Below are 71,897 nucleotides of genomic sequence, written 5' to 3' on the forward strand. Positions count from 1 at the left end.
ATTTCTTTCATTATTATTTAACTAAACATTCTCTTTCTGATAAGAAATCCTCATGGTTTAATGACTTCTAAGTTTTTACATTTCTGCGTTGAGCTTCATATACATATGGTTGCTAACATTGGCTTTTTGAATAAGGTTTGGTAACGCTGATATTCGTAGGATTATTATTGTTTTCCTTGGTTTTCACTAGCCATAAAGGGGAAAAATAGCTGCGAGTTTTTGTTTTCAGCTAGACTGGGCTTCAGGGAAACCAAACTGTCTCGCGTTCTTCGATCTGGCCTTGCATTCCTGAGGTCCGTATCTTTGTTGATGCTGCTCTATCTTGTGCATGCAGGACGGAGTAGAGAACGAACCCTCCACGTTGTTCGTTCTAGCAAGTTGTTATGGTTTTTGGAAAGGTAGCTTGTGTTGGTACAGAGACTGTAAGGCATGGGAGAGACTAAGTCTCACCTTGCTACCAACTTGTGGAAGTGTTTCTGTCTTCGAACTCTCCTTGACCTGGAAGCACCTCGCAAGTGAAGATGTTGGCGTGAGTTTCGGCTGGCTGAGGCCAGAGATGTTCGCGTTGCTTTGCCATCATTTTTGCAAGTGAGTGATCTGAACAACATTTCCATCGGGCAGTGCTGCTGGAAATGGCAGCAGAGGCATGCCGAGCAGAGGCAGCTTGTGCTGGGTGCTCCCAGGTTTGAAGTGGGTGTCTTGTCAGGGGCAGGGTGTCCCCACTAGTGGCATTCTGGTCCAGATGTTTTGTTGGAAACCTGAGGGGGTTGTGTTTACTTTTCTTAAGAGGCACTTGATGAAACTGCTGTGGTTTTGTCGATTCACAACATTCTTAAAGATGCGTAAGCAGCCAAAGTCACCTTAGTGCCACTTAGCGTTAGCAAGCTATTAATAAAAACTGTTGACTGCTCAAGCTTTTAAGGAGAACCTTGTGATGGTTTGAGTTAAGAGAAAGTAATTGCTGACAGTCACTGTTATCTTCTGAGACGGTGGTGGATTTTATTGTATTTTTTTTAATATTTTTTTTTACCTGTTTTCAGTGATTAAAAGTTATGGTTAAATGAATGGAGGCTTAAATTGAGATACAGTCTCTGGCTTTAGTTGTGAAACAGGTGTCACAGAGATGCCCTCTTCTAGGTCCTGCATGGGGAGGAAAATGGGAGTCCTACAGACTGGAAAGTTACAGATTAAAGAAACTACGGGATATGGCCAATAATTGCCATCAACTGGAGTAACAGCAGGTGGTGGTTAGTCACACGCTGCAGTTACTGTTGCACGGCATACTGTGTTTAGTCAGAGCTACAATTCATATGTTTGTACCTTTAATTGTGTCTGTTTCCCTTGGAGCTGTCCCAATGCTCTGCTTTGTTTTTGAAAACTCAGTGACCTGGAACTCTGCATAATTGTACTTATCCCTCATTCAAGTACAGTGTATGCAGTAGACCACTTGATTCACAACCTTCAGTCCTTTCTTTTTTTTCTCTTCTGCCCTACCAAGCTTGGTTTTACAACTGATGATACGTTCAACTTGTGCAGAAGATTGCAGGTATCTTGCACTTTCCTATTTGCATGCCCACACCTTAACAAGCTGTTTTTTGTCTTTTTTCCAGAGGTGGTGCGCTGAGTCATTTCCGTGAGAGGCTTCTATACCGCTCCAGAACAAGAAGACATCCAAGAATAAAAGGTGTGAGGACACCAGCATTTTACTGCCTAGAAAGCTAACCCCCGAGGGAACGTACTGAAGATTTCTAGGTTTGGTGGGACACATATCTCTACCTCAAATTTTATGAATACTGCTAGCCATGGCTGTGGAACTCTGTCTGCTGCTGCTGCTGCTGTTTTGTGGAAGTACTGTTTCAGAGGTTCAGCCTATATACAAACCGCCTCCCGGGACTTTGGATTTTGGATTTGTACCTGCCAAGACGTATGATACAGGTGCATACCACGAACCCGGGCCAATAGGAATTTTGTTTAAAATAGTCCATGCTTTCCTGTATTTAGTACAGCCCAATCCTTTTCCTCAAGGTAAGTCGATAAACATTTTTGTTAATTTTATGTTCAGATCTGTTATTGGTACCAAGACCATAATTTGGAAGTACGTGATAGCAAGGGCTTGATTAGTAGCATATGATGTGACCTGGGAAAGTGTACAGTTCCTTATAAAATAACACTTTTTTCTGCTATGCATAGTTGGCGGCTATTAATGAAAATGAAATGTTAATGAAATTTCACAGTACTTTTCTCTCATATCTCAAAGCTGTCATTGATGCATTTGAGGCTACTTTTCTTAACTGAATTTTTTTACTTATTTATGCTCAGAAGCATGGGGTGGGAGTACAGCATAACTTGTTTTCTGTTTAATATGAAATTCTTAAAAGGCAGGTCTCTGGGATTTGCATATTATGGCAAACTTTTTTTTTTTAGTACAGTATTAAGGGATGTAGCCTAGGAAGGATCATAGAAAGTTAGCAACTTGAAATAAACTTCATTTGTTTCCATATTTGCATCAACAGTCAACTTTCATATACGGGCAGTTCCTTTACACAGGCATCCAATTTCTTGTTCCTTTGTGAGCCGAAGTGAAGACTGGAACTGCATTTATGTTCCCAGCCCCCGTTCCTTTCTTACTAAATTGTCCCTTCTAAAGGGAAAGTTGAGATATCAGAAGAGTGTGTGCTTATCGAGGTCGCATTGCGTGAAATGTGCTTTTGGGATCTGTGTGTTTGTGGATTTAATAGTCGCAGTAATGTAAATTTTCAGCATGCTTTTTGTTTCATTCAGCTTTTAAAAGCAAATGCTAATGTGTTTGTATAATAGTGGCATTTAAAATCATAATGAGGTGAAATTTTAATAACCTAAGAAGGGCTTTGGCTTGTTATTGATTCCTTTTGGTGTTTTAGCTGTAACTGTGTATAAAAGAAGCTTAAATTACTTTGTTGTGTATACAATTGTGGTAAGATTTAAAATTACTGAAGGATTTAAAAGCAACTTCTTTGGTTACAGACCTGTATGATACCTGTCAACTTTTATTTGCTTGTATTTTTGCCATTTCTTCGATAGCTATAGAAGAAGTCAAATGAACTCGAATGAACTGATTGTGTTTAGACAAATGCCTGGAGTCCCAGACGTTAACCTGGAGAGCAAAAGCTTGGTGTCTGCTCCCTGCAAAACCTGCCTTCTGGGCAGGGCTTACACGAGGTGTAGTGAGGCACTTGCATGGAGCTGATGGAGCGTCACCTTTTGGAGGAACTGTTTCCAGATGCCTCTGCTTTTGTTTGCCTCTTTCCTTCCATTAAACATACAGATGAACTGTTTGCCTCCCCGTGAGACCCCATACGCTAGGGGTGTTTGCATTCAGCTCTCAGAAAAAGGCCTCTGTTGGGTCTGAAGGCCTGCCTGAATATTTTGCTGTCTTTTGATTATGGAAGCCTGAAGTCAGTGAGATATTTACCGTGTCTTTATAGTAATGGGAATTTGATCTATAGCCTTGTATGTCAAATTTAACATTATGTGGCCTAAATATATAAATAATTGAGTATTTGGTTTGCTATCAATATTACAGTCACATGGGACTGCTTGTGGTAAGTTCTGCATCACTTAAGTAGGTGTTTGTGAAATCCAGCATTTAAGAGAAGGGAGACATCCAAAAGTAAATCACTTCTGCTTACCTTGTAAGTTTTGAGCATCTCACACATCTCACTCCTGCTAGCATCCTAGCAGACTCTTTTAACCAAAGCAGTTATTTTTAGAAGTTTGGCTTTCAGTGTTTTCGTTAGGTGAAGTCCTTTTCCCATGCCCCTGCACACCTCGCTGCAAAATGCAGATTTGGCGGATCATGTCAGTTTGAGTCATACCATTTAATTGGTTAATCCCTTTAATCTCTTTTGCCATATGCTGTTCTATTTTCACATTCAGTGTATTAATGGTATAGTTACATATTTGAAACGCTGGATTTTTTAAACTGCCAACTTGAAATAGAGTTAATTCTGATTCAGAGATGAAAATAAACATAATCACAAGTGTGCACAGAAAGCCTTTTCAGTGTTTCTAATTCCAAATGTTGTCATCCCACTTGGTCTGGTGCTTCAGAAGAGTTAGTTCCAGGTTGATGCCCCAGAATATCAAATCTAACTGTAAGATAGAGGAGGAACGTTATTCATAGGCAGGACTCTGCATCACTCACTTCAAATTTTGATCTTAGTAGTCTTATATATTTTTCCCTAGTACTTGGAAGTACTTAGTGTTTGGTTTTCCAATCTACTGTTAGTACACTTAGCTAGGAGGAAAAAGAAAAAAGTGACAGGTTTATCTAACCGCATGTAGATATTCCTGCCTTTGCAAGTCATTTTTCTGCTTGCAGTAGCACTCTGATGTTACAGTATAACATCTACACTCCTTCAGTACCAAGCAAGCCTTTAGGAAAAAAGCTAGCATGAGCTTTATAGCTTATGATTAAAGCAAAATATGAAGTACATGAGAGTCTTTGGGAAAAATTGTTCTGAAGTTGTTCATTTGCCTGCTGTTAAGTCTTAAAATTTATTTAAATGTTCTTATTAGTTACTTTAAATAGAGCAATCACTTTCAAGTTTTAAAACAAAATAGTTGAGCTTTTTTGTAAGGCTTTTTTTTATTTAATTAGATCTGAGTAATTATTTGATAAACAGCTTCTAATTAAGTATGTTGCTCATGCCATGAGGTTTGCAGACATACAGCTTAATCTAAGTTCAGATTTAATGGGTAAGTTATTAATAGGATTAAATGTAGTGCCTGAGTAAAGCACACTAACAGAACCTGGGCGAGGAACTGGAGCTCTTCTGGTTTGTTTCAGTTGCTGGATCTTTAAGAACAGTGCTGTGCTCCTTGGGTATGGCAGGAAACTAGTTTAAAAAATGAACAAGGATATCTGATTGCAGTGCTTCAGTGCCTGTGAATGGATTCTGCTTTCAACTCCATCAGTCAAATACTTTGGCTCTCGCTGGATGATGTACTGGTGTAAATGGGAGTCACTTACTCTGGAGTGTAAGCTGTTCAGAAGGGAAGCAGCCTCCACTATGAGTTGATGATACACTGGAGTGGAAGGACTGTTTGCTAACTGGGTTGCTATGTGGTGCTCATACAGTAGGTCTCTTCAGTCTTGCTGTGTCCTGGTTTCTCTGTTTCTGTTGTTGAGGACAGTGCAGGGTACAGCATCGTTATTCTTTACTGTTAACAACATTGCGTAGAGTAAATAGATAATAGGGAAATTGCAGGTTGCTTGCATCACTCAGCCAGGAGGACATCTACCCAAACAAGTCTTTGTCCTACTTAGAATCTGTTGCAAAGCGAAGCATTAAGTTATTAATAGAGGTAAGTTGACTGATAGTTGTGACGTGGTGCGTGTCACCTGTTGGGCTGGAGACCTTCAGGTGGGAACTTAGCGTGGAAAGGGCATGGTCAGTATGATCCTCTGGCTGCTCTGAATATCTTAGCGTGGCTTTGTCTTTGTTCCCATGGAAACTGGTTGTTAGTTGCGGTAAGACGATTTTAATCTGAGATTCCACTTGCCAGCAGGATGTGCACAACAAATCTTCACTTTCACAGCTTCTGTCTTGTAACTAAAGCGTGAAGAGTTCACAAAAGAAACAAGCTGGGAATAAAGTTCCTTCTCTTTTTAGATGGAATAAGGCAAAAACTTAAAGGCATGTTTACCCCGTTGTATTGTATCTGAGTGTATTGCTGGACTGTTGTGCCACTTGCTTTAAATTACAACTGCTTTGTTCCAGCTTCTGCTTTTTAGTCTGGATTGCGTTGTTCCTGCTGAAGCTGGAGGAAAGCTTTCATGTAAACTTGAGTGCGTATGCTTCCCAGGCAAAGCATAGCATTAAGTGTACTGTTTATCTGTGAGGAAGAAGAACAGCAAGCTGTTTTTAGACCTGGACTGCATCCCTCAATTCTTTCTGTTTGCAGACTCTCACCTGTTGAGCAGTTTGAGGATATGACTGAAGAGCAGAAGTGGTCTGTTTTAGTGCAAGTCCTGGCTCTGACCCCCATTGTCCTTCCTTTTTCCTCGCCTGGTCGGTCTTTCAAAGCAGCTGCAAATCAAGTTCAGCAAGTTAGTCTTGTGTTCCTTATCTCTGAAATTGGTATCCCACATGAGTGTATTCAGCAATTGTAACATATTTGACATTAAAAAAAAAAGCCACACAATTTTATGTGAAAATAAACAGTGTGTCTAGCTAGTATAGCTGTAATAGAAAAAACATAAGTAAAACCCTCTTGGAGGTAGGTTGGATGAACACTGAGGATATTGTGGGGTTTTTAATACATCAGATGTGTTAGAATTGAGGTTCTAAAGCAAAACGTCAAAAGACTTCATCACCTCCTCAATTAAAAAGTCAGAATTTTATTTTTTTGTATAAAATCAGCTTTTTTTGAAAAAAAGTTTACTTCTTGCGTGTCCATTTCTACTTGTCTTTTGCTTCCTATTACTAATAAATCTTCCACAGTTTCTGTATTAAAAAAAGCATCCGTGCAAAGGTGACAGGATAAGATCTGTGGTTTTCTGATTTGGTATCTGAACAGAACAGGTTCAGGAAGCCTTTCCTTTTTTGGCAATTTCAATCTAATAGTAGACTAAATACGACACTTGACACTAACACCCTTGCCTCATCTGCACAAGCATCTCAGCAATGCCTGCATGAGATGCACGTGTGTCTGGGTGCTGCAGCACTGGAGCTAAATGCAGCTGTGCATGGCTAGTGATGTCCTTTTGGTTTGAGATCCGAGACTCCTGGAGATGCTGGCCGTGTCCAAGAACTGCATTCTGGCTCTGGCTTATGTGCAGGTGCTGCAGCTCATCAACATAGGACAGTGCTCAGGTTTCCAAAACTATTACGACCTTTTGTAAAAATTTAAAACATCCTTTTCCAGTTGTGCAAAGTTGTTCTTAGTATTATTTCAGACGCAGAACCATGCTGGTGTGATACACTGCTTTTTGGAGCTACTGTTTGACAGCTACCCCCTGTGCACCTGGGTTGGTTTTCTTAAAACTTGCCTCCTGGAGCTGGACAATTGCACAGATGCAATTGGTGGTGCAGGAAGCTGGAGGGCAGAAGAGCAAGACCTGCCTTAGAGTAAGGTAGCTGTTAAATTGGCTAAGCTGTGTTGTGAAACGACAGCTTCAGTGAGATGTAGTCGCTGCCTTCACCACGTCCAGGTACTGTTCTTTTTAGTGCTGTGGCTAGAAGTGTGGCACAAATTTAAGGTAGTAGCCAAAGTGTGTTTATCAAAAATGCAGGTTTCGGTGGTAGGGGTTGTATGTAGCAAGTAGCAGTGGTAGTGATTTGGGTAGAACTGGAATAACGGGGGATTTACAGAGCTCCTTTATTTAGTCTTGTGGGGTATATATTGAAAGAAACGCCTTCTGTCTAAGGTTAGAAATACTGTGGAATACTGAACAGCCGGAAGATACAAGATAAATTAGCATCTTCTTTTCTCTGCCCACTCACATACGCTTAAGGAAAGAGCGTTTAAAAGATCATTGCTCGTTTCATGCTGGGAAGTTAAGAGATGCTCCACTTGATGATATACATATGTAAACAAGGAATAATACTGAAATACTTTATGACGAGGACTTAAAGTATGCTTTTTATATTAGGCATCAGAAGCATAGTTCTTTTTTTCCACAAACTATTCCAAACTGAAGACTATTTAACAGATTGCTTGTCAGATTTTTTGTGGATGGGGAGGAGACAGAGGTTCTGGGGAGGGGAGGCTTAAACAGATCACCTGCTGGACGCCACCATAGAAAAATACGGTTGCAGACACTAACAGTTCTCTTTTAGAGACAGGTATTAGGTAGACAATATGCAAGTCAGTTTTAACCACTGTAGCACATCTGATTAATGCAAGATTTTCAGATTTACGTACACCTGGAATCCTCTCTCCACAGTATCCTGAGTGCTTGCCCTGATCTGGTTTAATGCGAGATGCCAGCTGTGCCTGGGACAAATCCATGCTTCTACAGTAATCGAAAAATGACGATTCAGCTTCACAGTTTAGAATCACGGAATGGTTTGGGTTGGAAGGGATGTTAAAGATCATCTAATCCCAACCCCCCTGCCATGGGTAGGGACACCTCCCACTAGACCAGATTGTTCAAAGCCCCATCCAGCCTGGCCTTATAACTTCAATAATATTAAGACAGAAGTGAGAAATTAATGAAAATGAACCTTGAGCAGAGCTTGAGGGAGTTGGGTTACTTTCCATGGGGAGGCTGCTCAGAAGGGGCTGATGAGCAGTGATCCCTGCATCAGTGCAAGGGCTGAGGTCTGAGTGCAGCCAGATCCAGGGGCTGGGGCTACAAGGAAGGGAGGAGTGGGAGGTACAGGACGGTATCATCATAGGAGCTCACTTTGCCATTTGCTTATCATTCTAGGTAAAAATAAAGTGTTGTGTTTTCTTATTTGTTCATTTGTTTTTGAAAAAAGGTACCATCTCCTAAAAATGCATGTATTTAGATGGGTAGTACTACTGTGTGCAGTGTGTATGAGTGGGTAACGTTAGTTCTGTTGAATGTAGTGTGGTGTCTATGCACCAGCAATTACATTAAAACACTGAATTAAACTCTTTAAGTTCTCTGTGTGTTCATTTTTCTTTGCGTCTCTAAAAGATTGGCCAACCATGTCATATTTCATGGCAAAGAGGTAAGCATGTTGGGCATCAGCCCAAGTTTTACCTTTCAGAGGCCAGTGTGCAGTCACAGTTGGAGAATGCACCGCCTGGAGAGAGGAGTAGTTTGTGTCCCTCCCTCTGGTTACAAAATTGTAGTCAGGAAATCTGAAACACTGAAGTATGAAAGCTTATTTGAGATTTCCAGAGCATACCTGCCAACATCTCATATGGTGAGAAGCGGGATGGAATAGGTTTTGGGTCAGCCGATTCTCTGGTGACATGTATCATCTGTGAACCTCTTGGAAAGTTTTCCTTGATTGCAGACATTGGGTGGGTTTTCATGCCACTCACCTGAGGCTCCGTGTTTTTCCTGGCCCTACAATGGCACCTATTCTGCTGCCCATCCTCCCCCTGTTTTATTTATAAAAGCTTTTCTATCAACCAAGTGTTGAACCTCAGAAGAGGTTCCTCAGCTTGTGGAATGGACAGGGACTGAGAGAGGGGATCATAGAATCGTAAGGGTTGGAAAAGACCACCAAGATCATCTGGTCCAACCACCCACCTACTGAACTTACTGGGATAATGTTTTCAAAACCCTGTGAGGAGTCTCAATTCCTTCATCATCTTTACAAAGCAATTTGAATTAATGGGAGATATTGTATGGATACTGCTTGTTTTTGGAAGAGCAGGCATTTGACTTTGTTTTCTTTTGTTATAGGCCTTCATAATTACACAACATAAGCCTAGCCCTCTCATTTTTTTTCTTGTCTGATAATTTGCTTAGGTTGTCTTTTCCGGGGCAACAAACTCTTCTTGGTGCGTAATGGCTTTTTCTTAAATGATGTCAGCCAAAGTAACGGGAGTTTGACATATTTCTGCAAGAAATCTTGTTTCTGCAGGCCTAATATTCAATGTTTAGTTACATTTAAAGTTATGAGAATTAGAAATTTTTCTTCGCCCTTGCTCTTGTTTTTTTTTTTTTTCTTCTCAAGTTGTGGTATGTAGATTTTTTGTATTTTAGCGAAACAAAACTTTTTTTTTCCTAAATGAATGTGCACTATTGAAAAGTTACTGGAGCAAAATAATGTATCACTATTAATTTAGTGATTTTGAACATTATTAAATCTTTCCATATTGAAAGTTTTTAAGTGTACTTTTCCTTTTCCACAAGTGAGTTATTTTCTAGTTAGAAGGGAAATCAGCTGCCACAGATGCCCACTGTTGTAGTTTCAACTGATTAATTTCAGTATATATGCCTTAGTGTAAGCTTATCAATCACAAAAAAAAAACCACCAACATCCAAATCCTGCTTTGCATTTTTTTTAAATATGCAGATATATTTCTTCTCATCTAAAAAGAGTTAATTTTAATTGCTTTGGATGTTTAACTCAACTGAAAGATGCCCAGGTACAAAAGATGAAAGCTGAAAGATGTACCTGTGCAAAGCTGAGATCTTTCTTCAAAGTAGCAACTTTTCCTTTTTCTTTGATTTTTTTGAGTGAAGGGGTGATCTCTATAGTATTTTGAACCATTGTGTGTGCCACAATTATCAAACATGTGGAAGATTCTGGCCCTTGCATAAATGGAAAAACAGAGAGAGGGAATGCTGAGAAATCACAGTAAAGCTGCAGAAAGCCACTTACTGAGGTAAGTAAAAGCTGGTACCAGCAGCGCTCCAATGTGTCACTCCCAATTATCTGCACTCATATTTCCAACAATTCAAGTTACGCAATACAGAGATAGGATTTTCTGTGCTTCCCTCAGTTTGTGGGAACTTCTGAGAGAAGTGAAGAGCAGGAAAACCGCAATTGTTCTATAATGAAGGTATTTACTATTTTGATAAAAATTACAAGTCCAGTATGTTACACAATTCTTGAACTATCAAGAAATTTCTCTGCAGTATGCTCAAACAGAAAAGCATATACAGTGTACCAAGTTAAATCTTTTCCTGTAATCTGTTGTAAATCCTTACCAGATGGTGGCCTGGAGAGAACTTTAGGTAGCTACTACGAACAAAATAAATGGCAAAAAATAGCTGCAGGGGCACAAACAATGCACTATAGAAGTTTCATTGTGTTCAGAAAATGAGACGATGCAGTTTCTGTGTGGATACTTCTTCAAAGCTTTATACTTGACTTTGTGTCTGCATGATATATGCAAATTTATTGCAAACTCCTAAGCAGAGATTTTTCTAAAGGCTTCTCTCTTTTTGTTCTTTTTCCAAAACTTCAGCAAGAACAGAACTTTCTTTGTAGCAAAGAACTGCTAAAAAGTCCCTGCAAAGGTTATTTTCAAAGGAGAAATTTTTCATTTTAGGTGTAGTATAACAGTTAATATTGTGGCTTTGGCTTTTTTTTTTTTAACTTTAAACTTATTTTCTGGCCAGGCTCTTTAACATTGTCTGCATATGTTCACGGAAAGCCAAAAAAAAAAAAAAAAAAAAAGGCGGGGGGGGGATGATAAATTCAGCCTGGGGCAGCTGTAAGGTGTGAGGACATTTTTGTGGAAGACAAAATCACTTGGTTGGTCTTCCTTAGTAATAACAACCTTGAGGAAGCTAAATTTATAGAACTTCTGTAGTTTCATCCATGCTTTGAGGAAATTAGGGAACGTTTTCTGTGAATGAATGAAATTCATAGACTGTCACTTATCTAATCCACTGCTGTGTAATTTCTTCCATATAACAATTGTTTTCTGTCAGTAGGGTGTAAAGAGAGTCCCAGATATTTCACATCCTGCTTATTGCAGGATGTGTGCTTGGCAGCTGTTGGCTGCCCTGCAGTTCCACATCTTCAGCAATTGCACTGCACCTGGTCCTACCTGCGCTCTGATTAAAACTCACCCAGCTTAGACCACTCCTACAGTTTTGATCCAGCTCACAGCTGTTCATCCATCTCTTCAGCCGTTTCATATTGTAGTCTGACCCCTCTCACATCACCCCTCACTGCATCCAGTATAAGCTAAGCCTCATTTCTAGGCATTCTGTTCTTTCAGCCACGATTAAAGCAGTACACACTCTTCAAGACTACTAAGATGTTAAATGCACTTACTACATATTTGCTTTTTGTCTCATTTTGTGTGTTGCTGGATTTTGATACAGATCCAGAGTAGTCCAGGATAAGCTGGGAATGTAGCATCTTTCTCTTGCTTTTGATCACCATGCAATTAAAGTCAGGGAATGAGAATGGGAGATAATCGTGTTGGTGAGAGGGAGCAGCATACTGAAGGCAGAAGAGGGTGAAAAGTCAAACTTGCATTGCAGATGAAATGAGAAATTAAAATAATTAGGCAATTTTGTATGTATTTTTGGTTAAAACCTCCATGCAACCAGGCACTGTAGAATATTGGGTTCTGGGGCATCATTTTGCATGTTGGTACAATGGCAAGGTTCCTTTTTTGTTTGCCTTTTTTCTTGTCCATTTTTTCCTTAGATTGGGATCAAGGGTTATGGCTCCAGTCTGTCCAATGGAGACATTGTGAAGAGGGGAGTGACACCTTCTTTTAATTTGGGGTTGGAAAAGAATGGTCTAGCCTATATGAGTGAATTCATGTATTACACATTTCCATCTGTGGACTGAAGTGGTTTTCTGTTGCATGGGAAGTGGAAAGATCTCAACTCAGCAACTTCCTGTCTCACCTACAGAGTGAGTTTTCTTGCCCTGCAGAAAGAGGAAAGGTGGCATGGGGTGAGGAATACAGCAGGACACTCTGTGCACCAATGTGCATGTTGGGTTCTCCTGCTGTCACCATTACTGAGCTCCCACCTAGCCCTGCAGTGGAGCCAAAGCCAAGTGATCACTGCAGGAGTCAAAGAATCACAGAATCTCCAGAGTTGGAGGGGATCCACAAGGATCATTGAGTCCAACTCCTGGCTCCGCAAGGGACCACCCAAAAAATCAGACCATGTGTCTGAGAGCATTGTCCAAACTTTTTTTGAGCTCCAGCAGTCTCAGTGCCATGACGACTGCCCTGGGGCGCCTGTCCCAGTGCTTGACCACCCTCTTGGTGAAGAGCCTTTCCCTAACACCCAGCCTGACCCTCCCCTGTCCCAGCTCCATGCCGTTCCCTTGGGTCCTGTTGCTGTCCCTAGAGAGCAGAGCTCAGCGCCTGCCCCTCCGCTCCCCTCGTGAGGGAGCTGCAGGCCGCCATGAGGCCTCCCCTCAGCCTGCTCTGCTCTGGGCTGAACAAACCAAGGGACCTCAGCCACTCCTCATACATCTTCCCCTCCAGACCCTTCACCATATTTGTAGCCCTCCTTTGGACATTCTTTAATAGTTTCATGTCCTGGTGACACCCGAAACTGCACACAATGCTCGAGGTGAGGCCGCACCAGCGCAGAGTAGAGCAGGGATTAGGAATGGTACGACTGAGCAGAGCCATTAGGTAGTTTGGCAGCGGTGCAGGGACGGCCCCTAGGTTACCTGCTGGAGGAGACCTCTTCAAAAGGAGTGGGCTCTGACCATGGCTCAGTTAATGGCAAGAGGTGTTCTGACTCTGGGGAAGCAACCAAAACTCCGCTCAGGTCAAAGCAAGTATGTTAAAATGTCAGTAAGCTTGCAGTAAAACTTGCTATAAAACACCCAAAAGATTTTTATCTCATATAACATTTCAGACGTTATCAAGCTTTTCTGGTTTTCTTGGACTTGCAAGGGTTGTTTTTTATTCTGTCATAATTAGAGAGGGAAAAAAAACAAGCTTGAAGCTATTTTAATTCATTAATTTCAGACTAATTATTGCTATTTTTTCATGACAGTTAATGGGATCAAACTGACCCATATTCAGAAACATGCTGAACTGTGAAGTGAGTCCATAGTCCATTGACTTTTATCTGTTAGAGATGAAGGGGAGTGGGATGAAATATTGTGATATGAGTTAGAATGAGGTGGCATGAAAGCAGTTATTAACTTTTATTATTATTTTATTTTATTATTTTTATTTTATTATAAGTTATTAACTTACCATGTATATTATCTATATAATTATATAATTGTATATAATTATATGTATATATAATAATAATAATGTATATTATCTATATAATTCTCCCCTGTTGTTCTGAAGATCTCCATTCAGTGTGAATTGAATGCTTCAGTCATGGTGCTTACTGGTTTGCTTGAAGTCTTTTTCAGAATAGAAGCCTGATATGTTACATTATGCTTAAAAGGATAAATTAATTTCTGGCATAATTTGATTAATGCAGGAGTGACTCTATAGCTGAACTGGCTCAATGGAATTGTTTGAGTGAAGATCAAGCACAGTGTTCCCAAAGGTTTTACTCCAGCTGTTTTTCTGTCACCTAGATTTGAAAAGCTTTCTTGGCAGAAGCATTTATAACTAATTTATGTTGGTACTGAATAGCCAGAGAGCTTATTTTTAAATATGTATTATTTTTGCTATCGTTTTCTGTCAAGTAGTTCTAAGAAGCAGACCTAGTGGTAACCTCATTTTCTTGTCTGAGAAGTACGGTATTGGGCCTATGTGCACGATCCTCATGCAATGCAGGAGGTGGTGATTATTTCTTCATCACAAATTGCATTGGTAACTGAACAGTTCATCTGGCTAGTTAGATTTAACCAGGGCAGATAGCATTTTGCATGTGTGATGAGAGCAGGAAGGAGACAGTGCAAAGCAGTAATGTAATTAGCCGTGTAAATGAGCCTCACAAGGTAAATCTCTTTAACTCCAGTGATGAAATGTGTTCTGCGCTAGAGCTTCAGATTACTGGTCCTGTGAAACAATGTGTGCAGCTGGTCAAGCCAAGATTTCGGAAGTAATCCAGTTAATTTGAAAATAGAGGACACTGCTCTTTCTCACACCTGCCTAGTGCTTTTATGTCTGAAACAGAAATCAGAGGCAAGGTGTCGGATCAGCTGTGAGGTACTCTGCTGATGATATAGAAGGGCGTCATGTGGAGTTACCTTAGTTCAGTTTTAAATAAAAACATATTTGAATGCTAGAGATGAGACTAGCTAGAGAAGAAAGGCACTTCATAAAAGCAAACATAAATTGTGTAGATGAGTGAATTAAACATAGGCGGAGGTGTCTCTGCACTGTGCTACAGTGAGCTACGTAGCCATATGTGAAAACTTGGTGCTCCCGGTACACACTTTACACAGGGGGGCACAGGACACTCCCCCACTTAACCTTTAAGTACTGCTGTAGTAAATGTGCATACAACCTGAAATGGAGATTCTTGATCCTGCAAAACTCTGAGGCATGTTTGTGCCTACACGTGTAGGTGGGTAAGTGAAGGTAATTTTACATTTGGTTTTAGCCAATAGTATTTTTTTTACGGGAATATTTATATGACTTCCACATTTCATTCAAAATGAATTAACTGGCAATACGTCTAACAGTTGATACCGAGGGCTATTGAAATAGTAAATTCATTGTAAAGAATGGTCAACCGTTGTGTGCTGCCTGGTGAGAAAAACACCCTGAAGCTTCAAATTACTTCTGGAAAAAAAAATCTTTCCCAAGTAATATAAGTAGTAAATCTTTATTCAGCAGGGAATCTCACATTCTGAAATTGAGTTAAAAAATGGGCTGTGTAATAGTAGTCATTGTGCTGTGTATGACATGAAACCTGTTATTTCTCTCACTATTGAATACCTAATGAAATCCATGTGGGAACTTCTTGTACCTGTTTTCAGGCGTTCTTGTTTACTGTAAACCTAAAGGTGCTTTAGTTTCTGATTAAAAGGTTTTAGAGCCTCCAAATTTTGTAAACACACAGAAAGTGCCATTTCCTGCATCAGTTTGTCATAGTGTATTCCCGTTCTGTCATTTTTTTTTGACTGTCAGGATATAAATTGCGGAAAGAGTATAAATAACAACTGTGAATCAGGAATATGTTGAGCAAATTAAGTGTATCACAGGTAATGAGAGGGGTTTGGGATATATATTTATGTATTTATTTTATATATTGGATACTGTCCTTGAAGATGATCAAGCCCTGACTAGACATAGCACTGAGCAACCTGTGGTAGGTGCCCCTGCTCTGAGCCAGGGTTTAGGCTGGGTGATCTCCAGCCTCAACTGCTCTGTGGTTCTGTTCAGTAGTTTTATATATACATACACACATACAGATGTCCATAAATGTATGTATGTAAAACTTTATGTAAAATGTTTTATTTTCATATATGACAGAGAACAAACACATTCAAGTAGAAGAACTGATTAAAAACTCAGTTTTTATTCAACAGGACAGGCTACTGCTTTTTAAATTGTAGCTTGTACTGATTCACAATAGGAAACGTATCAAAGGAAGACTTTGTTAATAATAAAAAACAGCTTCCTTACATGCCTCCTGGCAATGCTGTCACTCCTCTGCTAAATTATTTATGATAAAAAGTTGGCATGATTGTAGGATAATTTTAGAACGGCTTGGATCAGAAGGGAGCTCTGGAGGTGCCTGGGTCCAACCTTTTCTCACAGCAAGGGCAGCTCCAAGGCAGAAACAGCCTGGCAGTTGGGGCTGTGGAGCAGAGGCCAGGAGGGCAATGCTGCAGCATCCCTGGGTGATTGGCTCCTATCTTTGTCCTGCAGGCAGTCTGTAGCAGTTTGTGTGGCTAAGGAGTGCAGAAGCTGGGCCTTCCTCTTCCTTCCCATCGCACTGTGATTTGAGATGGGAGAAACTTCTCTGCAGTGGCTGTTCTGCAGTGGGGTGTTATACGGTGCTAAATGATTGAATAAATATATAAACAAAAGGGTTATTTTAGCCCTTTTCTTCTGCTTGCTAAATCTAGCTGCAGAGAAAATTCATTGTATTACATATTTCATGCACCAAACCTTTCTTAAATTTACTTGCTTGGAAGGTATATAGATTTAAACAAGAAAGAAATTTTGCCTTTGCTGCAGAAGAAAAAACTTGTGTAATAGAACCAGCATGAGTTATCTTTTGGGGATTTGTGCAGTGCTGCCTCATTTGGCTGTGTATACCTCCTGAAACTCCCCGAGAAACCCGCGTGCTGTCAGGGATGCTGTGAGCATCTCTGCACAGGGAGGCCTCTGCCAGCCCCAAGGTGAGAGAGATCTCAGAGCAGCAGCTGTGGATCAGGTGTGTGCTGCCCATAGAGCAGTATGTGATGTGCCCTTTTCTCCAGCGGTCTCCTGACTCTCAAGGTGTTTAGTAGCTGTGCTTGAACATTTTATGAGGATTATAACTCCTCTCTTCTTCCTGGGCTGCTGTTTTATTTATGTTTTGGTTTTACTCCTATTATTGTGGGATTCAGCCTAACCTTCTAGTTTATGTCTAGTTTTTCCAAAATGAGGTTGTCTTGCTATAGAGGGTCCTTGATCTACTGCTTGTGCTCCTCCTTTCAAATATACCTCCCATCTGTGGATGATTTGTGACTTGTTGCTCCTCTGATACGTTAACAGGCTTTTATTTTCAATTTTTAATTTGCAGTCTTGGTGGCTACAGCTTCCTTGCAGGGAATACTTTCCTTGGTACACTGAAAACAGCAGGCGTTGCTCTGCTGTTGTGTTTTTTTTTCCCTTTGAAACAGTTTTCTCTGAGGAACTTCTCAGGATCTCTTGAACTCGCAGACCATCAAGTACTTGTTCTCTCTGCAGGGTGCTGGGGAGCAAGGGCTGTGGAAACTGTTCTCTTGGGGGTTTGTTTTTCTGAGACGTGCAGAACTGGAGAATAGCGAACAGCTATCTGAACGTTTCATGAGTGCTACAAGAAATTCTGAGGGGGCTTGGATTTATGTTTTAGAGGTGAATAGTTATTGTTGAATCTATAGGTCCTTTACTGACCCACCAAATAAGAGGGTATGGAGGCTTTTCTCAAGGAGGTTCAGCTCCATATGGGGTGACTAGTGATAGGACCATAAAGCCCAGCTCGATATGAACGTGAGGGGCAGAGAACTCCTTCCTAATGCGCTTCCTCTTCATCGGAGGAACCAGAAGTTCAGTCCATCATTTCTCCCACACATCCGAGCACAGCCGCGTGTGCGCGGCCTAGCGTGGAGCTAGGAGCATGGAGCTATGTTTCTAACGTTGAGTGGAGCTGTTGATGTTAAACTCCTACCTCATTTTCTTGAGTGGCTGCTGTATCTTGTCTATATTGTGAATAAATTAGATGAGTGTTTCAGATACAGTTGTGATTGCAGCAACCTGGTGTGTGTTAGGCTTTCTGATTTCTTTTGGCAATGTTGTGTACTCTCATGCAAGGTCCCTGTTGGTCCAGGGACCCCCCAAAACATGAAAGAAGAGAAATTGGGATAAAGTGAGCAAGATAAAGAGCTTCTTCCTTGTGTTGTTCTGTCAAGAAATCATCATTATCATGCTTGTTTTGCACATAATGTATGTAATACTGTGTTTATATGTATCTATATATATGTGTATGCCATAAACATGAAGCAAAGCTGAAACCCAGAACTTTGTCCAAGTAATTGATAAGTTTGTGCTTAACTTTTAATAATGTTGCTAAGGTACAGAGGGTGACCTCAGAAAAATCTTCACTGCATTTCAGTGGGATTTAATTGATAGATAACCTGGTTTTCTTCCTGTGATCTCATAAAATGCACAGATGATTAAAAATGTTGGAACCAGACAAGTTTATGGAAACATTTATGTGCTTGCTTATCCTGTTGATGTCTATTCTTAATTGCATCTTGTCTGCCTAAGAGTAGAAGTCATGCCATCCTCCTTCCCCCATTTTTATAATTTATGTTTTTTTAAAACTCTGGAATATTCTTGCTTATTTTCAGATCTCATCAGAAAAGTAGCACAGCAGAAGTTTGGGAATACACAGGGCGATTATCAAAAGGTAAATTGTCTATGTGTATCTACGTAAAATAATGAAAACGGTGAATTCAGTTATATTTCTAAAATATTAAATAGTACTTTAAAGCTATAAAAATAGGATGCAAGAGTGATATTTGAGAATAACAAGACTGATGGTTTCTTATAAAATGTGCGAGCAAAACTTTTCAAAATATCACAAAGGAAATTTCATAAGCCAGTGTAAAAATACTACACATAATTAGGGCTCCCTTATAAGTTCCAGCTGTAATGTGATTGTGGTGCTTATTGTGCAAAGATTGAAACCCCTTTGTGTTGAAAAATACGTTTTTTATTTAAAAATGCTTAAGAGAGAGCCATTACTGCTCAGTTCTCATGTTAATTTCAGCTATTGTCCTCAAAAAGTTTCCATAGTCTACTGATAAAGTATATTTTAGTTTATGTAGTATGCTAATCACATCAAGTATATTCTCCGTTCTCTCTTTAGGTTTGTGATTTTCCTGTAACAGCTGAAATTCTTAGGATATCTGGTAGCAAGAAGAGGTAGAACGTAACTTGGATCTGATTTTAGGCTGGTCTCAAAGACAGCACCCCATCTTTGAACCAGCATCACTGGTTGAGTTCCTGCAGTAGGAATCTTAACCAGGACCACACAATGAACAAGTTGCTTTGTGTCACCCACGTACTTATAGGATCGTGTGCCTGTCAGGTAGATGAGTATGGAACTTGGCACACAGGCACTAAGCTATTGCCTTGAATCAGGTGAGCTGAATGATCTTGGGATTTGAATCATAGAATCATTAAGGTTGGAAAAGGCCTCCAAGATCATCTGGTCCAACCATCACCCTACTACCAATGTCACCCACTAAACCATGTTCCTAAGCGCCACGTCCAACCTTTCCCTAAACACCCTAAGGGACGGTGACGCCACCACTTCCCTGGGCAACCTGTTCCAATGCCTGACTACTCTTTCTGAGAAGAAATGTCTCCTAATTTCCAACCTAAACCTCCCCTGGCACAACCTGAGGCCTTTCCCTCTAGTCCTATCGCTAGTTATCTGTGAGAAGAGGCTGACCCCCAGCTCCCCACAACTTCCTTCAGGTCTCCTCTGAGCCTCCTCTTCTCCAGACTAAACCACCCCAGTGCCCTCAGCTGCTCCTCACAGGACTTGTGTGTCAGGCCCTTCACCAGCTTCGTAGCCCTTCTCTATTCCAGGGCCTTGATGTCCTTCTTGTACTGAGGGGCCCAAAACTGAAGACAGAACTTGAAGTGGGAAGGCCTTGTGCTTCCATATCTTTCTGACAGCAAGACTGTCACTCCAGTGGTTCGATGTATTCTGCATGACATCTGAGTGCATGGGTGTTGTCCTCATGGTACATCAAGCAACTCTTGCCAATCCCATGGGCTTGTTTGGTGGGGCTTTGTGTAGTGGTGCACCACAGATGGTGCCTGCACTCCTAGTGAGGAGCGTAGGGTGGACTTGGTTTGCAGAGTCTTTGGACAAAACGTTAGACCACAGGTTGTTACACATGAGCGTCAGTATAGTATTAAGTAACTATGTAAGTTGTGAGAAATTTGAGCCTAATAACAGCTGTAGTCCTCTGTGGCAAAAGCAGTTGGTAAAATTGTGTGATTATAGGGTGACAAACACAATATCAGGTGTGCTTAAGAATTAAAACAGATTTAGGCCATTAGATGTAGGTCCTAATTCTGACCTGAAACTTTGAAACAAATTTGAGAAGTTAAATCAGGGTAAATAGAGAATCCCTCAGGAGACAGAAGCATCAGAGTGAGGTTACTGTGAAGAGGTACGCATGGCTGTGGATATGCCTCTGGATGAACTTCCAATAGGGAAAGGGAAGTGTGAATGTCACTGAATGGTGTGGGTAATAGGAAATGTTGCCTGGGGTTTTCATTGCCCAAATTCAGGAAGAATGAACTCAGACTAAGATGGGTTCGGTGAGTATTTATTAGGATGATCTGGGAAACACATAGGTCTTCAGAGTGACCTTCTAAGACACCTTCAGAGTGACACCTCCGAGACACCTTCCAAGACACCTTCAGTGACACCTTCAGAGTGTCTTCGAAGACTGGAAGAGTTTGCTTAGCTTAGGAAAAACACTGATAAGGGGTATGTTTATTCCTTATAAATATATATGAAGAGGAAGCATCAGGAAGAAAAAACTGCTATTTGGGCAAAAGATGGTGTTATAACAGAAGCAGAGGCACAGAAACAGGCCATGTATAAATGCATGTTAGAGGAAGACTTGCCAGTTCGCCAAGCAGTAGCAAGAACAGCTTCTGACATATATCCTGTTAAATTTCTGCTGTCATTCCTCCATATCTTTTTTTTTTTTTTTATGTCAAGCTATTTGTAGAATGTGTTAGTGACCCAGGAGGCCCTTCCCAGTTCTGTGCTGTGTATCCCCGTGTTCCCAGCTGGAGTCTTACTGCGGATGTCTTACCATCTCCTGGCAGGGACATGGATCTGCCAGGATAACCTAGCAGCTGAGCACAGCTGCTGTGTGCTCACACAGAGCCAGCACGCTACTGCTGTGATGGCTTTAGTTCTGCTGGGAGGTGTTCTCACTTAAAAGGTTCAAAATCATACTCAGTACCATATTTTTAAGGGAGGATAAGTATTTGTTTTCCTCCCGTTACAAATAAGATACCAAATACGATTTTCAATGTTTTAAGCACATTGCACAGCAGAGGTTTCATAAAGATGTGTGTGATGCAGATGAAAAAATTTCCCTAAAACTTGAGAACATTTCTGATTCTCATACAGCAGACTTTGGATTGAGGCGTCTTGCTGTTTTAGCTAGCCCACTTTTCTGCTGATCACACAAGGAATAGCATTAACAGGTGTGAGCTTGGCATGTGGAAATGAATAGGAAAAATACAAGAACTACAGTTTTCATTGTGAAAACAAAGGGGAAATTAGGTTCTTCGGAAATTCCTGTCATTGAATATTTAGCTTTCAGTGTTTTTCTGAAATATGGATGAGAAGTGAATTAGGGATCTGTTAAATACATTTCCTCAGTCCTTCTTGAATGCCTTTTCTTTTTTACTTTTACATAATTTAAAATAAACCTCTCTGTAATTAGTTGAAAGTAAGGGTGAAATTTCTGTGTAATCTGTTAGGGTCCCAAAACCACTACTGAAATTGCTGCTCTTGTGCCAAAATAAAATTAGCATTGAAAAGAAAATGTTAGTCAGGAATATCACAGATCAGTTATGGCAGGTGGAATTTCTGAAGAAATCACTAAACCACAAAGTAATGCAATCCCTGGCCTTCTCTTCTGCGAGATATGTTGGGAATTACAAGAAACAGATGTTTGGTACGGAAATAACCAGTCTGTGTTGCTCTAAGATGTGTTGGACAAAACCTAGATTCCTTTGTTTACTTGCAAAGGACACCAGAAATTATCTGCTTCTATATTTTACTGTAAATTCTTTTCTGTGATTATTTAATGGTGCTTCTATGTGTTATTTTACTTCGGTAGCTTTTTATTATTGTTTCTGTGTTGCTAATTGTTTTGATCGTGGTTAATTATTCATTACTCAATTTGTTTTTGTGCATGCTGCCTGTGTATTATACACACTCTCCATTTGTTTTGACTTCCACAGCCAGAAAATGTTGTCCTGACTCTCCAGGTAATGTGTTATCTGGTAGATGTACAGCTTTCACAAGAAACTAACAATGTCGATACACACTACTCCTATTAAAACATCCTTAGCTGTTTTTTGTCTTGTTTTAAGTATTTTTTCCATCTAACATATTTTAAAATGTACATTGTAGAATAATTTCTGAAGTGTTCAGCTAACTACAAAAGAAAATAGGAATGTTTTTGTGGGTTAGTTTATAATTCTTTCCAAAAAAAAGCCAAATTCTTCCAAGCACCTAGTTTGTACTCGTTAGAAGGGATAACAGCAGTTAACCAGCAGTTATTAGTAATGACAATTAAAAAAACAAACAAGAACAACAACACGAAAACTAGATTTCATCCTAGAATTGGTAATTAGGTCAGAAATTTGCAACTCTGCTAATGGTGATGGTCGCTGTATTTGGATCAGTTGGTAATTAGGGATTGTGAGGAAGGGCATCAGTAAAGCTGGAAGTGGAGCATGATAGATAGCTTGTGAGAAATTGCAACTTCTTTTGCAGGACAATATGCAGCCCCACTTTCATCCTTTTACTGCCAAGCTGCCCCAGTGCTGGCAGATCTGTAAAAACAAAGAGGATTCGGAGTACTGGTGTGATAATTAGTTCTCCTAAAATTGCAGAAAATACGAGGAGAGAGATTTATTAGGCAAGAGAAACAACTGGAGCATGCCCCCACCACGCTGCCTAGCTCTGCACAGGGACACCTGCCTGCCTGCCTGGGGTCTGGGCGTGTTGGTTTGTATCTGCAGCAGAGCTCGCAGCGTGCAGATCTCGCAGCTTGCCCCCTGGCACCCACATCGCCCTGCATGCTGCTGTGCCAGGGCTGCCTGGCCCAGCTTCACAGGCCTCAAGTGCTTGCACTGCTTCCAGCGTAAAAGCTAGTTAGGGTATTGCATTGCATGCTTCCCTTTCATTCCTTCCAGGCTTTGAAAGCACCCTTTTAGTCGCTGCTGTTTAGCTGCTTGGCACCGGAATAAATATCTTTACCTGAGAGAGCCTAAAATCCACTCCTTTATGGTTTTCAGTCCCTAAGCAATTTTTTCTTCTACGGTTTGCAGAAAGCTCTGCTATTGCAATCTGTCACCCAGTGAAGTACTTCCCTTTGCTGTTCATATGAATCTTTCCACTCGTAACTGATTAAAAAAGAGAACAAAGTGCCCTCCCTCCCCCAAATGAAGTGTTGATCTAGGCGGTCTTGCTGACATCTATGGAGGCCTCTTGGAAACAGATGTGAGAACCATTAGATTTGTGGTCCAGGAAAGCAAATGTGTTCGTTTTTAACTTATTTCAATGGAATCAATTTGCATTCATTTCATGTGAGCATATTTCTCCCTTCGAATTCATTCCTGTAGGTTACCTCCCTAATGCTCTAGTTAACCAAGTGTTAGCTATCGGTGTCTACAATGTCATGTGTATCTTTTTGTTGGAAAGGTTGTCAATTGTTGACAAAAACACCAGGTCCATAACCTCAGTAACTCAGTAGATGGTTTAGCCTTTAGTTTATTTTTTATTAATTTGCTCTGTATTGATTGCAGTTACTGTGTGATATCTGCTATTACCACTATTTTTGTCTGAATTACAGGCCATCTACTATGAAATCGGTTTTATAGTCTCCGCAGCCTTGGGATTGCTATTTATTTTGTTACTGCCTCTTGTGGGACTTTGCTTCTGTATGTGTCGTTGCTGTGACAACTGTGGTGGGGAAATGCATCAAAGACAGAAGAAAAATGCTGACTGTCAGAGGAGCTGTTTTGCAACATTTCTTTTTGTTGCTTCTTTAATAATAAGGCAAGTGTAATAGAACAATACGAAGCTTGGTATAGCACTAATTTTGCAGTGTCATATGACATTATAATGTTACTGTATTAGCCTACAGGTGTAGAAATAATTTCATTAGATTAAATAATATTACTGCTTATTAAAGAAAATGTGACTGCATTATAAAAGTGCTGCTGCCATTGATATCCTCAGGTCATTATGTATTCACTTGAGAGGAATGTAGATATGAAACATTAAAAAAAAAAGCTTGAATTTGACAAACCAGGCTTTTGCCAGTCTCAGAGTAGCAATAGCAGAATGTTACCTTGAACTCCTGAACAGAAGATCCCGTGTCCTGTGTTCCATTGCCATCCCATAGAGACCCTGAGGTACATCCTACAGTTTTGTTCTTGGTCGTGTAGTAGTGGTGAGAAAAGCAACTGTGACTTTATTTAGTATTTGTTGACCTCTACATTGTTTTATAAATTCAGATTAATGGGTTTTCTTTTGGGCACTGAGTGAGTTGTTTAAGCCATGCGTGTACTCGCTGTAAAATGCCTGAGTTTGGAGACATTTTAACCCTGTTAACCTTAGGAGCTGATAATGGGTGATGAAGGGCTGCTGTCCAGACTTTTCTTTTCCCTGTAGATGCTTTCAAAATATGTTGTTTATTTTTTTTTTTGATTTTCGTTCAGCTTCTTCATTTTTTTCACCTGCTCTTTTTTTTGTGTGTGTGTGTGTGATTTTATCTGAAAAAACATTAAATCTTTTGCTTTGTACTTTGCAGCCGTTTAGTCAGGTGGGACATACCTTGTCACTTCACTGTAACCTTGACTTCTTTTTCATTTTACTGCTGTCTGTCATGCTAAATTAAGGCTTTCCTCATGCTCGAATGTAGACCTGGCTGATATCAAGTATTGGACCATTCTCTTTTCTCCTGGGCATCACTAAAAAACATAACACTTAAGTATTCTGAAAACCAGAAAGCCAAATGGTAGCAGGTGAAGCAGGTGATAGACACATCCTTGCCATGATGACAGGAGAAAAGTTCTTCCAGTTGCAGTGGTGCCTCAAAGAAAATGTTATGGGTTACCTATCAGCATGCTGGAGCTGCAGGGATGTCTTTATGCCATGTCTCAGGACCCTGTGTTCTGGTTACGATGCCTGAGGGCTGCTGCCTGTCAGCTGAGTCTCCCGTCAGTCTCTGCAACTTGTGCATTTGCTGCCAGCCATTCCTGTTAAGCATACCCAGGGTAACAACTGCATCTCCCCACGTCCTGTATGGTCAATCAGCGATCCCCAGTAACACTCTTTCCAGGACTAGGGAAGCTGCCCCTTTAACTCATCCTTATTTTTTTTCTTCTGTATCAGACATCAGGAGTATCAGATGCTTACCCTAAGGGAGGGCTTGGCCTGAGCTCTGTCTGCAGGTTTCCACAGGCAGAGATAATCCCATACGACTCCCCAGCTAAGTCTCTAATGCTGTGAGTGCTGCGCAAGGCAAGACAGGCTTTATGCAGGTAATATATATTACTGACCCCAGCCCAGCTGAGACGGGTCTAGTTGTCAGATTTCCACTACACACCTGTACAAAGCAGGAGGCTGATGCCCTTCCTAGATCTTCTTTAACAAAGGAAGAGAAGATGCCACGCCTGGATCTATTTAAAACCACGTCAGCTTCCTTACCATTGTTCTGAAAGGCAAAAGACTTGTTGGTAGCTGTTCCCTCCCCACCCTCTCCACGTGGTTGTATTTTCTGCTTTTCCCCCAACTTGCAGTTTCAGCTTAGTTGGAAGATCTACCTGTAGCTGTTTTTCCCAAAGCCACACTTCTCAAGGACTCTGCCACGGCTTCATGCATAAGCAGTGACATTAATATAAAAGAGTTTGGTCCTGTGCAAGTCAAATGCTTATGGCTACTTGCAGACATAGCCAAAAGAACAAGAGCTTAAATAATCTCCACTGCTACTGCTATGTCTGACTGTGCCATGAAATCACTAAGATGTGTCCCCTCGTTCGTATATGAAGTTTGTGCAGCGTTGGAGGTCTCCCTTTGAAATATTTCTCCCAGAGATGTGTTTAGGAAGGCAGCCATCCCTTGCGGTGCTCTGAAACCACACCTCCGCCAGTGGAGCTCTGCTTTGAGGGACCCACGGTGGAATGAACACGTGGACAGTTGCTGGAGGGAATGAGAGGGGTTTCTAGGGGATGGGCTTGTTCAGGATGTACTGCCCAAATGTGTATTCTGCATCTTCCTCTCCATTCCCTCTCTCTTGCAGTGCCAAGCATTCCGGGATTCTCTCATTCAAAAGATCAAAGCACAGAAGAACAATAGGATGCATGAGCCATTTTTCTTTTTTTTTTTCTTTTTTTTTCGTCTTTTTTTCCTCTTTATTTTTTCAGTCCTTGGTCTGAAAGACAGATCCAAACTGTCTTTCTGTGGCTGGTGAAGTCAGGTCAAATGCACGGTAGAAGAGTAAGAGTAGGGGAAAGATGCTGAACACTGAGCTTGCAATAGATGGTGTGTATATATAGGCAACAACTCTTGAATACTGGTAACATGAAGAAGACTTTTTTTATGTCTCAGCATGCAAGTTCATACTTGCCTGTACGTGCTGTTAATGTAGATTTTTAGGAGATTTCAGCTAGTAGATTTTATTCATGAGGAACATTATTTCTTCTCTCTTCTCACTTTTCCACTGACAGTGTTCTGGTTATTAGGATGAGATTTTAAGTCTACTGAGAAGTTGTGTAAAGGAAAGGCAAAGATGCCAGCTCTTTTTTAAAATAAAGTAAACAAAAAATCTGGCATCTGCTTTCTGAAGGCAAGGTGTACTTCCTGAATTGGGGTTTCCTCAAGGAACAGAGGCAAGTCAGAAGTTGTGATTATGTACACAGTTGCTTATCTTGAAGTAAATAAACTTACATGTGTCATTCTCCAGTAGAAGCATTCTGCATTTGAAATACCTCTTTTGGTAGTTCAAGTCAGAAATACGTGCTATGGTTTTGGTAATTCAGTTTTCATGTATGGATATTATCATGCAAAGTAGGATTCTGTTGATAAAGAGCACAGGATATAGAAGTAATTTATCACGTAGATGACTGAATAGGTGTCATATTCCAAATTTACCACTAAAACAATTATGTGCTTTGTTTTCCAGAGGTTAACTGATAGTTTAGGAACAGGTTTGCTAATTAATTTTATTTCCTAATAGTCATCAAGCTTAGGCAAACACATTTTCTGAGGGAAGGAAATGTAATTTCATTAATTCCTCTACCTCATAAAGACAAGGTATTGGTACCGATATCAAATGTATCAGTCCCAGAAGGTGGTTTGGCTAGTAGGTGGTCCCTTTTCTGTCCTTCCGAGAGAGGTGGTGGTGGTGTAAGTTCTTTTGGAAGTCATGGCTGTTGTCACGTATGATGTGCAAGGGGAAGCTAAGTCTCAAGGAGTGGAGGTGGTATTTGGTATCTTGACAAGTACCTTGTTCAGGCTTCTTTGAAGGCCTCTGGGCTTTGTGGGATTGGTCATGCACATTGTACAGAACCCAGAAATCAACATTAATTGAAAGAATTGGTGAGCAGATTAGTACACAAACCTCTACCCATTATTTTCTTGCATTCAGTATTTAGTAGTGGGGAAGGTGGCACTTACCCAGGATGTAAATCAGTCCAGTGTTCCTATTCTGTGACTTGAAAGTTTTTTAGCAGGCACGGCTAAAGAAAAAGCTTGGTTCCCCCCCTGCAACTGGATTAGTAACTTATGTCACTTGGTGACACCTGACAAGAAGCTGATCACGGAAGGTCTGACTCCCGAGGAGCCTGGTCAAACAATTCTCTAATCTGCTGTAGAAAAGGCATGTCTGTTTTATTGCTGCTTTATGCCTTTCTCCTTGTAGCTGCTTATTGAATGTTGACTCAAGGTTCAGTTATATAACAAACAGATTTTTCCTCTCCCGTGTTAGGTATTTGTTTAGTTACAGTTGTTTAGTTATTTAAAGCATCTCCCCCGTCTTATGTCCTCCCACTCCTTCCATGTAGGAGACTGAAGAGAAAAATGATCGTGCTCAAATCTTACAAAGTACTGTTTTGTTAGCTTGAAATTGACCTTTCTGGTCTGTGAGCATAACATTGAAAAGGCATAAAAACGCTGCCTGGCCGAAGAACAAAGATGACATTATAAACCCGGACCGCTGAGTGATACACAAATGTTTACTTTTCCTGATAGCTTGAGGTCGTTTTTCTTCAGATCTGGGGGAGAGGAAAAATAAAGGGAAAAAACCATCTTTGACTACCTTGCTAGAAGAACGTTTTTGAGACGATTGCCATCCCTGGAGAATGGAGAGAAATGATAAATCGTGTGTGTCCACAGTGCAGAGCGCTTACTGCTGTTTCTTCTGCTTACGCTGCAAGTTGCTTGGTTTCATGGCATTTTACGCTTCCTAAATTCGCTTTCCACAGGTGGTAACTAATGGCTGCTGGAGTGTTTGGCCCTGTTGGAAATGTAACTGTGCCACTTGCTGTTAGTTAAGCCATTAGGTGAATGTCAGTGGCCCTTTGTTAGTGACTTCTGGGAAGAGAGCTGATAGCCAGCTTTAAGGACAGAGCTGTGAAATTGGGGTATGAGAAGCTCTCTCTTTATGTCAGATTCTGTCATCCTGTTCTGAATTTTTCTTTTGGATCTTGAGAGAAACATCAGCGAAGGAATTCTAATAGACAGCAGCTGTCTTGCTTGCGCGTAGCCTTGCCATCTCTTCATGCTCTGAAACCTGAATTTTCCTACTGAGCGTCTGTCAGCGCAGCTGAACAAAAGTTCTTGCACTTGAGAGCGGTCTTGCTGGGAGAACAAGCCTTTACCTTGCCACGGAAAGCTAAAGTAGGAAAAGCAAGATAAAGTTTTGGTTTTGGATCATGGATAAAATGAGGAGATGAGCCTCATCAGTGTGCTTGATCCTGTCTTGCCAGGATTTATGTATCATGTTATTCTAGGCACTCATTTACTCCCCAACATCACTTTCTCACTTGAGTGCCTATGTTATGGCTTCCTTTGAACATAAATTCTCTGGAGCAAAACCTGTTCTTACTTATTCTTAACTTTGCCCAGTAGGGAGCTTAGTATGGGTTTTCTAGAAGACCTCTTTAAAAATAGTATGTCTTCTTGATGCCAACACGTGAAGTTTGTCGGTTTGTGAGGAGTAGAGTACCATTGGTGTTAGTGACTCCCTTCTGTCACTGGGATGTCCATCATGTCTTTTTTTCATGATACTGCCTCTCTATTCGCTAGGATTGAGCTGTTACACTGCAGTGCAAGCTAAGAGACTGAACAAACGTGCTGTCCAGAAATGCCTGTGATGCAGCAGTGCTGCCCCTCTGGGGATGTGCCATGCCTGAGCTGAGTGGTTCCATGCTGTCTACCTGTTAAAACCTACACCAAGTTAGTGCTAAAGCCATCGAGTGGGTTTGTATTCAGCCTGTGTTTTGGGCTGTTACCACTGCATTCCTACCTCAGGCCGCTGTGCTCATCTTCTGCTGCCTGTGACTGCAGAAGAGCCTTTCCAACTGGCAGGATAGCTGTTGTGAATATGAGACTTTTAAAACCAAAATTCGTCCTTCAAGTTTATTTTACACATAAACTAGACTAAACCCCTAAGTATTATGTATGCTAAGAAAGCTTTTGGAGCCTCTCATGGGATTTTTAATTGCCTTTTTACTTAACGTTTGTGCAAATCTATTGTGTTATGGTTAGAATTTTACAGTGGGAATGATCAAATAGGAAATAATTAGCAGCAGTGCTCATTGGAAGCCTTAGCTCGCTTTCCACCTTTTGTTTTATTATCAGGAAATGTTTATACATATATTTAGAGTTAATAGGGTCTATTCATGTCCTTTTAAAAGATGTATGTAATTATGTAAATAAATAGGGCCATTATGAGTAAAAATTGCTGAAGTTTCCAAATGTAAAATATTCCTTTTCATAGCTATTTTATGAACATTTGCTTGTAGCTGTGTCAGCATTAATGATACTTGTGGAAGTGTAACGTTTGTAAGTCTCATACAATTTACCTAGACTATGCACAGTGTCTGACAGTATCAATGCAAATGGTAAGTGGCTATAAATTAAAAACTTCTGAAGACTTTGGGTTAACATTGCTTTATTCTTTCTGTATTTGAATTAGTAGTACCATATCTGCCCTTACGGCTAATTCCTCTACTCCACCGAGTGGTGGATGTGAGGATTTTATTGTAAGAAAAAGACGATGTAAACTTAGGGAGACCATTATTTTGATTATATTTTTTTCCGTCGTTTTTTTTGTTCTGTTTTAAAATGTCAGAACGGGCATTTACATTAATAAATATCTGTTATCTGTATTTTTTGTAGCATTGGAGTACTTTGTGCATATGCCGCCAACCAACACTTAACTAGTCAAGTCCGAGGAGCAAAGAAACTGGTTAACAGTAATTTTAAAGATCTGAAAGTTTTCCTTAACGACACTCCAGCGGTAAAGAATTTTTTCTTTATGGGAAATGAGGGCGGGAGGGAAGAACTATAATAACTGTTTCTTTCTGTTTGGTATAAATTACACCTACAGTATGGTGTTTGTTCTTTGTGTGGCAGTCTCATGAAGTACGGTCAATGATGGGAGGTAAGAAGTTTTCACATAACTGTTAATGTTTGGGAGCAATATTTGAGCTGGACTGCTGGAGGCTATTACAATGATGCTTGTTCAGTGAACCCCTTTTCCTCTCACTGAACTAGTGTAGACTGCTAGCAGGTGAAATGTTTGAAAAAATATGATTTTAAAAGCAACACATATTAATAAAAAACAAAGTATTACATGAAAACTTGGTTTCTTTGGTGTTTCCCGTTTGCTTGTCTTTTGGGCATGTGTACTCTGGGAATGAACTATGGTAACTTTATTCCAGAATTATTTTTGACTGTTTTTTTCTTTAAAACAGTGTAGTACTGTGCCATATTGAAAGAAAAAATTCTCTCCTTTCTGCTGTCAAACTTTCCTTGAAGTCGCAAAAGCAGTAGCTTTTTGTACTAAAAGAAAAAATAGAAATGCTAAGACTTGTATACTTCCCCCTATACAAATTTCAGTTCTTTATGGTTTGGGAGGAAAAATGTCCTACAGCTGTATTATCTTGCCTTTATTTAATTTACTAGTATATCCATTTTTCTTCCATGTGGCTGATAAATTTGAAATAGTTGGTATTCACACGGTGGGTGTGGTGGCATCCCAATTACAGTAATTCTGGGCTTCCATACCCCATAAGCTGCTTTTCTGCTGGCAGGTCTACATGAGAACAGGAGACATCTGGGGAGTGACATTTAAATTTTTCCACATCTGGAGTTGTTCTGTATACAATTATTAATTTGTGCATGGTGGTGTGACAGTAGGGTGATGGAGGTATATGGCAGGAAGTGGAGGTCATGTCTCGCATCTCTCTCGAGACAGAGGGCCTTTCGTGAGCCTGGAGCTGCCTTGGGGCACCAAAGGAAGGTTTGCACTCAAAGATGTAATCCAGTTGCCTCAGAACCCGCTAGTCTCCTCTTCACAGCGTGATTAGTGCCCATGACAGGAAATGAGAGTGTAGACAATCTTGTTGCATAGAAGAAGCTATCTAAATAGAGAAAAAAAATAGACGCTAGCTTAAAAGTTAATAAAAACACCTGAATTATTGAATCTAAGTGCCAGGATTTGAACATTCATGCTAGGAGTTTGTCAAAATCTCAGATATGTAGTAGGTTTTTAGTTAATATGTGGGATTACTAATTTTTCTTTCTTAGACTTGATAGCACTTAATTATGTAATCATCAGTTATATCTTATAAGTCATTTTGACAGAAAAGGTACAATGGTATCATGTATAGATACATGCACGTAAGAATTTCTTGAGGAAAAGAGAAGGACTGTAGTTTGTTGAAAAGGTTGTGGAATTCAATTCATTGGCTATAAAACTCTGAAATCCTAACTGATGTCCTTGCCTCATGATTAGGAGGTGTATAACATAAGAGGATTTAAAAAATGAAGTCACGTGTAAAGAGTTCTTGCCTGTAAGATTAGCAGACTGCATGGGTACTGAGTGATACCACTATTAGTTATACTGAATCACATTCTGTCTGTGACATTGCTGGAGATGATGTAAAACTTGTAGACCTCCAAAATCTTAGTTCTCAAGTTAGTTTAGGAAAACACCCCAGCCTAATGCTGTCCCACTTAAAAAACTAAAGCCTTCTTGGTAAGAATTTTTTTTTCTCCTTTGGTTAAGAAAACTCCTGTGTCATACTTTGTTGTTTAATTACATCCACTGTTGTATAATGTGTGGGTTGTTTTGTGGGTGATGTTTTGTTTGTTTCTTTTTTTTTCTTTACTCCACTGAAAACTTGAAACTGGACCAAATCCATTTGTGGATAATGAAAAACATTTGCATTAAGGCAGAATGACCAGCTCCTTTCTGTAAGAGAAGCTCTGAGAGGCTGCCCAGATAAAAGCCAGTCAGGATTGTGAATTTTCTTCAAAGCTACCATCCCATCAATTTGTTGCATGTCTCTCATTTCCAGAGAAATTTTCTTTTTCACTAGAAAAATCAAATAAGAGAGATGAAGACATGCACAAACTTACTGTGCCTGACTGACTTGAAACCTTCATATGGCCACCGTTCCTCGGGTACTTAACACTTTTAAGCTGAATCTTTTTCCCCAGAGATGTTCCAGTTATGTAGATTTCCTGATTAACCGCATCTTTTTTATGTGCAGTTCTGCTAAGCAGGGTTTTAAAATATTTAGTTAACTGAAAACAGAGCTCCAGGATTTGGGAGGTTTGCACAAATATTTGGATTGTTTCAAAGTGTGGCAATTCCTGACTCATTTGAAAGCATTACTTTTTTTTTTTTTTCAATTACTTTAATAGTTTTTCTTATTATCTTTTTTTCAGCAAATTGACTACTTGGTGAGCCAGTACAACACAACCAAGGATAAAGCACTCTCTGACCTAAACAGTAAGTACTTTTGATTTAAAGGGGGTTAGTGATGTGTATTTAAAGCCTTCAATAAGATGATGTAAACAGTTCATAATGCAAAGTGAAATTTTAGTTATAAGAATATAGTTTGCAAACACAATTACTGTTCTTAATCGTAAATGAGACTAAAACCTAAGATTCTTTGCATATAAATTGTCTTGGAGCTGCTGTAATGCACATTATTTTCTGAAATAATTCTTTTGTTAAATCACTTACACAGTAGGTCAGACTGAGATTTTATTTTCCTTTTTATAGTTCAGTAGCCACTAATACCTAATGCTTTTTTAGAGTATTATTCTTCAGTTTTTGACTGTGGAGCCAAATGTGAAAGAGGAGAGCTGCTAGCTGTTGCCACAGTTACAATGACTGATAGATCTCCACATTTGTTTATTTTTGTTGTTATGCTTTGTCCTCTACTCAGCTAGAAGTTGAGATATGTGTTTATCTTCTTTCCAAAGCTGCTTAGTGTCTTTGGCATTTCAGGATGAGCAGTTGAAGAGCGAGGGATAAAGCTTGACGTACAACTGCTTCACCTTCTTCTTCAGTACAGTCATGATACAAAGCATCACCTTTTTATATGCCTCAATAAACAGAAACAACCAAACCTCTGACGTTTTTTAGAACTTAAGCATGACTTTCCAAAAACAATGATAATAGAAAAGGGTGATCATATTCAGTACAGATTAGAATTCAGTATATATTGTTAGCATGTGTTAATAAACGTGGCAACTTGGGTACAGGTCTGCATTTCAGACTGAAATGCAATACAAAAATACCAAAACTGATTTTAAACAAGATTGCTGGAAGCAAATGTATTGATTTATCATTCCTAGAATCTATCCTTCAGTGTAGGTTTAAAGTGCATTTTAAAGATAGTTTTCAACGCAGGCAGCTTGGCATACCTCCAGGTCAATGCGTCTCCGCTGTGAAAGGCTACTAAAGCACACTGAAGGTGGTAGCCAAAGTAGTAGTTGCACATCTCCCTAATAAACTCTAGCCAAGAACACTCTAGTCTAAAAAACTGTGACATGTTTAAGTCTTTAAAAATAATAATAATAATTTAAAAATAAATTGACATCTACACTTCAAATACTAGCTTGTAGCTTCCCAGGCACTCCAAACTGAAAATTCAAATTAAATATTTATTTACTCTCAATGCCTGTTCAATGCGTTAGTTAACAGGAGCATAGCTGGATCTGTGATAAGAGTGCTCATCAATAAATAAAAATAGCTTTTATTTTCTTGTATAGTACTGAGATACCAGAATTAAGTGTGTGATACCTGGGGACAAAAGGATTTCATTCAAAGGGAATCAACAGCAGCATAAACCTCGAGAGAAATGTAGATGAGTTCAGTTTGCCCGCCCTAAGGAAATGCTGAAAAGTCTTTTCTGCTTGGTAAAAACCTCATCCCAAGCTAGAAATGACAGTCTTGACAGTAATCGATGCTTGTGTACCACTCAGTATTCCCATCTCATCGAGAGCAAAAGCCAAAAAAGCTGTTTACTGTAACGTGAAAATGAAGAAGACCCAGCAGCCACCTAAAGGATATGTTACGTTAAGATGCTTCACCAATCTCTGCTCTTGCACTCGTCTGTCTTCCACACACACCCGTTCTCATTTCTGATGAACTAAGATTCATTTGTGTTTGCGGGCAGTGAGGCAGGAGGGTTTGGAGGGTGGGGATAGTTCTGAGCAAGCTTGAAGCTGGTGCTGTGAGCACCAGAGCTGAATGCAGCGTGTGAGGAGCAGTGACTGGCAGACACGTGCATAACGCGCTTAAGGGATTTCAGCAGAGGTGTTTGGCAGGCTGTGGGTGACCTTGACACATGAGGAACAACGAGTAAGGAAAAGAATCTGTTTCCTTCTTTCTCTTGCACTACAAAACCGTAGCTTGTAGTGAATGAGTATGCCACAAAATTCCTTTCCAGATGTTAGACTGTGTTAAGGTAGCATGTGGAAGAAGTCTGTTTCCAAAAAAAGTAGTAAATGTAATGAAATGCAGATTCTGGAGTCTATTGGAATGTTCATAGAATCATTCAGGTTGGAAAAGACCTCTAAGATCATGTAGTCCCACTTTTAACCTAGTACTGACAAGTCTACCACTAAACCATGCTACTAAATTCTACATCTACACATTTCTTGAAGACATTCAGGGATGATGAGCACTTCTCTGGGCATCCTGTTCCAATGCCGCACAACCCTTTCAGTAAAGAAATTTCTCCTAATATCCAACCTAAACGTCCCCTCGCACAACTGGATGCCATTTCCACCTCATCTTATCACTTAGTGCTTGAGAGAAAAGCCCGACTCCCACATAGATACAACCTCCCTAAGGTCACTGTAAAGTATAATAAGGTCTCCCTTGAGCCTTCTTTTCTCCAAGCTGAACAACCCCAGCTCCCTCAGCTGCTCCTCATAAGACTTGTATGGGTCTTTATGTATATGGTCAAGTGCTAGTGAATATTTTCCACTGTATTTTGATGTAATGCTGTCCTTTATAAGCCTATAGCTAGCTAAAGGAGAATTGAGTTATTGTGTTACCTTCTGTCGCTGAGTTTTGACTGTCGTGCCTTAGAGAAATTTTAATACTTTATCTATCCTTTGTTCAGTCTGATAGCACCTGTGCTAAGAGGTAGTTTAAACTGAACTAGTATGTAACATTTTTTCATCTCTCCATGCCACAGATGTTGGACCTTTGCTCGGTAGCAGAGTTCAAGAACAGCTGGGGAAAGAAGTGCGTCCCGCACTTGATGCGGCTTTGACAATGGCAGGAGGTAAAGATGTGCATATTCGTGTATTAATGTTCTGTTGCCATGGCAAGACAGGCGTCATCTTTCTAGTTCACAGCATGGGATGGCTTTATGCGGCGCTATGGTTCTACTTACCATTTTTCTACATGTCATGTTGCTTTTAGACTGAAGATGTCTGATGTTCTAAGATTTATAAATGTATTTAAAAAGTAAATCAAGATTTAGGTGCCATTGTTGATACCTAGTTTCAGCAGTCATTGAAGACAGATGAAGTCTGTATTCCCTGTTTCAGGTGGTTGGCCCTTTCCGTTGATTATAAGGGAGACTGGGAGAGCTGTGCTCTAAGATCTCTCTGTAGGTCGTTGCAGGTTAGCCTTCTACAGGTCAGTGAATGAACAAACTTTGGCCTCATCACTGCCAAGCCTACTATGAGAGTGCTAGCAGTTTCTTGATTGTACCGTTAAGTTTAGCATTGCTTGTGCTTAGTTCTGTCTCCTTTAAAGAAAATACTTTTTTTTTTCCCATATTTAAGGTTTTCTTTTTTCAGGAATCGGGTACACCTTATAGAGCAAAGTGAAAGGCATCCTTCAACTTGAGTCACTTTGTGTTCTGTTTTTTTTTTAACTCATAAATTCTTTCTTGAGTTCTTTCTCATTCATTTGTCATCATTCTCCTTTTTTGCTTTATTTCTCTTATTTGTCTTGAAGTCAAAGTGGAAAGGGCTATCAAAGGTAAAAAAAAAAAAGATAAAACCTTGTGTTATGTGAAATGTGCTTTATTTTTGTACACTTGTGCATTTTTAGTTGTATCTGTGTGGTTTTTGTCTTAATACACCTGTTTAGTGTTCTTTTGTTTTGTGTGATTGGGACAGAATCCGAAGGCAGGCAGTGTTAACATGCATTAATGCTTGGCCGTTGCAACACAATCTCTTTTCCTTTCCTCTTGCAGCTACATAATTTCTTGAGTTGGATTACAACTGACATGTTGAAAATACTCTCTTGTGGATATGGGCTTTCTTTTGATTTCTAATAACCAAGCATTAAGGTTCTTTATTGAAATCTCAGGTTAAGAAAAATGAGGGAAAGAGAAGAAAAGAGTAGTCTGAGAAATGGGTAGAATCTCAATAAAAGTAGCTTGAGCTCATTAATTTGTTTGTAGGAAAATGTAAGTGATTTATTTTTATCTGCAAGAAATATGTATTCTGTGCTAGAGGGTTCTTCTGGGAGGGATGGAAAGGTTATTTAAATCAGTATTTTTGAGGAGCTCATAGTGTTTATATGTGCATGCATACTTTCTCTACCTGCATCTAGTTTCTAACTAAAGATTTTTTAAAAACTATATCTCATCCTTGCAGCAATAAGAGAAACGAAGGAGGCACTGGAAAATGTGAGCGTCTCTGTTGAGGTTTTGCAGGAAGGCACTGAGAGGCTTCATGCAAATTTGACAGACGTTAAAATGCACCTGAGCAACACCCTCAATGATTCTGCATGCTCTGCAGCACAGGCTGCCTCAACTTGCAATATCATCAGGAATTCATTAAATCAACTGAACATTAATGCCAATTTTAGTGGGGTAAGAGAATATTTTTCAGACTTGCAGTGTGATTGCCTTGAATAAGCCCATTAATATCTCTGCAAATTGATGGTTCAGTGTGCTGTCGCTTGTGAGATAAGTGAACTTCACATATTCTGTGTTTCTGGGTAATTCCAGTTACTGTTTTCATCTTCTGTGTAGAAGAGAATAAAATGTGTGTCAAGCAGCTATGTTAAAGTGCTGCTATGGGCAGCAAAATAATCTGCTCTGCCCGAAAATGCTGAAGTTAAACTTTGCTTTTGTACAACAAAGGTTTCGGGGGTGTGCTAGAAAGATTCTATTATAAATGGTCTTTCTAGTTTCTTTGCCCTCACTGCTATATTTGAAATATTAGTAAAGTAGCAAGACTACTACTTTGATGTGACTCAAGAATGCTTTTTGTTTCCTAGTTGCCGGGGGTGAGCTCACAGCTAGCCAAGGTCAACGATGTCCTTAAAATAGACCTTTCTAGTCTGGTTCAGAAGGTATGTTTCCTGACAAGCTTGTTAGTGCTTAATTAATAAACGGGGATAGTTACGTATCACCTGTTTTCCCTTAGCTTTCTCAAGCAGAATTCGCTTGTTCCCACCTTATCTTGCTTCATGGTAGATACATGTCATTATTCCATTGTTTGACCAAGATTTAATATTTAAATGTATGACTGTGGCGCTTTACATCCCCAGGATACTACACTTTAAAATTGTTTTGCTAATTGTCTGCTTGAAAGAAGAGTCCTTAAAAAGCAAAAAGACAGAAACGTGGATCTGGTAGCAGACTCTATATTTTTAGTTTACATTAAAAAAATAAAAATCCTAATTGGTCTCCTAATTAGATGTATTGAAATTCCAACTATCTTGATTTTTTTTTTAAATTTGTTATGTGCGTATTTGATCTTAAGTCTGGTGCAACAGATCTAAGGCAATTACTATTGGTATTTTTGCAAGTCTACAAAATACTGTGACTCACCTATCCTTTCACCTATCAAAAATAGTATAGTTTGAGCAGTTTATAAACCTAGCAATTTGAAAACATTTGTGAATAACAGAAGGGCACTTTCTTGAACCAAAGGCTACATGTTGGAGGCCTAGACCCCTGCAAGCTGGTGAATTGATCAGGCCTGCAGGAAAAGGCTTCAGGCGTCCACTGCAGTGGCCTCTCCTTTCTGTCCAGCTGAGCTACTGAGCTTGGTCCCCACAGCTTTTATCTTTTCTCTCCCCTTCTCACTGAAGAAAATGGATTACAGAGATAGATGGGTTTCATTGTTTGCATAACACGTTTCATGTTAAGAAGGCATAGACTTGCAGGGAGGCGGTGTTTCGTGTGCATTCTCAGTTTTGCATGAATTAGATCTGACAGGCAAAAGTACTATAAAATTTGATGTGATTGTGACAGATGCATGTGTATATAAATTAAGATAATTTATAAGGAATATGATGGAGTCCAAACCAAATCTGAAATGCACCTGACTTCATAATTTGCTTTGACCTTTTCTAATGTGCAGTAATAAAATGTATTTTTTCATAGTATTACCACATACATTTTACCATATATAAACTTTCAGTCCTTGTATAAAAGGAAAAAATTTCAAGTAATTTGGCAATGTGGAACTTCGTTATAATTTTTCCAACTTTTATTTTTAGGGTTATGCAGCATTTAATGATACTCCAGACTTAGTGGTGAACCAAACTAAGAACATCTTATCAGGTGAGGACAATGGAAACTGTATTTTCGCTTTAGCTGTTTAATGCTGATGTTTTTACATCAATTACTGATCATTTGTTTTCTTCTATTGATGATATATTTCCTGGGCTAAAGATCATTAAAAATGAAATGTAAAACTTAACGTTTTGCAAGATTTGATGCCACAAATAACATAAAGAGGAAGTATGTCTTAATGAAGACCCAAAATCTAAAAATAGTCCATATGGTGTTTTATGGAGGAGTTCTATTTGTTGGGCTTTTTACTCCTCAAATAATGAGAAATCATGAGATCCCAACCGGAAACTGATGCTTTACCTTTGTTTGGTCGCAAGCCTAATTTTGTTTGACCAATATGTCTATGCTATACTCAGGGATGTGATGCTTTTAAAAAAAAAAACAACAAAAACAAAACAACAACAAAAAAAACAACAAACCTGACCCTGCCTGCTGTTTTATTAAAATGTAGCAGATGACAAAGGGGAGGTAGAAGATGTGCCTTAATTTAAATGCCTGTCTTAATTACTTTGTTATTCTGACTTCAAATTGTGGATTTTGACAGTACCTGGACACTTGACACTGACTGAAATGTAGTATAATGTATGTATACTAATCTGTTTTAATTTTTGTTCTTGCATTGTGGACCTGTTCTGCATAAATATACAGCTGTTCCTTGTAAGTTTTTCGTTTTGTTTTTTTGGCAACATGAAACACAGTATGTATACAAGCATAGTATACTGTGTGAACTTGCCTAAAATGAGCCCACTTTCTAAGAGTGTGATGTGATGCTTTTCATTAGGAAACCTAATGCAGATTTGCTCATTTACCATAACTGCTGATATCCATAAACACAGACAGGTCATCTTAATGTATCCATTTATTATATCTGTACTTTTTTGTTTTTATAAAAACTGAGTTCGAGTTACAGAACAAACAAAAACAATACTTCCACTAGAGAAATTTCATGGTAATTTGTAAATTTTTCTAAAAAAGAACATTTTTGTACCTGGTTGAGCTTAATTGGAAGAGAAAACATCAAAACACAGAGCTTGTCCAGTTGTCAGAGAAAGAGGAGGGTGCTGCCTACTACCAAGTAGCAACCTATAGTTGTACATCTTGATGCTTTAAGGATGTTCCAAGTTCAAAGAAAAGGGAGGAATAGACACAAACTGCATTTTACAAATAAAGAATAATAAGTCAATGAATCGTGTCTTTGTGCATTTAAATTGTGTGTATCTAAATTGTGAGCACAAGAGTTGTTCATAATTTGAGAAAAAAATTGGCTTAACTGATCATTATCTGGAGTGTTGCTAACTAATTGGAATGAATTTAAGTAATCTTCTTCAATAAGACTGAAAGTAACTATTATAGATTATCAATATAGGCAGTCTAATCTCTTTCACAGTGTTGTATTCCCAAGGGGTGGAGTTTAAATAGATTTTGATCTTCTCCTTCATAAACCTAGTGGCTAATTGTCTCACTCAGTGTTACCATTTGCAATATTGCATGAAAAGCAAGATTTAAGATGGCTAGATAAGTGGCACATTCATTGTAACAAAAGGAAAGAAAGCTCTGGCTCGACATCTACATCTTTCATCATTAAACTGAATGCTAAAAATAAAGTGTGTGTTTTAAAATGCCATTGCGTTTGTTTGAAGCTAAATGCTTTTGTTGCTTGCTTGTCTTTTCCTCACGCTTGTCTTCATGGCTTGCCTTGTTACATGTGCAAAAAGGCTTAATAGTGTTTTATAATGCATAGATGGAATGTAAATTTATTCTATTAATCTGTAATAATGTAACACATTTATTCTTTTAGATATCAAAAATGTGCTGGAATCCATTGGTTCAAATATCAGCAGCTTCACAAAAACTCTCCCTGTTCAGAAGATTTTAGCAGATTTGACAATATATCTTACACAGAGTGAAGCATATGTTCAAGATTACTTTCCAGTAGTGGAGCAGTACGATTTTTACAGGTATGAACATGTTAAATAGGAAGTAAGGCAGAAATGAAGTCCTACCTACTGTTAATGCTGCATAATATTTTAATGTTCTGTAAGGGCATCTATTAATGATGACGACAGTGAAACCAAGATGCTATAAAGCAACTTTTCATTACTGGCATTTTGGTTAAAAGCCCTGTCCAAAATCGCAGCTAACCGAGCTGGGTGCTGTTCCAGTGCAGAGCAAGTGGTGGTTTCTACTCTGCAGGCCTTCGAATCTTTTTCAGAAAGGGTAGATGTCAGAAGATGTAATGCATAAGGAAACAGTTTAACCCCAATGCTGGGGTGACTTCTTTATTTGGGGCGTCTTTTTGTTGAGTTGCAGGTAAGTTGTAAGAGCATAGGGACACAGGGGCCCTGGAGCCAATGCCTTTTTATTGCAGGCCTTTCCAATGCAGAGTAGTAATAGCAGAGATTTTGCTTTACACCTAGTAAATCTTTGTGCATTTATGCCTGTTCCTACTGATGTAATACTTGTCCTTGTGAATGCATGGGTCAATTACACTTTGAGAAAATGTATTTTTTCTATTACATATTCTTTCTAATTGAGACCTATATGACTTCTGTAATTGAATAATAATCTCATTTTGCAGCACAAAGCTTTTTATTTCATACTGTTTACTTTGTCTAGTTTTTACTGCAGTCCTTAAGCTCATCAAGTCCTCCCTACATTTTGACATTTCAATTGACCCATTCAGTTCAAAAATTCAGTTGCTTCTTGAACAAATTGCTGTTTGACTTGGTGGAGTGTGGAGTTTGACTAGTTGTTTGCTCCACCTGGAGTCTTTAAAACTTCAGTACAGGCCACCTGCAGTTGCTGGACCTTGGAATACTGTATTGTAATGTTTGTTTATTCCCCAACCCTTCAGTAGCGGATGTCTGTAATCCAAAAGTGATTGGGTTCTGGCTCAAAATATATGCTGGTGAAAAAAAGTTTTTTCATTGCTGACGTTTGTTGCTCAGCCAGAACCACAAATGGGCCATTAGGAATATAGTATTGCCCAAAGTGTTCTGCAGGTCTCTAGTATGTTGTTTGCATGCTAACCAAGCACTTTGGCTTTATTCCTTAGGTGGCTGGGTTGTCTCATTCTCTGCTGCATGGTGGTCTTGATTGTGGTCTTCTACTATCTTGGATTGCTATGTGGAACCTGTGGTTATGATAAACACGCTTCTCCAACAACCAGGGGCTGCATTTCCAACACTGGAGGAAACTTTCTTATGGCGTAAGTTTCGCTTATTTATGAAAAACAAAATACAAACAGATACCTGTAGAAGGTGGTTTTTTTTTTTTTAATTGATTTTGAAGAACATATGTATGAAGAGGATTTTTGTTACAAATTTATATGTGCTGAAAAAAATTAGAGCATAAATATTTACTTAATATACTTCCACTGAGGCACTTAGGCTTTGGGTTGCACTTTCATTGAGGATCACAGCTGAAGATAAAAGCTCTGAATCTGCTCCTGTAAAGTGAGTATGTAGTTAGTGAATATCCGTGTAAGCCTATTCGGAAACTGCAGAATAAGAGAACTGGGTCAAATAATTGGAAGTGTAAATTGAATTTGTAGGTGTTTTTCTAAATATATTTATGTGCTTGCTCAAAAGAAAAAAGCTATACGAGGTGGTGAGAAACATGATTTACTCAGACCAAGTTTTCTCAGGTTTCGGGGTGCTGTTAGAAGTTCCCAGTAGGGGTTTAATATAATTTCTGTTGTATGCAGGAGAAGATTGCATCTGTAATCTATCTAAAACTTTTTTGAGAATACAAAGCTAGAGATTTGAATTTATAAAAGAATGTTGTGTGCTTTTGTGGCTCCTAACTCTTAAAGGAGTTTGCATGCCAACTGTAAATGTGTCTCCCCACTTTAGCTGAACTTTAACTGTAAAAACTGAAAACTTACAGGACCTAAACATATAGGAGATTTCAGACTGCAAGAACATTGTTGTAAATGGAAGTATTTTGGCCATCTACTAGGTCATCATTTGTCCATCTGCGCTCTCTGCAAATGCTATAGCTGCTAATTGTTGGTTTCACTGTTACCCAAAGTATGTATATTTTCTTCTTGAAAACTTACTCTAATTTTTTTTTTCAGTGGCGTCGGATTCAGCTTTCTTTTCTCCTGGGTGCTGATGATTGTAGTGGTGCTCACTTTTGTCACGGGTGGAAATGTAGAAAAACTGGTCTGTGAGCCCTTTGAAGATAAAACTTTATTCAAGGTGAAGTTATTCAAATTCGAGTTATTAAACAATGAATAGAATCCCTGTGAGTCTTAATGGTCTTGTCAGTTATTCATAACTTATTATTTCTTATGGGACACCTCAAGTGAGTTTGGATCTGTTTTTACTTTCCATTTGCACATTGAATAGAGACATTGATCCTTTCTTGGTTTAATTGGCTTTGCAGTGTAAATACTGCATGCCTGTCTTCCTTTGGAGATATATTTTTCTGCAGTTCAGCGTTTCTTGGGGACATGGAGCTTTAATATTCACTTTCTACACCAGAGAGGTTGAATCTACTGCTCTGCTTGTTTTTCCATCAGTGCGTGATAAGCTTAGATGTGGGTATGTGTCAAAAGATCACACATGAATATATTCATGAATTGAAAACATAGGCTTATGGTAACATCACTGAATTTTGTCTCCTAGGTTTTGGATACTCCCTACTTACTAAATCAGCACTGGAAAAACTATCTTTCTGGCATGCTCTTTAAAAATCCAAATATTAATTTGACTTTTGAAAAAGTGTACAGGTATGTAAAGTTATGGTCAAGATTGAATTCCATTTATACATAGTTTTTGTGTTATCTTACAGGCTTCGTATTTCAAGCATACACAGAAATCTCACATATTCACAAAGACAACATTGATTTTCTTGTGTATCACTAGTAAAAATGATTTTCTTCTATCAATGAGTTACTAGGGATAATTTTAACGTAATATTGCATAACACTAGCTCTTTGCAAAGCTTATCTTTGAGACCATCAGAAGTTATTACTTACTTTCTTATAGATGAAGCTTCAAAGAACGTAGCCAGAACTTTTTTAAAAGACTGATTTTCCTAAAATATGATAACATCATTAATCATTCTCTTAATGTTTTGTCTCCAAGGCGGCGTTCAGGCTGATGTATGTATTTTTATTTTTATAGTGATTGCAAGGAAAACAAAGGAATTTATACTTCCCTTCACCTAGAGCACCTGTTCAATATCAATGAATTTCTAAATATCAGTATGGTAAGTAAAGAAAATAAGAGTGGGTTCTTGTATATTTTTGAAGGCTGGGGACATGTTTGCTCTTGAACGCAGTATAGCATGTCTGGGTTTTAAGGAGTATTGGATTTTATGTACAGTACATTCTGCGAGGAGGCACGAGCTGTCCAAACTAATTTGAAAGAAAGAAATATATTTGCAAATAAGATGTTCTTTATCAGTCTTAGTCAAAAACCTTGGAAGGTTTTGTGATGTGCTTTTTTATGGGTGCAGATAATAATGTTTTTAATTTTGAAACTTGCATAGAAGGTCTAGCATTTTCCAAAGGCTGCTTATGGTGTATAATGAGGGTCTTGTTCTTTTACATAAATGCCTTTCTTGCTCTGTTTTCTTCTGATTCCAATCAGAATTATGTTGGTCTTGTATACAATGTGCTATGCTCCTAAGAATGTTTCCAATTTTGGAGGTAAGGAGAAGGGATAAGATAAAATCCTTTCAGTTAAGCTGTAATAACACACAACAGTACTGTCACTGCATGACTGTACTAATGTTTCGCTTACCTGTAATCCTGACCTGCATTACTGCAACACTTAGGGGATCCTGCATTACTGCAGTCCTTAGGGGATTCTGCCAGGCATTGTACCCACACTAAGTAGATATGGTCCCTGCTCCAATTAATATATGATTAAAATGGACAGGGAAGATTGACTAAAAGGAAAAATGTGTCTGAGCTTCCACAATGGTGGAGGCTGGGGAGGGAGAAGTAATTCATTGGTATGAAAGATGCACAGGTGGTCTAGAACATGGCGTAGCCAGACTGTGTGGGTACTGCAGGGAAGGGGAGAACGTTACCTGGATTCTGACAAGGTTAATTGAACTGACCAGATGTTGACAATGAAGTTGTTTGCGTGCTTCTTCATAGAAGTGATGAGTCAGCAAAAGGCAGATGGTGCTATATGAGGGGAGGGGTATAGAAGACTCTGCCCTGAATGCAAACTACTTTTGTGTTTTAATTCGTTTCTATTCTCAGTATACAGAAGATGTAGCACTTCGAATTGAACATATTCAGATAAATCTCAGCAAAATCATTCTGCTGGATGAAATAGGGAAGGAGAATCTTCTGAATTTCAGCTCTTCGGGAATAGATGGGATAAACTTTGGAGCATATTTAACAGAGGTGAGACTGTAGTAATCTAGGGACACGGCTGGAACACAGCTTAAGCTGAAATGTTTCTTTAGCAATGGGAAAACTAGAGGAAAAATCTGCTTTTGTGTGGAAGGAGAAGTAGAGCAAAAGTACTTCAGAAGTTAAGCACTTCAGTAAACATTTGAAGAAATAAAGGATGGACAGAGTAGGTGGTGTGATTAAGTGCAGTCTGTTTGTGCAATAACAACATACTCTTTTCTTTCTGAATTGTTCATATCTTGTTTTAGATCAATAAAAGTGTAACCAAGGTTGATCTTCTGTCATTTGCTAATGACTTAGAAGCAAGAGCAGACCAGCTGGTAAGTTTAACTTATCAATATAATAATACATAAAATTTGTCATTGTAGTATTATATAAGTATGTATAGCCAAATATTTAGACTTTCCATGGGAAAGTTCTTGTACTTCAGACACACACACATGGTGCATTGTCACATAAGGAAAAACTTCAAAAAACAATGTATGTGAGCTGTATTTTAGAGATTACTAATTCTTGATTTTTGTATGTTAGCAGTTCTACAACTTCTGCTTTGGAAGTGTACTTTGTTAAACAGCAAACTAAGAAATCAACGTGCCTGCTAACTCCGTTGTAGTGTTTCCTGTGATGCTGTCTACATTTTAGGGTCCCAGTTAGAAGAAATGTTGCTTGGATCATGATGGATTTGAGTGGGTTTTCTTTCACTTAGTGTTCAGAAGATTTTGCAATTAGCAATAAAATGAATACTGAGGCAGCTCGTAAGGCTTCTGTTGGGAGCTGGTGCTCCACTGAGGGGGAAGAATGCACAAAAGAGGTCCTATCTGCTCTGTAGGGCTTGTTCAATGTAGATACACTGACACTGGTCAAAGGCTGGAACTACAACGAATGAATCTGCAGAATGACACAGCTGTGTTAACAGCTAAACTAACTAAATAATCAAGTGATGTGTTTGGATGTATGTCAAGGTCACTTTCTATTTAATTTCAAAGTGGGAGTCAGTTTGGACACTAGATTGCTTTGCTGTCACCTAAGACATTGCTGCATTGTGGCACAGGAGAGAGTTATGCTGCACATTTACTACGGTCATTTGTATCACAAAAGGACACAGCAGCAGAGTGAGACCATGCTGGTTGGAATTTATCAAATTTTCATCCTTCCTCCAGCGAGAGGGCAGCACTGGTAGAAGTTGCTGGTATGTTTACTCCAGCTTTTTGCAAAAATTGATCACACCTGTTCCTTATTTTTTTTTTTAATGCCAGACCTGTACTCATGTGGGGGGTAGTCTGCCCACGTTTTTTTGTATTGTGGCTATCATCCTCTTTAAGCACAGTGGGTGAGTCACACTTGGTCTGTTTGCTCATTTAGGTTGTCTGCTGACTTGGACAGATACCAATAGCTTTGGCCACACTTCACTTCCATTTTCAGTTTTTTCTCTACCATTTTGAAGGTTGTACAGTTGGAGAGTTTTTGTTTTGGGGGCTATTTTCTAAGTGAAAGCTGAGGTTCTTCAACATGCTATATCTTAATAGAATTGCCTCTGAGATTTCTCTTTAAAGGTACATTTTGCATAGCTCCGTAAAGGAAAATCTACTGTGCAGGTAGATTGTTTTTTCATTGTTTTTTTTGTAGCAGAATCTAAAGGAAGCATTGGAAGTGAGAATCGATCAGGCTGAGTAATTTCTTCATATAAAAGACAAAGAAAAATACAATATTAAATGTGTTCCCTCTCAGAGTGTATGTATTTAGTTCTTTCTTGCTATACAGTGTAATATATAAAGTGACTAAACGAAAAAACAACACAATACAACATATTAGATTGTTACAAAATTGATGGTGGTTTCCAAGGGTATTTTATAATTCTGCTTTATTATCGTGATAGCTCTTACAGCTTACAGGAACAATCAATTAAAGAATAAATTAAAAACTTTTGGAATTAATTAACTTTGAGTGTATAGATTGCATTTTCTGGCACCTTGCGCAAAATTAAATACACATTTTAACACTGCAAAAAAGGAAACTAAAAAAAAAAAAACTTGCATCAAACCAAGGGGTCATGCTGTGGAGGAGGGAGCAATGTTGCCCACAGACATTATTAGGTAAGTGGATCCAGCTTGTCAGCACAAAGCATGCTGAAGCTGCTCTGTAGCCTTACCGACAGTATCGAGCACCCTTATCTCTTAGAACAGAAAACATGAAATGACTGCTCACACGAACACTTCTCAGGAAGCGAACGTGTGTTTGAGCATCAAAGCCTTCTGGCCATACAGCTAAAAATGATGGTCTTTTGCTGTTTGGCTTTACAGTATGTATATTTCTTAGTATTTAGTCATTATACCTGTAAATTGGGTAAAGGTGTCAAGGGTTTGTTTTCCTTCTCGTTTGGAAAGAGGATCACAAGACAGAACAGAGTCCCTGGCAGACTGCTGTCAAAAGAATAGGCAAAGCTGGAAAAAGCTGCAGGGGGACCTAGAAAAATGTTGCAGAAGTATGCACCCCAAAGATAAAACTGGCTTTTAAAAGGCATAGGTCTAACCAGGAAAATGTCTTCCTACTTTTCACCAGGATGGTTCTCTCAGATTGGATGGCAGCAGTGGAGAGGAACAAGTACTGTGAGAGATGCATTGCCATTCTCAATTACAGTGCTGCACTGGGATTTGTTCTCTTTTCCAGTGTAGACGCTGTTGTAATAGGCATTGCAGAAAAAGTAATTTCCACTGTACAGAAGCAGAGAAGCAAAATTCGTACAGCCATTCGCACTGTCATTTGTTCCTTCTGGTATTTGACTAGCATGTCTTTTCATGAGATAATCTAATTTTGACAAAGTATGTTTTCGACGAAATGAAATGATGGCCCTTCCTATTCTCTATTTGCCAGTACAGTAAAAAGTATCTGCAGTTTTTCTCAGTAGAAAGTTGTACTGTTAGGGTACCCCAAATAAAACATCTTGAAACCCCGTTTCCTGAATGAGGTCTCATCTCTACACGAGCCTGGGCTTGCGTTTAGGGTAGCTCTTCTTGCAAACCCAGCAGTTTCTGAGTCCTTATAACTGTATCCTGTGGAAATGGGCCTGTAGGTACCTATGTTCCCCAAGGGCAGCAGTCCCAAAATAGGAAAAGAAGTTTCATAGGAGGAAAGGCAAGCAAGCCTGCTAACTGAAAGTGGTGTTGGGGTAACAGTGGATTGAATGATGTGAAAGCAGAGAAATCTGATTTCCTTTGAGAAAACAGGTTTAGGTCTATGTTTTGTCTTGGACTAAAATTCTTCTACTTCTGAAATGGAGTTAGCAGTGTGCGTTCAGGGAACCAGTTGGTTTTGCCACCAAGAGGAAATAGAAAATGATTTCATTCTCCGAAATACATTGAATTTTCATGGCATTTTGCAAGTGTGAGCTCCAGGTGGGTATCCAGGCTTTAAAATCAGGGCACAAGCTGACCTTTTGACTGAAATTTGGAAGCCACTAAAAGGAAAAATAGCTTTCACAGACTCATTTCCAGCTTACCGACTGAAAATGTTGAAACTTCAGTGTCCTTCAGAAAGCAGATGACTAGTGGCTGTGTCCACGCTGCAAACAGCAAAAGTATTTGAGCCTCTGTAAATGAGAAATGCTCGTTCCAGAGGAGGGCACCCCTGCACCAGGGACGTGCCGGAGGAGAGGAGAGTAGCAAGGGGTGTGCTCCCTCTTCTGTATTTAAACTAACTTAGTGTGCTCTGTGAAAATTTTCCATTAAATCTGCTGATAATGTTACAGCCAGAGAAGCAGTTTAATATATATGTTTTGGTTACTGAGGTTTGAATTATTAATATGGCGATTTTTTTTTTTTCCCTCCTTGCGTTGAGGATTTCAGTTTGCCATGGCCTGTTGTTAGCATCAGCTGCCCTGCAGTTTATAATGTCTAATTCTCATTGTGGCTCTTTTTTTTTTTTTTTTTTTTTTGCTTTATTTGAAAGCTTTGAAAGTATTGAACAATACTACATAATTTCCTTTTTTGCAGCCAAAAGGAGCACTGGAAAATGCCTTAAAAGGACATGCAAACAATATTCGGATGATTCATAACCAGCAAGTTGTTCCACTAGAGCAAGCTATGGTAAAATATTAAAGCAATATTAAAACATATATGTAAAAAATGAATCTCTGAATCTTGAATACAATTTAGAAAGCTGAACTTGCTAGTATATATGCACAAGTTACTTTTGTATTGTCACGGAAGATTAATCTGGTTAAAGTCTGTATTTAATAAACAGTTCTCATACGTGGGATGCTACTACTTTATAATACTGCCTAAAAAATACTGCCTGAAATCATGGCCCCATTTTTTCCAATTTATATTTGTGGTTATATGTGAATAAAAGAGGAAACAGGGAAGAACTTTCCAGAATTCTAATCCTAAATCACCCATTTTCTTTTTTCCTTATCATTTGTCTTGAGTAATAAATGTAGTTATGACTTTCACACATTTCATGGAGTCAGCAACCACTTAACAGTACTGGAATTGAAGCTGTGACAGTCGTAGTTAGAGCCAAAGAAAAATATTTTCTGTTGATGCTGTTAAAGATGTGAAAAGGCTTCTTCTGACTGTTTGTTTTCCAGACACTGATTTGTATCAAGCTGTGAATTTCGTACATGCTAGCTATTGTTTTTTCCTCTACATAACTTGAAGACTTTTATTTTATCTTAGCATCAGATAAAGTATTTCTGCCCCTGTCAAAACCCTCATAAAAAAGCACTAGGCCTCTGATTCTATGCTGTTCTTTCTAATTAACTCCTAATAATTCTCATCTCTTTTTCCTTTTACAAAACTGACTGTCAAGAAATATGTTAAAGCTAGGGTAAGTGCTTTTTCCCTTCTGAAACTGCACAATATACAAATATTGTATATTTGTATATACAATAATACCACAAAATACAAAGCTGTACTCTGAACACCCAGTTCCAATTTTCTGTTCTCTCTTTCTTCCCCCAAATAAATCTTTCCCAGTTTATTGTTACTAATTTGAGTTAATTTGAAGTCTTCTAGTACACAGTTTATAGCTACTTAGTGCTGTTGGTGAAATACTGAATCACCAACATGAATGGTTAAAAACACAATATATTTGTTTTAAGTTAATACAACTGTTGTTACTACATAAAATGTGATATGTTATATTAGAAACAAAATCATCTATACAAAATTGAAGCACACATATAGTGTTGAAACAAGTAGGCTCTTACCTCTAGTGATGACTTATCTTTTTTTTCCCTGTTTTCTACTAGAGCACTTTAAATCAGAGCATTAGGCTTCTGAAGAGGACATCATCTGAACTTATGGTAAGGTTTTCTTTCTGGCAACAGAAGCATTTTAATGTGTTTTAAATCCATTTGCCACATATACAGGACATATTTTCAATACAGCTTTTACTATTTCTGGCTGTCCTGTTATTAGGAAGAGGTTGTAGTGCAGTGAGGTAGTAAAAAGGTCTTAGATATCTCTGCTCAGCTTTTTCTGTGTTGCCGTTCCCTTCCTTTTAGAGGAGGAGGAAAAAAAAAGAATCTTTTTTAAAATATGAATTCCAAACTTAATTATCAGGTGGTAAAATAAACTTGAGTAAAGTTCCATGTATAGTGCTATTCATGCTAGTAAAAATGTAGCCTTTTTTTTTTTTTTCTAGAGTCACTGAAAGCAAAACTTGGAGGTGGGGAACAACCAAGAAACAAAACTCGAAAATACAACCGAGACAAGAGCTTTGTGATTCACATTCTTAACCAGCTCATGTCCAATGTCCAGCTCCAACTGGGCCCTGTCTCTTTAGCGTTGTAGTCCTTACCTTCCTGCTTCTGCAGCATCAGCCAAACACTGTGAGGCTGTGGCTGTGTAGAAGCTTATCCAGGGCGGCCAGTTTCCTCTTCAAGTAGCAGCTACTGCCTGCACCATACTGAGACCAGGAGATGAAAGTATCTCTACTCTTAAGACAACAAAAATGGAAGAGAAAGGTGGTCTAGTATATAAACTTGTTATATAGGTTCCAGGAGAAGTTGCCATTCATACCTAAAAGAGGAAGGAAGCAGTAGTAGTGAAAGTTTTTTGTCAGGTGGTCATGAATCCTTAGGCAGAACATAATTGCATAATTTGTCCGGTGTTCACAAGACAATGTTACGGATTTATCAAGAGAATAGGTTATCACATACAGTGGCTGCGGAACCACTGTAACAGCTTGAAAGGGATTTATTTATATTAAACACCTTTTCTTCCCCTCCAGGTTAAGGTGAAAAATGTCATTAGCGCTGTTAATGCTGCCCAGCTTCTCATAAACAACAATGCTTCTCTAGTTATTGTCCAGGTAAGTTTTATCTGATTTAAGTACATTCATTTAACGTATCATGGAGATAGAGGTTCACTTACTTTTGTCTGTTTTTAGGAAACAAAAAAGTACATGGACACCATAGTTGGCTACTTCGAGCAATACATTGATTGGGTGAAAGAGTCGGTAAGGTGCATTTGCTTCATTGAGTGAAGCTGCTTTTGAAACCAAAAAGGAGCTAAATAGTAATAACAGAAAAATTACGTTGATTGTATGTTTTGTAATTTCAATTTGTAAGATATTTGTGCTCAGTAGGAAGGAGCAAACTTGTCTTCTGTAAATAATTTTGTATGAAGTAGAATTGAAAGGATGAGTAGTATTGATTGGAATAAAATGCCAATTTAGTATACTTTTTTTTTTCCAGGGCTAGCCCGAAATCTACCATTTGTGCTAATGTTGTACTGAGCATGCTTAGTTTAAAATGGTATCATTAGCATCTCATTTTTATTCTTCTTTCTTTAGCTGCAGTCTTTGAGAAATTGAGTTGATGTTTTAAAGATTTATGTTCATTTGATAGCACATCCCACTGGAATTTAATGTGAATTTGGAGAGGGGGAGAGAGAACAATTTAGTAAGTGGTAGCTGTTTACTAAAGCTGTAGGAAATTTTTTGAGGTTCTTATTTGAATCTGTTAGGTAATTCAAACTGTTTTCTTTAATGTTTTTCAGATTGCCATGGAGGTAGCAGCATGCAAGCCTATTGCCAATGTGATAGATACAGCAGTAGATATATTTTTATGCAGCTATGTAACTGATTCTGTGGTAAGAAATCTTAATCTGTTTCTCAAAATTGGGGCATCAAGTCAGAAATTTTTTTGAATAAAAATCTGCATTCAGTTATTCTGGCTAGACCATTCAGAAGTGTGACAATAAAGGATCACATCCAAAGTTATTCAAGGAAAAATGTTCTAATCTGTATCAGCCAGTGCTGAACTTGTTTTATGTTTCCATTAAACTTAGGCTTCTGTTAGCAAGAATGTTGTAAAATCAACTTTTCTGAGTAAATTTTTTTCAAACTTAAATTGTGAAATAAATGCACTACTACTAATTTGGAATCTAAATTTTGGAAAGGATGGGTTTCAGCTTGCATCATTCCGAACCTCCTTGAAATAGAAAAGCATAAAAATCTGAAGTTTTTAGCAGTAACCATTTCTAACTCAAGATGGAGGGGGAGAGAGAGAGAAATATTGAGGAAAAAATTTCTCAAGTATCGTTTCTAGAATCTAGAATTTACCTGAATGAGGTAAATGGATTTTTTTATCATTTGACTTGTAGCAGACTGAATCGTTCTTGCTCAGTGGAGACTGAGCATGACTTGCAGCAGTATGCAAGGGCAGCATTGGCTTTTTTGTCTTGCAAGAGAGCTTGTAGAGAGGGCAGCATATATTAAAAATAAAATAACCTACCACATGCATGGAAATAACCTAAAACATCTCCTAGCTACTATTTGTCTGTACCACAATTTCAGCTGGGTAACAGTCACACTAATTGTAAGTGTATGTAACCAGTCAAAGCTACTCTGACCTTGATAATGCCATAAAATTTTCTAACTTGCCAGAATCATGTTGTACACATGGATTGTCTTGTAAGTTACAGAGCTTCTGGGCTTTGAGAAGCAACTAAGCTTCTAGTGGTAGATGGATCGTGGTTTTTGTGATGATAGAACCTATCTGAGTCACATACAAGTCAGAATGCCTCCAGGCGATACAAATCAAATTTGAAAAATCATCATTCTAACATCTGATGATAACTCAGCTCATCTGTGTGATAATACAAGTAGTTATGCAAGCAGGTTGCAGCTAACAAGTTAAAATGCACATTGAGAAAGTGCTGGAAACTCAGATTTTTGCAAGAACCACAGATACTAATTTAAAATAGCAAGAAAAGGGGAAAAATGTCGCTCGTAAATTAATGCTGAGAGACAAAATTACTTTCTGGCTCAAGGCTGACTAAGTTAAAATAACTACTTAAGACATTATGCATGTGTGAATTTCAGAATTTGAGCATCTCTGGACAGTCTTCTGTTTGGTTACATCTGTAAGATAGTGGTGTTCTTACTTTAGTTCACATCGACTGTGGAGAATAGCTTATCCTGTTCCATGCTAGTATAAGGAGCTTCAGTGCAGAGACCTCTTAAACTAGTTTCTAATGAGTCTTTTAGTAACCGTGCTCTGTGATCTTTTTTTTTTCCTGGATTTTGTTTCATTTCAGAATACCTTCTGGTTTGGTTTGGGAGGCTCTTCAATATTTTTAATTCCTGCCATAATTTTTGCTGTAAAACTCTCCAAATACTATCGTAGAATGGATACAGAGGATGTGTATGATGAGTAAGTATATACTCCTAGTCAAGCTAAATGGCAAATGGGTTTAAATGTTTTTTCTGGTGTCTCACATGAAGGTGCTATAATCCTTAAATCTTCTGTCTATCAGATTAGCAATGCACGTTTTTGAGAAATACTGCAGGTTTGGGTTGGTGCCTGCAAAGTGCTTCATGCAGGTAGACTTTGGCAAATTTAAATTGCCGTGACTCTGTAGATACTGCGAGCTCTGACTTTAAGAGGTGACTTCAGAATGAGGTCTTCAGAGCTTTATGTGCAGCCTTTATATAAATATCTTCGTGTGCAACTGATTAAGCTTTTCTAAATTATCTGTTTAGGTGAACTGTGCTTTGTAATCTCCTTGAAGTAACTACTTGCTTCCTTACTGTCTTAGTTATTCCTAACCAATGTTTCCTTTTTCAATTGCAGTTCCTCTGTCTCAGGGACTTGGCATTTTACTTTATGATAACTGTTCTTACATATTTTCCCATCAGTTTTGGTTTTACTACTTTCTTTTCTGCTCTTTGTTTTACTCATTCTTCAGTTAGCCTGTGCACTGCATTTCTCAAATTTCACACTGATAATTTTTCATTACACATTCAGAAATCAGTAGAGCAGAAACAGGCATGTACAGCTAAAGTTAATCACTTATTTTACTGTCTAGTTAATGACTCCTCCTTTTTTATGTTTTTTAGTGTCGAAACTATACCCATGAAAAAGTAAGACATTTTTGCTGGTATTTGGTAAAATTATTTTATTCAGGTGGGAGGGTTTCTATTTTTAATATAACTTGTTACTTCAACAGAGGTAACACGTTTTGTTTCACTAGACTTTATATTAGAGTATCCAACTCAACAGGAATATCTTAATAACTAGTTTTTGGAGAATATTAAAATACAAAAAGTGTAAAGTTATACTTATTCCATAGCTCCTAACTGTTACAAAGGAAAAGTTATCTTCTACTGTACAAAAACAGTTTATCTTTGCATATAAGACCATCGTCCATGTACATGTCTTGGAAGCCATACTGTACATAGTGCATCTTGTAGTTAACATGGTCTTTTTTGGTGTATTTATTTTATTACAGTACAGAAAATGGTAATAATGGTTATCATAAAGAGCATTTATATGGTATACACAATCCTGTTATTACAAGGTAAACCAAGTCTGAAACTGCATGCCTTCATGTCCTTGCTTAATCTAATATATTAATCACCTATCTAATTTTCTGCACGTTTTGAAGTGAATCACTTAATAATTTGTTTCTTGCATGATTATTCACTATAACAAATGCCATATGATTTATATTTCTTAAATGTTCTTTACATAATAAATATTGTAATCTCCAGCAACGTAACAAAGGAATTGCCTAAATTTGGACGTAAAATCCAGATAATTAGGTATTTATCTAGCACAATGGGTTGTCCTAAATTAGTAAACATACTAAAATATTTTGATAGCAGGTGAAAGTGATAGGGTGGGATGCATTCTTGCTCCTGATTTTTTTTTTTGGTCTGTAATGAGTGTGTCTTTTTTATATTATCTAGGACAGAAGCAGGTGCAACTTTACAAACTGATTAATTAGTGTATGTTCTTCCTATGCAATGCATGGAACACAAAAGCTAAATTTTATAAAATCAGCTCTTACTTCTGATCATCCTAAATTCTAATGAGGAGCTTTAGAGACTCTGCAAATAAGCATAGCATTTAACTGCTCATTTGCTCTGTCACCAGAATAAGTGTGCTTATATTACATTTTTTTAGATGATGCAGTGAAGAGCTTTTGCTGTGCAAAAGGCAGATGATCCAGGATATGCAGAAAACATGAAGAGATTAAATGGCTGTTTCCGCATGGGTAGAGTTAGGGTAACATCACAGAACAAGAAATTTAAGTTAGATTTAAAAGGCAGGAGACTTGTGTTCTTTTCTGTCTCCAACTCTTGTGTTGTAAGACCTTAGCTAGTTGTGAGACTTTCAGTTTCTGTATGGATAACATAGGGTGTCCTACAACTCTAATATTAATGTTTTGCAAGATATGAGTTGCTTAAGGAAGGCTGTAGTCTGTAATTAAGATATGTAGCTCTCCGTGCCTTAACTTACAACTACATGACTGAAAATACAGGCTGAGTGCTGGCAGACAAATCGGATAGCATTGTTCTTTCAATGATTAAATACCAAGAAAGCTGAAAGTTTGCAAATCTTGCCAGATTTTGTGGCTGCATCAGCTGTATATTATTGTTTGTTATAACTGTATTGGACAGTAATTACTTAGTGACCAAATTTGTTTTCCACTTTTCCTTCTAAAGTAAGTATTTATATATAACAATGTTTTCAGTGACATGATCAGGGTTGTCATGATCTGTGCTGCAGTTTAAGGATTCCCTAAATAAATCTACAAGGTATCTAATTCAAAACTAATCTCCACTGGCACATCTAAGAACTCTATTTCAGGACTTTTGATATTTTACATAAGAGGAAACTAATAATTGCTCAGGCCTTAGAAGTCCCTTTCTGATCTTTGAATCTTTAACATGAATGTTAATAATCTTGAAGTTTAGAGCATGTTTTTCATGATATTTCAGGAACTGATTAATAGTTAATACAGTGTTCCTGAATAAGCTAAAAATTAACATAAAAGAATCTTTTAAAGCCACTAGTTCAGTTCTGACTTCCTTTTTCTAAATTTTAATAGTTACTCAAAATAGCCTTCCATAATATGGTGTAAGAATTCTGTTCGAAGCAATACTTTCTTCTGAAGAGTTAACTGAAATCATTTGAAAAACTGCTGATTATGTTAGATACATGCATTGGGTTCCTTAGTCCAGGATTCTCATACGAGTAGGGTCTTATTCTTCAGGGTCTTATTTATTTTTAAGTGATCCTTGCTTTTCCTGCAAGGGTTTTAGACGCTCTGGGAGATCTGACTGTGAATGGATCTCTGTACACCTGCACTTTTGCATAGTTTTCTTTGGGAACCAGCTGGATTGTTTTGCTAAAAGGAGATGCAAATCTCTCTATAAATATGAGACATGTAAATACAAGTAGGAGATCCATGAGGTGTGTTTACACTTATATAGATACCTCACATAGAGGTGATACACACGTTAAAGCAAGTGTTAAAGGCATAAATAACCTCAAATGCAGACACCACTTTGGGAGAGTAAAATTGGAGGCTGGATTAGGCTCTTCAAAGAAGGCTGGTGTTGAATTGGTAACCCAAGCATTTCTTTCTATCCTAAAACAAAGGTAAGAGGAGAGGTTGGTGGAGTAAACCAGAAAACTATTTTCTCTTGCTTGAAAAATTCTTCATTAAATAAGTGGAAGTTTGAGAGAGGTTTTGTGCCGAATGAGCCTGTCTCACCTTATAGCTAGACACTCTGTTTCTGTTCTGCTTGTGGACAAAAGAAAGTTATGATTCTGATTTGTGTTGTTTGTTTGCTTTTTTGTATAGCTCTGTGGAACAGTGGTAACAGATACTGGAAACTTTAAGGGGTAAGCAATAAGCTTTTAAAGTCAATTCTAGACCTACTACTACTTTCCTATTTTTAAGACTATTTTGCTTTCAGTAACATGAATTCTGTAAGATTTAAAAATAACTTTAAAAACCTATTGAACCATATTTGTGTTCATATGAAAATCTGTGCCTTCATTCTGGTTAAATTACATTAGAATTGTGTCTTCATCAAGTTTTCCTGAATTGTTTTTGTGATTATTTCCAGGCTATAGAAATGAGGCTCAAGATTCTTCTTTGGGACTGTATTGTTACTCTACCAAGCGTATTGGCATTTACGTTCATCCTCAAAATACTGAGCCACTTGTTTTATGTGACCCGCACTGTAAATCACAAATGTACTATTGAATGTTATGCCATAAACTACTGTACAGGATATTTTGTGACCAGGGCACTGCCTCTCAAATACCACTGTTCAAGGCTTGAATTAAAACGTTTTTTTGTTTTTTACTTTTTTACACTGGGCTTTCTATCTTACATCACAGGATATAAATTAATTAGATTAACTGACTTTGCTTAGTCCTCTGACAATTGGCCAAGTTCTTATTTTAAATTGTTGAGATGCGTTAAATACAGTACATACACGTTTACATAAAAATACATTTTGTATACAGAGACTTTTGTATATATGTTTTTTCTTAAAACTTATGAGTGTTTAGTTAAGATTTTAATATTGTATAATACATTTCACAAATGAATTTACCAGCATGATCAGTGTTGCTATTTGGTGCTCTTGAATGAACAATTTGGACTAAATTTTAATTGTAATGGGATGCACAGTGTCTCTTTGTCTCTGAAAGTTCAGTTGCATTTTTTCTTCCTTTTTTTAATTATGATTTAATTTTTAGTGCTTTTTTTGCAGCATAGACCTAAAAGGGAGACTTTTGTTTTGAAATCGTGTTTGGGTGGGAGGGTTGGGAGTATGTGTAATGCTTAATACAGCAAAAAAGCTAAGCTTTCTAGAGTTCAGTAGTACCCAAAAAGCGCATGAAAGGTGTCAAAATGTTGGTGATTTTTAGAATGCTTTACATTCTCTGACTCCCTTTTCCCTGTTCACACCCACTTCTGTAACATCCTTAACAGTATCACTGTTGAGCTGTGCCTCTTTGGGGGGCAGTGATACTATTTTTGTTAAATAATTTCAAAATATGATTTCCAATATTGAAATTCAGACACGTTCAGCAACTGGAGTTAGAATTTCTATTCTAGCATTATTGCCTTGAATTTTGGCATACAGTTGTGTTGCTGAATTAGTTAACAGCAGAATTAATCAAAAGAGCCACAAGTATTTATCTTACTAGTGTAAAACATTACAAAGTGTGAAATAATTGGGCATATTGATCTCAAATAGTGTCTCTTTGCATATCAGTATTCCTAACTGTTTCCAGTGAAATTCACTAGCTTGAAGGAGGGATAATCCTGGAAATCATTCAAATAATTTTAAAGAAATGTTGAAAAGTCATACCAGTCTTTAATCTGGAATAACCTTAAATTTTTCATTTTTAGGTCATAAATGGAAACATTTCTAACTGACAGTATGTAGCATAATGTGTATATGTAATGTTCAGAACTGTAGATTTTTAAAAGTTTCTATTTTTAATTTGAGAAAATGCTGCCAGTTCACTTAAATAAAAAAGAACTTGCTTAACTAACTGATGTTTGATTCTTAATTGTTTTGTTATGCAGACCTGTCTCAGATTTGCAGTTAGTCTTACAAAAATGAGGTTTTTTTACCCTGATTAAAAACTTCTCCTATATCTTACTTTTATTGATGACTTTAGCTTATGCAAGATAAAAGACCAAGAACTGGAGCAGGAAGGACTGAAAGAACATTGACTCTGTGTGGGAGAGCTTCTGAATTCCACAAAGGGTGTGATTTATGCAGAGATGTAGGATTCGAGCTAATGAGTTGTGGGGAACACCTACATATTCTTTAAGTACTCAAGTTGTTACTGCTTATCTTTGTTTCTGTTGCACTGATAGCAGAATTAATCATTTTCTAGGCCTTCAGTTCCCACAGTTCACTGCTGGCAACCTAGCCCAACTTATAAAAGGACAAGTGTTTTCCAGTGACATTACAGACCATGAGCTATTTCATCTGAAGCATAGGCAGACAGGACACAAGTTGCATGGGAATGGGACAAACGGTTTGCAGTTAACATATTAACTGCAGTACTTAAGTACACCAGAGCTCTTGAGTCCAAGCTTCAGTATTTCTCCTTATCATATTTCTCCTTATCATTGGGGGCTGATTTATCATCATGATTGCACATGAGAACTTTTCAGAACTAGAGATCCCAAACTGGTATAAAGTATTTTTTTAAGTAATTTTGAACTCTTTATCAATTATTAGAGAGGACAAGAGACAAATGTCTGTAGTTTCCAGGAATTCTCAGTGCTATTGTCCATAAGAAAGTGTAAATAATACATTTATTTGTTCAATTATCAAGAGGTCTTTGAGCCCTTCCAGTAGGGCTTTGAAATCCTTGAAATGAAGTTTGAGGTAGGCAACAAGATTCTTCTGGTTAGCTGGGTGTCAGGTGAGAAGACTCCCCAGAAAACACAGGACAGTGAATTGTAAATCTTAAGTAGGCTTGTGCCATTACTGTTTGTCCTAGACTTGCCTGGAGAGCCACACCGCTGTCTTTTTAACAAGACAGTCAACCAGAACAAATAAGAAGCTGGAAATGAGAGTTCTACCAAAAGTGTTATTAAAGTAGCCTTGAAGGGGGACGGAAAGCAAAGATTGTGGTTCTCAGGCAGATGGTATTTATTTATTCATGGGAAACTTGGTGCCACATTCACTTGAAGAACAATTTCAGGCTATTCATAACGGCCATTTTAGGTGGCTCCATCTTCAGACATGCAGCTCACAGACCAGCTGGGATGCCAGAACAGCTGGGGGCTGTATTTGTCAAGTTTTAGCAGAGCATATTTTGCAACTTTATTTTTTGTTCTACTTTGCTATCTGTTAAATAAATGTTTTTGCCTTTATATTTTCTCTGTATTTTTAGTAATACTTGTTGAGGGGCTAGATACACATAATGGTATTCTATTCCAATAAGTACAGCAGTTCTTAAACCCAGGGTTATTCAAGCATACCTAAATAATATGATTACCTATCCAGGAGCCCTTCAGGTGAGACTGGGTGTAGTACAAATGTCTCTGAAGGAGTGCCTGGCAGGATCTTATGAGCCAGAAAAGTCCTGTGGCATACAGCAGCACAGGAGGGGGGGTTCTTCATGACCAACTGAACACCAAGGGAATTACCACGACTCTCCTTAGCTCTGCTGCTTTTAGCTACCGCAAAAACCATTAGTAAAGAACTGCACAAAAATATTTATATTCTCCTGTCTTTGGTTTGTGACCTACCTATGTCTCATTTATTATAAATGGGGAGATATTTAAAAAAAAAAAAAGGGGGGGGGGGCATGGGAGTAAAAGGTGATAAAGCACAAATACGTGTTAAAGCACAAATAAGTAAGTTTGACATCTCCTAGAGTGTATTCCCTGGTGCTGAGAGCTGTGATAAGCTAGTTCTTGTCTTGCACTGTTGGCTGAAAATAACCCAAGGATTAACAGTAATTATAAAACTTCCAAACATCTGCTTTATGTTTAGGCCTACGTTATTTTGCTAAAGCCTTATTCCATATATATTTTTAAATATTGCAAGTATTTAAATATTGCAAGTCTAAAAATCTTTCAGGACTTAAAGATCATGCAGTTGATTCTTCCCTGTGTCCGCAGTGTATGTCAAGTGCTGACAAAATGAAGTATTAAAGTTGCATCCTTGCTGTGCAAATCCACAGAAAAGCCACTGCACAAATCAGTTTTTATTAGTAGGACATGTTTATAATCATCCAGATGTACATGCATAGATAGTTTTGGCACTTTTATCTTTTTTACTTCAACATGGTTTTACAAGTTCAGGCATGAAGATAGCTATAAAGCAGCTGAAGAATGGAAAATACCTGTTAAAAATCAAATATGACATGTTCATCCTGGACAGGAATGTGCTTCTCGGTTATACAACTATCGTTCTGTATTTAACTGCATTTACAAGATTTGTCTTGTTACCTTCTTGGGAGTTCACAGGTTATTTGACACTCCCTTGGGCTATAAATTATGGGCACATGCCTACTGAAGGGTGATTTATTATTTAAATAAAAAAATTTACATCCTACATCTAGCTGGAAAGAGGCTTCTTTGTGCACCGAGCCTTTAAATTGTGAGCAGCCAGGTGCTTACTACTTCCACTTTCTCGGATCCTTTTGCTCAAGGATCTCGCCATGAAGAGCATTGCCCTTCTTTTCCTAGTAGTGATCTGTGGCGTGGCAGGATGGGGACAGAAACTGAAGCCAAAGAAGAGAAGCAATGGTGAAGAAATCAATTTTCGGACTAAAACCAAAGACGTCTGCACCATGAGCATGAGTGGGGATGAGGAGATGAAACTAAGAATCGACTGCAAAAGCCAAGGCAAGTCCTACTGGTGTGAATACACCGGCAAGCCGTCGGTCTGCCGTCCTTTCCGAAACAATCCCAAACTCTACTGGAATCAGATTGCTGTGGAACTTAGAAAGCTCCCTCATGCTTGCGAATCCACACAAGTGTTGAAGGCCACCATGTGCCAAAAGGCTCCTGCAGATGCTCTCATGAAGCAAATAGCTGCTGGTATGGAGCCGGAAGACCTAGCAAATCAGGACAAGTCAGTCCAGAAAACTTCAGCCTCTGTGAGGGGAGCAGGGAAAAGTTCTGTTAAGAAAATAGGGAAGCCTGCAATACTACCTCTTATAAAACCAACCCAACACGGTCAAGGGTCTGAAAATGAAACGGAAGCAATGAAACTGGCACGGGAACATTGCTGGGAATCCCTGCATGGTTTCTGCTCCTACGTTATTGGCATCTTTAGAGGTTAAGGATTTGCTTCAGGTAAAACTCTGTCTTGAAGCACAGCAGAGCATACCGAAATGTAAACCTGTTGTAGTTCTGTTTATCTTTGTTTTAATCCTGGGGATCTCTCAAGGGGATGGACGGGGAGGCTTTAGGGTCACTAAAATCTGAAGTTGGAAAGTCAGTGGTATTACGGCTTCTGAGTGGCTGGAGAGCCTAAACTCCCATTGATATCCGATAGTTCAGGGCTCCCTGGCAGCCTCATATGAGATGTTCATTATGTACTGAGATGGTGGTTATATCTGCTGATACCAAATAGTGAGCATCGCTTGTATTTTTCCCGTTAGAATGTATGTCTGAATCCTAAGGTATTTCATTTTCACTGTTTGATTAGGGCTTGTTTCTCCCTTCTGTCCTTCCTTCCCTCTCGGGCTTTTTTTTTTTTTTTTTTTTTTTTTTTTGGATGTAAGCCAGCAAAATGTGCTAAATAACAAATACATCAGACTCGTATAAAAAGTGCAATTTATAGAATTATATTTAGAATCTGTCAGGATAAACTGTTCATCAAAACTGCTAGTTAGTATTTAACCATTTATGTTTTAAAAGTATTTCATAAACAACTTGTAGATATGAATGAAAACCAAACTGTCTTGGTTTCCACATGTTTCTGTAGCCGTGCTAGGTGATCCCATGCAGGCTCATCTGGTAAGTCTCAGGTTTTTAGCTGGGATATGAAGTGGCAAAGCCCTCATAGAAGTAATTGGTTTTATATCCACTTACATTTAACCTCAGGGAGACTGCCAGGAGCTGGCAACTAACCCTGAAAAACTGTTGACAGAAATGGGAATATATGCAGCGTGAGCCAGTCTCGGTGCTTAGTCTGCTAATGATCTTGGTTGTACTTAATGCAGCAAAGTGACTAATTTTTTTTCTTTTTGTTTTGCAGAGCAAAAATTTTTCTGCTGAAGAAGGGTCCCTGCTGTAGTTTAATAACTTAGACTTAAGAATTTGATGTAAAAATGAGTAATCTCTATAAATGTTGTAGCTGTTTTCTCCTTGCACCCCGAAAATGGAGCTTTTTAACATCCCTGAAAGCTGCATGAAACTGGAGTGACCTGTACTTGAAATACTACGATAAGCTAACTCTCGCGTATACTGCATTTTTGTAACCAAGGTTCTCCTTGTGATGATCTTGAACAGGTTTTTGTGTGTGCTCAGCTGCTTTGCTTTGTCAGATGTTAAAGCTGTACATGATGCTACAGTTAAGGCAAACAATAAAAATAAGAATTTTGAAAATGTGTTTGCTGTGCTTTCTTACAATTTTGAATAAATGGCGCTACTTGTGTAAAGTCACGATGATACCTGTTTCTTTAGAGATTGGTTGTAGAATGCATAAGAGAAATTACAGATCTGAGTCATTTTTCCACTATTGACATGTTTTCAAGAATATTAATATTTTCAATGTTATTACATTAATATTACAATGATAGGTTTCAGCCAGCAGGAAAAAAAAAATGAATGAAGAAATAGAGTATTGTAAAAGTACACTTCTAAACATAGCAGGTTAGAGGTGTTCATCTCATGTGTCTGTAGAATTCAGTATTGTCAGGAACTGTTGGTAGTCACATTAACACTTAGGTTCAGTAAATAGTCTGAAAGATAACTCATGTCTATGCACTTACGAAATTATACCTCACTCACACAAATCTCATCAAAACAATAAAGTGAGACCTAATAGCCTATTGTTGAATTTACAAAGCATTACACTCCAACTATTTTTTAACTTCTGTTCCTAAGTGAGCTTCTCAACAAGGATACAACCAGAAAAACTTGGTACTACAAAGTACTCTATATTGCTGTTCAACAATTAATGCAGTGCAAAGTTATGCTTAGGTACTTATCCAGCTTCACGCACAGATTTGCAATTCTTGCTTGATAATTCATAATTCCAGAGCTTGCCTACCTAATCACTGAACTTTTTGCCTTGTATCAAGTAAATAAATAAATTTCTGTCCCCAAGCCTCTTAAAATATTATATGGAAAAGACAAGCAAGTAATGATTTTTTGCTACTCAGTAAAATAGTGCAGGACCAGTGCAGGAGGTTGTAAATGCAAGGCAGAAATACAGCTTGAATTCTGGTAAAATGTAAGCTCAAGCAAGTGTATATTTCTGTCGCCCATAAATCTAATGTGGTTAATCTTCATTTTGTATTTTCAGTTATCCTTCATAGGCTCTTGCATTGTGAGGAAAAAATGTAGTAGTACATCTATTCATTATTTCTGTCATAGAAATTAATTGTTTAATTTGCACACTGTTACAGTGCTTCAAAGTGATTGATACTTGGGAACTATTTGGAAATCTTAAGTGGGGAGTGGCGGTTTTCTTAAGGTTTTGCTTTTAAATATTTTAAAATTTATTTTATGATGCAAAGTCCACCCAGCAGACTGAAGGTTTTGCAATAGTTTCCATTACAACAATAATGACCTCAAAAATGAGATGACGCCTTTCAGTGAGAGACATCTAAGGGAACCAGTGCCCCCCACCATCTTGACAGCATGTGGGAAGATGGGGTTTCATCAGTTCATTGAAAGAAAACTTGCCCCATGGGCCCTCTTCTATCTATATGCATTGAACACAGAAGGCAACAGAGAAGAGTTATCTGACACTTTATATAACTCATGATGATACAGTCTAAAAAACATGGCCATCATTGATTCTGTTTAGTAGAGGACGAATGTCACGTATACATGCTAGTGCACGATTTCCTTGGGAACTCGTATCTCATTTCAGTAGAGCAGAGCTTGGCTGCATGGGGATTCATGCTTGGCATTATATTGTCTGGAATGGCTTCTTGAAGCTTCACTGTTGAAACTGTGGAAACTAGAAATCAAATATTTGTGCAACAAAGGCACCTCTCATCAGATGCTTTCTGTAAATTATCCAGGATCTGAAATGTATAGTTAAGCGTGAAGATTTTGCTACCAAGGTGATGTATGGTTTGGATTACATTTAATTGGGCAATGCTATGCACCCTCAGCAAGCCAGTTAACTATAATTATAGTACTTTCAATAGATACAAAAATGGACGTTAACTGAAATACCCCTCCTTAGTCTAACAGCTCTGTGATTGTATTGGCGACATTGCCACTTAACAGTGTTTAACACTAGAAATGTACAGTCATGACATTTCAGTTTACCATTTTGGTATGAAAGTGCTATTCACTAATGAAAGAATGAACTGAGAAGCGTTTGTGGTGAGTTCAGGGCAATTTTCAAGTAGCCTGTGAATGAATGAAACCTGCTGTTTCATTCATTTTAGGGTTAACCTGTTACTCCCCGTATACGTAAGTACCAAAGGAAATCCGCTCAACTGGAGGTGCAATTCATCTTTATTTTCTTGACAGAGGATGGCACACTAAAATGTGTGTCTGGATTCCTGCAGACAGGAAGACCCCTGATATCAAGGCCTGCAGCTGCTAATGCAATGTGAGGCCGTGTGGTGCACCTGCCTCAGGATCCTCTCATTTAGGCTTCTACAGAAGCTTCTAGAATACTCGCTACTTGAACAAGGTTAGCCTCCAGAAAAGCAAAGCAAGATGCATTTGGAAAATTTGTGTGTAAAAGGATGTGTATTTAGCACATACAGTTAAGATTGAAGAGAGACATTGATAAACTGGAGTGAGTCTAATGGAGAGCCACCAAGATGGTTGGGGCTGAAGCACACTCCTGTGAAGAGAGGCTGAGGGAATGGGGCTTGTTTAGCCAGGGGAAGAGAAGGCTTTTAGGGCGACCCAATAGCTGCCCTCCAATACCTGTGAGGAGGCTGCAAAAAGTATGGAACTAGGCTCTTTGACTTGTGTGATAGGAGATGAAGAGATAGTCATAAATTGATACAGGTGAGGTTCTGACTTGGCATGAGGAAAAACATTCATTGTGAGAAAGGGAGCAGGTTTCCCAGAGAGGCTCTGCAACCTCTCTCCTTGGAGTTTTTCAAGACCAACTGGACAAAGTCTAAGCAACATAGTCTGAATTCACCGTGATCCTGCTTTGAGCAGGAGGCTGGACTTCAAACCTCCCAAGGTGGCTTCTGGTCTGAGTGATTCTCTAATTTGCAGTGAAAACACAGAATAATGCTTAAAAGTTCTGTCTGTTTAATACTGTGTACATCTGTTAGCATCTGTATGTCCTTAAAATGCAAAAAAATGCTCCTGGGCCAACTATTCTACCTATGCTAAATTGAATGACAGAATTTTCTTAAGTATGTGCTGATGGCAGATCCCTTTGCTAAATTGTATGTGTTGTCTTGAGAAATTTCATGTGTGGTGCTTCTGTCTTGTGGTACATGTTTTTATTTAGCTTGATTGTGACCCCAGAGAAAATCAACAAGGGATTCATGTATTAAGGAATACCAAACATCCGATCTGTTTGCCTTAAAATCAAGTATCTGAAACTAAGGAAATGGTCATTTGCAGTGTATGGGTCACTTGTGCTGAAGTAGACCAAACCACACCTCAATAATGTTGTTCCTCAGTCTGCCTTGAGATTATCTTAACTATGCAGTAGTGCACTCTGGTGTTTTCTGAGAGAATTGTTATGTTTGCTTTGGTCATTCTTGTGTGGTTTGTAGTCGTATGTTTTGCATTCTTGATTTTTCAGTAAGCGTCTTGGTTGATACGGCATGGATTTTAGGGAACAAGATCTTCCAGAAAAATAAGAAAATAAAGGAAATACTAAAAATTTCCCAGAAATGGCAACAGGCGTTTCTGCTTCTTTAGGAACTTAATGGCTACTGATCTCTTTGTTGTTGTTGTTTCTCCTGCTGTGTTACTTCTAGTCTCTCCTTTTTTGCTCTGAAGATGAGTCAGCTGCAGCATGAGAGATTTCATTTGGCTGCCTCTGCCTTTACAGACAAGAAGATTGCTCTCATCAGACTTCAAAGATCATTTTACAATGACAAAAAGTATGTGATATGCATATAAAAACAAGAGTAAGACAATAAATCAGAAGAGATGCAGTCAGTTTGATGACAAGACATTATCTCATGAGCATATATCTGACATCCTGAGGATTTATTTATTTAGTTTTCACAACCTGTGTACAAAGTTGACTCCATAAATACTTGGCAGGAGGCCAGAGACTGAATTTTCAGGATAGCTCCATTGCAGTACTTCCAAGAGCAAGAAAAAAATTAAGCCAATGCCTGAGCTACAGCGGAAGTTCAGGTTCCCCTCCCTACTTCCCTCTCCTCAACCATGTTATAAAAGTGTTTGCACAGCCAGCTACTTGCCATGGGTGTCTGTGCTGCGGTCCACTTCCAGTGCCTCTAGGCTTACAATGATTGTAGTCAGGAGAGAAAACAGAGGCGTCCTGTTAGGTCTGCTGGCTGCCGAGCTGAAGGAACTGCATTACTCTGTCACTGCTGCTGCCACCCGTAAAAATTAATGTGCAAATTGTGAAATTCGTTACCCCCTTTATTTGTCTTACTGGCCTATGTGGTGTGAGGAGGCCCTCTCCACAAACGTGGTGGTAATAAAATTAGGAATTCACCTAGGACCTGAAGTGGGCTGGAAACTTCCCGCTGAAGGAAATGGTTAGAAAAATCCAGGCTCAGTCTTGCAGTCTGCTCTGTCAAAAAACAGCCCAGCAGTTGGGCAAGAGAGCAGCCAACCGCCCTCTTCTCTTGCCCTGCTCTTAGAGCAGATGCAGACCACATGGGTACCATCACTGAGGTACTGAGCTGATCCCCTGTCTTGTGGATCCCAGAAATTTAATGTGGGAATCCCAATGTTAGTGTTTGCAGGCTGGGAAGGTTATCCGAAGCCCACACAATTGTGCAGGACGCTTGGTCAGTGTTGGAAGATCACAGGAGGGAAGCGCAAAGTAGGGTTTCCATACCTATGTGCAGGAAACATTACCTGAGAAGACCATAATGGCTCTCAGAGACAAGTGAAGCTGAAGCTCAGGTGTTGAACAGCACCCATTCTGTGTGGGCAAAAAGTGGCATGGCCTCCATGAGGGTCATCTCCTGAGTGAACCTTCCATTGCCCAGGTGTGAGGCCTCTGTGGTGCTGCGGGGCCATCTTGCCAATTTGTAGGGTTGGGGATAGGTTGGGGCTCTGGGGTCCCAAGCACTGGTGAGAATAATGGTTTGTCTGCAGATGAAGCCTTTTCAGCTGTTCTGCAGGGTGTGTCTGGGAGCAGCCGTGCTTGGGGGAGGTCTGGCTGGCAGCACCCTGCCAGGGGCTGGAGGCCAGGGCAGGAGATGTGCTGATGAACTTGGGCTGTGAGGTGAGTGGTGGTTTACCCCAAGGATATGTGCCAGCGCAGGCTGTGGAGACGTGATATGTCAGGACAAGGTCTCCATCTTTCCCTGAGGCCTGCCTCAAGCTCCCCTATGCCCCATGACCCATCCTGTGCTGCTTTACCTCTTCAGAAAGATGTTCCAAGACCAGCCATTGAAAGCCCTCTGTAGAAATCCAGACCACACCTGCTGTGCTGGTAAGCTACACCAGGGCGGCAGATGTTTTTTACAATAAAATAAGAAGAGGTAAGAGCCATTCATGAGCACTGACAATGAACATCATCTGTAGCCAACTGCTTTCCCCTGCCTTCTTGGGCCTGAAATCTTTTAAATAGTCGGAATCAATTCAATGGCTTCGAGTTTTGCTTTATACTAATCGCATGATCTTTTTTCAGAATGAGCCAGCAACAGAAAGAAATCAAAAACACTGTTTTCCTTCAGCGTAGATAACTTTTTATAGAGCACTAATTTCACCTCAGCAGCAGCAGTGTCCTTTGGCAGGACACACTTCATCTGAATTACAATAAACCAATCACAGTGATTTGATGCAGTGGGCAAACTCATTTTTTCTTCCTCACTATTAATGATTATTTTTTTGTAGAGGATTGCAATGTCAATGTTTCTGACTCAGGGAAAACCCAGGATCCAAAATGGAAGATCACCTTATATCCTTATCATCAGACACATTATCCTTCTGCGTATATAATGGCCCTTCTTAAACATCTACATTGTTGGTTGAACTCAGATAGCAAAGAGCAGAGTTCAACTACTTTGCAGTTTCCACAGGATTTCAATAAGCAGAGAAAATATACTGTGAAGGACTAGAAACCTATGTAGAAAAATGACTGCTTTGAGTATCTGTGAGAAGAAAGGCACATTGTAAACATCTCAGAGAAAGAAATCCACCTGAAAAGGAAATCCTCAGGTAATTAATTTTCTGTCATCATCGTTTCTATGTTTTCCCCTGTATTGTCTAAAATTATTCAAAACCAAAATAATTGTGGCTATTTAAAGAGACATATAACAATGTAATTACTAGGGTGCTTTCTACAATAGCTTTATATAAGCACATCACTTGTTGGCCTGTAGACCTGGGAAGGTAAACAACATAACAGGATACTGAATTCAACAAGAAGTTAGTTTCTCAGTTGTATAAATTGTTTGAAATTGTAATGCATTTTATTTCTGCATTGCCTTCTATTCATACATTTCAGGATATTAAAAAAAAGAAAAGAAAAGAAAAGAAAGAAAGAAAGAAAGAAATACAAAATTAACTTCCTTACATCTGTCTGACATAGACAAGTATTGTTATTCACCTTTACAAGGTTAGGAAACAAAGAGACATGTAAGGGGGCCTCTGAGAGCAGACATTTAGACAGAAGCTAGCATATTAAATAGTACTGGGTGAGTATTTAGGAAGAAATGAAAATTTAACATGTTTTTGTAATTCTGCTAGCTGAGTGTACACAGGAAAAAAAAAAAGTCAATCCCTCACAGGCCCCAGCTTCAGAACTTGAACATGCTCTCAAGCAGAGCCGCCCATTACCTATACGTGCATGCCTGTGTCAGTATTCAACAAATAAATTAATACACATGCATGTTTTTGCTGGATAAAGTTGGCCATAGATAGAGTGAGCTCTTAACTTCTAATGTGGCTAGGATAGATGCTGTCTGGTGGCAGAGAGGGCCCTGGGTGATGCCAGCGTGAAGCATCAGGTCTGTTCATGCCCGGAGTCCTGAGAGTTCGTGAGGGAACTGAAAGCTCCCTCAGCTCCAACAACAGCAAAAGCAACATAGGCAGTCTGCTAATTTTGCCTTTGAGTTAGCTCTTAAAGCAACCAGGATCACAGTAGTGCCTAAAGACTCCTGTCATTGCTCAGTGTCAGTTTTACTACTACTTTCAGCCTGGATCCAGTTTTTGCCAGTGGAACCTTTGGAAGAACCAGAAACAATCTAATTCTGATCTGTAATTAAGACAGGGAACAGATTTCCTCATTTCAACATACTGGACTTTAACCTGGACCTTCTGAGGAATTAAGTGTCAGGCATCAGCAAGCTGGGCAGACTGTCAAACTGAGATAAAAGGGCAAGTCTTCTATCAGGTATCCCTCTGCAGTTCTCCCCTGGAAAAGTTATTTCTGATTGTCTCTTTATTACACTTCCACTGCTTTCAAAGATACCTTGCTGCTGTTCTGTGGGAACACTCTGGAAATGAATAAGCTTTCACAGTTTTACTGTTTGTTTTTTTTTTTGTTTTGTTTTTGTTTTTAATCAATAGGCTAAGTGTATTAGATCCTATAATCAAATACTGCACCACAGGCTCCTTCTCTTTCTCAGGTCTTGCTGCTTCTAATTTTATCTACATGCATATCTGTTTGTCTGCATCTCATTAATTCTTCCAACTGTAAAACAGTCATGCTGCTAAGTACAGATTAATATATACAGTGTGCCCAGTGAATTCAGACTTGCTGATGTGTGCCAGCACGGTTTAATGTAAATCTCCCATCTGAATGCAGCAGTGTTTCTCTGGTGTAGTTATGTTTATATTTAATTAAAACCATTACTCCTTTAGCCTAATGCTGGAGTGAAAGAAGCCTGTCTGATGCACCCTATCTCGCTCCCTACCATACTGATGGAGCACCCACAGAGCCGTTTTGTTCAATAGACCATAGTTAGGTAGAATGTTTCAGTGAGCATCTTACCCTGCTTAGGAGCAGCTTTGGGTTTTTAATGGTGCTGAAATGTGGAAGGACTAGGGTTTCTTTGCTGAGCTCAGCTGTACCTCAGAAGGCTATAAAATTCTGTTCTCAGAAGGAATTGGCTAGCTTCATTTGTTTTAAAATCTGTGGTCCAAACACGACCAGAGTTAACAGCAAGAATCCCAACACCTACCTATTCTGAGGACTGGCCTAAGGAAAACATTTCAAAAGCATCAGGAAAGACAGTTTTACCATGTCTGAGATGCGCTCTTGTACTAATCGATAGTGGAAATGAATTCAGACCATCAGACATATTAATAAGGTGGCTTTCAGGCCAAATCCAGCAGTATCTGAAGTCTCTCTTCTTTCCATACTATTTTCTACTGAGCCTCAAACATTCAATCAAAAGTGTTAAAAGATAACTTTTTCTGAGTTACAGGCATGTGTCAGATGTTCTTGTGAGGAATGTGAGATATGTGGACTACCTTTGAGAACACTGCTGGTTTCCAGTTCAGCTGTGAGAATGGGCAGGGGACAAACAGTCTCTCTTCATGTTGCACTTGTTCCTGCTGAA

The 71,897-nt window shown here is 38.8% G+C and overlaps 2 protein-coding genes across 5 annotated transcripts; both read left to right on the plus strand.

The window, feature by feature from the left end:
* Nucleotides 1-1,802: 1,802 nt before the first annotated feature.
* PROM1 (prominin 1) lies at nucleotides 1,803-57,391 on the plus strand. 4 transcript variants are annotated; one of them, XM_035568988.1, is made up of 26 exons: nucleotides 1,803-2,025; nucleotides 18,372-18,430; nucleotides 22,036-22,062; nucleotides 23,655-23,860; nucleotides 30,209-30,329; nucleotides 32,768-32,831; nucleotides 35,539-35,628; nucleotides 36,959-37,176; nucleotides 37,587-37,661; nucleotides 38,817-38,880; nucleotides 39,541-39,549; nucleotides 40,691-40,850; nucleotides 41,948-42,100; nucleotides 42,971-43,094; nucleotides 43,524-43,627; nucleotides 44,025-44,109; nucleotides 45,116-45,262; nucleotides 45,520-45,591; nucleotides 49,261-49,353; nucleotides 50,520-50,573; nucleotides 51,503-51,583; nucleotides 51,662-51,730; nucleotides 52,273-52,365; nucleotides 53,815-53,930; nucleotides 55,009-55,077; nucleotides 57,373-57,391. In XM_035568988.1, the coding sequence occupies exons 1-26, from the start codon at nucleotides 1,803-1,805 to the stop codon at nucleotides 57,389-57,391; spliced, it is 2,595 nt and encodes an 864-aa protein (XP_035424881.1). The 4 variants fall into 4 exon arrangements, with proteins under 4 accessions (XP_035424881.1, XP_035424882.1, XP_035424880.1 ...); XM_035568989.1 differs by lacking the exons at nucleotides 39,541-39,549; nucleotides 55,009-55,077; XM_035568987.1 differs by lacking the exons at nucleotides 22,036-22,062; nucleotides 39,541-39,549.
* A 4,320-nt stretch (nucleotides 57,392-61,711) lies between these two features.
* FGFBP2 (fibroblast growth factor binding protein 2) lies at nucleotides 61,712-62,348 on the plus strand. The gene has a single exon (XM_035569013.1). It carries the CDS (start codon nucleotides 61,722-61,724, stop codon nucleotides 62,346-62,348), a length of 627 nt encoding a protein of 208 aa, XP_035424906.1. The 5' UTR covers nucleotides 61,712-61,721.
* The last annotated feature ends 9,549 nt before the right edge of the window (nucleotides 62,349-71,897 follow it).

The sequence above is a fragment of the Cygnus atratus genome, chromosome 4 (genome assembly GCF_013377495.2).
Source record: "Cygnus atratus isolate AKBS03 ecotype Queensland, Australia chromosome 4, CAtr_DNAZoo_HiC_assembly, whole genome shotgun sequence".
In the NCBI taxonomy this organism is placed as follows: Eukaryota; Metazoa; Chordata; class Aves; order Anseriformes; family Anatidae; genus Cygnus; species Cygnus atratus.

Coding starts and splice junctions, on each gene's coding strand:
- PROM1 (XM_035568988.1), top strand. CDS start 1,803: ATGGCTGTGGAACTCTGTCTGCTGCTGCTGCTGCTGTTTTGTGGAAGT. Junction 45,263..45,519: donor TTGGAGCATATTTAACAGAG/GTGAGACTGTAG, acceptor ATCTTGTTTTAG/ATCAATAAAAGTGTAACCAA. Junction 52,366..53,814: donor GCTATGTAACTGATTCTGTG/GTAAGAAATCTT, acceptor GTTTCATTTCAG/AATACCTTCTGGTTTGGTTT.
- FGFBP2 (XM_035569013.1), top strand. CDS start 61,722: ATGAAGAGCATTGCCCTTCTTTTCCTAGTAGTGATCTGTGGCGTGGCA.